Source organism: Anomaloglossus baeobatrachus, chromosome 9 (assembly GCF_048569485.1).
Source record: "Anomaloglossus baeobatrachus isolate aAnoBae1 chromosome 9, aAnoBae1.hap1, whole genome shotgun sequence".
Taxonomy (NCBI): domain Eukaryota; kingdom Metazoa; phylum Chordata; class Amphibia; order Anura; family Aromobatidae; genus Anomaloglossus; species Anomaloglossus baeobatrachus.
The window spans coordinates 48,998,965-49,071,053 of NC_134361.1; the positions used below are offsets into that span (position 1 = coordinate 48,998,965).

Genomic DNA, 72,089 nt, shown 5'->3' on the forward strand with positions numbered 1-72,089 from the left:
CCTGCTCATCTCCTCCCCTCCGCTTCTATTGGGCGGGGGGGAAGAGGAAGAGGATGTTCGCCGCCCACAGCGACGTCGTTAGGGAGATAAGTACTTGTGACGGGGGTTAACGACATTGTGCGCCACGGGCAATGAATTGCCCGTGATGCACAACCGACGGGGGTGGGTGCGATCGCTCATGCGATCGTACGATATTTCGGAGCGTGTGACGGGGCCTTAAGGCCTAGGAGTATGTGATTTTAACTATGTACAACAATACATATGTATGGCAGTATATAGAACAAAAAAATCTAATTATGGCAGGTTCAAGGGGCTAAAAGGATTAAAATATAAAGGGAAAAAAAGTTATGAAAAAACTATAATCCCCTCCTTTTTCTCCTTAGATATAACTAAAAAATATGCATCTTTGGTATTACCACATCCTATACCTTACAAATCTATCAAAATCTAAAATGAATGAATCTATGTAGTAAATGCTGTAAAGGGGAATAGCCAACATGCCTCCATAATAATATGCAGTAAAAAGTGATCAAAATAACATACATACCCCAAAATTAGTTATGGGATTCAGAAATTGGCGACACAAAATAATTTGTTTGGTTTGCAAATGTTTTAAAAAATTTTCACTGCTTAAAGGGAACCTGTCACTAGATTTATCCCCCCTAACCTGCGGCCACCACTAGTGAGTCCTTATATACAGCATTCTAGAATACCATATATACTCACCCATGCGGCAGTCCGGTCCGATGGGTATCCTCTTTCTTCCCCCACCTCTCTTCTGGGCCTCCCTGGCCTTTGCAATGTACTTTTGAAAAGTAAACGCCATATGGTACAATCGTTTGACGTTTAAGTCGTCCCATCCGCCAATCTATCATACGCAAAAACCTTGACAAAGGCCTAACACAGGCCGAAACGTTGGCTTTGCTCTATTGCGGTGGTGTTTTCTTTTTGCAAATAGTCTAATAAACAACACTTTTGCATTTATTCTTCGTGTCCTATTTGAGTGCTTGGGATCTATGATACAGTGCGATGGGTATCGCTGGTTTCAATCCAGCGCCTCCTCTTTTCCATCACTGTCCTCCTTACCAGCTCGGCGTGCAAGACGCTTCCTACGTCATCCACACAGAATCCTCCATTGCGCTCCTGTGCATGCGCACTTCTCTCTGCCTTGCCGAGAGCAGATCAAAGTATTATAGTGCGCATGCACAGGAGGTCTTTGACCTTTCCCCATACCTACACATTACATTACTTTGCTCTGACCTCCACAGGGCAGATCAAAGTATGCATGCATCCAGTAAGGTCTGCCCTAATGTAAAATATCCCAGTAAGGTCTGTCCTAATGTGAGAAATCACAGTAAGGTCTGCCCTAATGTAAAAAATCCCAATAAGGTTTGCCCTAATGTAAAAAATCCCAATAAAAGTCTGCCCTAAAGTAAAACAAATCCCAGTAAGGTCTGTCCTAAAGTGAAAAATCAAAGTAAGGTCTGTCCTAACGTAAAAAATCCCAATAAGGTCTGCCCTAATGTAAAAAAAATCCCAGTAAGGTCTATCCTAATGTAAAAAATCCCAGTAAGGTCTGTCCTAATGTGAGAAATCACAGTAAAGTCTGCCCTAATGTAAAAAATCCCAATAAGGTCTGCCTTAATGTAAAAAATCCCAATAGGGTCTGCCCTAATGTAAAAAAAATCCAAGTAAGGTCTATCCTAATGTAAAAAATCCCAGTAAGGTCTGTCCTAATGTAAAAAATCGCAGTAAGGTCTGTCCTAATGTGAGAAATCACAGTAAGGTCTGCCCTAATGTAAAAAATCCCAGTAAAGGCTGTCCTAATGTAAAAAATTGCAGTAAGGTCTGTCCTAATGTAAAAAAATCCCAGTAAGGTCTATCCTAATGTAAAAAATCCCAGTAAAGTCTGTCCTAATGTAAAAAATCCCAGTAAAGTCTGTCCTAATGTAAAAAATCCCAGTAAGGTCTGTCCTAATGTGAGAAATCATAGAAAGATCTGCCCTAATGTAAAAAAAATCCCAATAAAGGTCTGTCCTATCGTAAAAAATCCCAGTAAGGTCTGTCCTAATGTAAAAAATTTGCAGTATAGGTCTGTCCTAATATAAAAAATCCCAGTAAAGGTCTGTTCGAATATGAAAAATTCCAGTAAGGTCGGTCCTAATGTAAAAAAATCTTAGCAAGGTCTGTCCTAATGTGAGAAATCCCAATAAGGTCTGCCCTAATGTAAAAAAATTCCAGAAATGATCTGCCCTAATGTAAAAAATCTCAGTAAGGTCTGCCCTAATGTGAAAACATCTCAGTAAGGTCTGCCCTAATGTCAAAACATCTCAGTAAGGTCTGCCCTAATGTCAAAACATCTCAGTAAGCGTCTGCCTTTGTATAAAAACCTACAGTAGATATATGTTTAATATCAAAACAAATCACAATTCCAAAAATACTCGAATATGAGCAATCTATTTTGAGCATCCGCCAGATGAAATGCTGCTTTAAAATCATTTTTGCATTATTTTTCCTTGTTTAATTCTGTTGCAGTCAGAGCCATGGGACCGGATACAGAGAAGCCTATGGGGAGATCTAATGGACCGATTCAATTTCCAAAGGATGACGCCACTTAAGCATTAGGACTACAGCAAAGCAAAGGAGAGAGAGAGGAGAGAGAGAGAGAGGAGAGAACGTGGGAGAGAACATGAAGAAATAAAATGTCCAGTTACGGTCAATAATCCCATCTTTCGGTGATGCGATCACGGCGATTTTATGGGGTTTTTTGGGAAAAAGAAAGGAATTCTGGATGAAAAATTGGGCAATAATTTTCTATAAGACGGATGCAGAGAAGACAACATAAGGAGATATGGTTGTACAATGAGAGGGAGAAACAGAGGCTCCACACATCCAGAACGCAGACTGACAAAGCCCTGCAGACTCCACCTCTCTCCACCCCCTTAACTCATTCACAAGATAACTGAGAATATCCGCATTCACAAAACAGAGTGTCACAGATCAGCACCACCTCATACAATCATCCAGTGCTGAGCAGAGATGCACCCCGGGAAGGAGCCAACAAGACGTCTCCAGTGCAAAACCCTATATATTTATTGACGTACAGATGTTTGCCGAAGACATCCTTTAAACCAAAGCCATAGCTGCGGATTTATGTGTAGGGCTTGGTGATGCAGCTCCGAGCTTTGCTAAGCTTCGCCTACATTTGCCTATAGCATTTCTGTTGCCATCCGCATAAAATGTGCATATCGGTGCGAATGCTGGCTCTGCGTTTTGGAGACACACCTTCGTTTCGATAGACCTCGATCAAGGAGGAGTATTCATTCAGACTTTTCCCAATAACTAGGATGCATACAAAGGGAAAGACAGAGGATCAGTAACTACCTGGATCTGGGTGGGGACTATATATACTCAAAGCATCATGGACCTAATGCCTCACATAGGTAAGTTGATGGTAGTATAAATTCTATTCATTTTTATTTTTTCTGATATATATATATATATATATATATATATATATGGATCTGGGTGGGGACTATATATACTCAAAGCATCATGGACCTAATGTCTCACATAGGTAAGTTGATGGTAGTATAAATTCTATTCATTTTTATTTTTTCTGATATATATATATATATATATATATTTTATTTATTATTATAGCGCCATCAATTCCATGGCGCTTTACATGTGAAAGGGGTATACATAATAGGGACAAGTACAATAATCATAAACAATACAACTGGTACAGGAGGATAGAGGTCCCTGCCCGTGAGGGCTCACAATCTACAAGGATATATATACACATGAAATATATATTCGATATATATTTACATGATATATACACACGATACATATATACATGATATATATACACGATTACATGATATACATATACATGATATTATTTATACATGATATATATATACATATACACACACACGGTATACATATACAGGATATATATATATATATATATATACACACGAAATATATATGCATATATATATATATATGTATATATATATATATACATATATATATATATATATATATACACACACACGAAATATATATATATATATATATATATATATACATACATCTCAAAATTAGAAAAAAAAGATTGTTCAGATTTTAGATTATCCATAGTGGGCAATCTGTCGATAGAATCTGTAATGTGTTCTCCATCTCAGGAAATATAATTATTGATTTAAGGGAATGCAGTGGACATTAATTCTTTCTGAAAAGGACGCCTTAAAAATACATTATTCAGTCTGAGCATTGTGAAAAGCACAGGGGAAAAAAAAATACTCCTTGACAAAAAGCATTGTCATTTCTGTATTGAAAAAAATAAGAATTCGGAATGTTAAGATGGTTGGTGTTTTTTTTTTTTTCATTTATTGTAGGATTTAAGTAAAAAAAAAAAAAAAAGCGAAAGACTGTTCTAAAAAAATGTTTACTCCAGATTATTTAGATATGATAATGTTCCATTGGTTTTAATGTAGGGGTGGAAAATGCTCAATCATCATCATCACAGTGGATAAAACAGTTGAAAGATTAAAATGAAAAAAGCAAAGCCCAATCATCATCATAGTAGATAAAACAGTCGAAAGAGTAAAATAAAAAAAGAAAAACTCATTTATCATGATAGTAAATAAAACAGTCGAAAGAGTAAACTGAAAAAAGCAAAGCCCAATCATCATCATCATCATAACAGATAAAACAGTCAAAAGAGTAAAATAAAAAAGCAAAGCCCAATCAGCATCATAGTAGATAAAACAGTCGAAAGAGTAAAATGAAAAAAGCAAAGCCCAATCATCATCATCATAATAAATAAAACAGTCAAAAGAGTAAAATAAAAAAGCAAAGCCCAATCAGCATCATAGTAGATAAAATAGCCAAAAACTAAACTAATAAAAGCAAAGCCCAATCATCATCATAATAGATAAAACAGTCAAAAGAGTAAAATAAATAAACACACAAACAATAAAGTTATGAAAACCTTTGAAAGTATTTTGATCATTTTTTTGTTATACGTTTATTGTACATTGTCTTCCATCATCATAGTAAACAAAACAGTAAAAAGAGTAAAATAAAAAAAGCAAAGCCCAATCATCATGATAATAGATAAAACAGTCTAAACAGTAAAAGAAAGAAAGAAAAAAACAAACAATCATCATCATAATAGATAAAACAGCCAAAAGAGTAAAATAAAAAAGCAAAATACAATCATCATGATAATAGATAAAATAGTCTAAACAGTAAAAGAAAGAAAGAAATAAACAATCATCATCATAATAGATAAAACAGCCAAAAGAGTAAAATAAAAAAGCAAAATACAATCATCATCATAGTAGATAAAACAGTCAAAAGAGTAAAATAAATAAACACAAAAACAATAAATGAATGAAAATCTTTGAAAGTGTATTGAGCATTTTTGTGTTATACTTTTATGTTACATTTTCTTCCATCAAGAAATAATTAATTTATGATCCTGCCCCACTGTATTAGATATAGTAATTTGCCATCGATGTAGTATAGGGCCGCATAGTCAGTGTGTTTTCAGAATGGGGACAATTTGCATTTCTATAAACACAATATAACACCCCGATCTCATAAAAGATGGGTTATGCGGATGTATTTATTACTGTTTTTTTGCAGATTACTTTAACATTCATAAGTGTAATACAAATAGGACGTGTATATTACGATCAATAGTATGGAAGAATGATTAACACCAAGATTATAGTTGAAGGAATATTCTGTTAATATGTAAAAAAATAGATTATTTTTTGATGCAGGTTCCAAACCTCATTGAAATAAAAAGGAGTTGTCAGGTGATAATGGCAGAGTCTGATGTGCAGTAGAAGAAAGTGTTTTATTAGAAATGTCCTGGTTCTATATCTCAATCATGATATATCACCAATCTCGCCAATATAAGTTGCCATGTTCTATGCTCGTTGTCTCTTATGGAAAGGTGTGGACCTTGCTCTTATCATTAGGATTATAATCTAGACAGTAGCTGGGTGTTGGTCAAGGGGATCTTGTCAAGGACGACCATCACTTCCAATCGTCGGTGTAACATTTCTTAAATTATTTTTTGGGGAAGCAGATATTTTTACATATGTTAGAAAGGGTCACAATGGAATGGTTTATGGTTTATGAGGACACCTCGACTTCATTACATCAAGGTGTCCTGAACATGTCTATGGAGATGTCTTGGGCCCATGCATCTGTCTCGGGTCTATGAACATACCTCAGGCCTACAAGCAAGCCTTGAGCCTGTGGAGATACCAATATCATAGGCATCATGTTATTTGCTCCTAGAGGAGATGATAAAATGGAGCATTTGCCATCTATTATACTTATACAATGTTTCTGTGTCTATATCTCTATGGATATATTGATTACTTTAGTTTTGTTGGACACTTTTTAAGATATTTCTTTCTATTTATTTATGAGCAGATCCCAAAAATATTAGTTACCATATATACCATGTGTCATGAACTTAGTAGTGAATTATTTACAAAATATTTTACATTGTAATCATGGCATTGGGACAGGTGTGACAATAGAATTTGGATTTTCCTTTATTTGGAGCTTGGTGGTTGACATTTCTCCTGGTTTTCCACTTTTACGGTAACAGTAGAGTAAAATGTTGAGTTGCCCTTGCCACGATGTTGCATTATTAGAATTTTTCAATTATACAGATTCATATTGTAACACATCTAAGACACTAATCATCGGCAAGTCACATTGCAGATAACCCAAGCCCAAGATTGCAGATGGTAACCTTACAATCTCGACAGACTATACACCAATAGATCCATTATAGTCTTCCAGAAAAGACTATACAATGTCATCCCAGGATCATGTGTCCTTGCGATCAATCTTTAGCCTATTTTGAAGCCAATATTGTCCTTTCCTCTAGAGCAGGGGTCCCCATCCTCTAGTTTGGGAGCCACATGTGGCTCACGGGCTCTAGAGCAGGAATCCCCAACCTGTAGTTCGAGAGCCACATGTGGCTTGTGGGCCTGTGATTTGTGGCTCACGGCTGTCTTCATGCTTGGTGCATAAAGACCAGGTCTAGCAAACAGCTATCAAGAGCAGGTCTCCAGATCGTGACTTTTGTGAGCAGCCACACACAGAAGAGCAGATCTGAATGGGGATAAGGTTGGAACCCCTTTGATCTTGGTATTCTACCTTAGTGGGATTTCTGTGGAAAAGCTTTGGCTGTGATTATACTTGTAATGGGGGTTCTGGGTGTCACTACTGTGAGGGGGTGGTGGTTGAATGTGGCTCACGACCCCCTCTGAGAGCTGAATGTGGCTCCCATGGTCAGAAAGGTTGGGGACCTCTGCTCTAGAGTAACACTTTTCACACCACAATGGCATCCAGTCTACTGCTGGATTTCTAATCTGGTGATGTTACATAGTAATAGCATATGTACTGCCTTCATGATTAGATTTATACTTACTGATTGTGCAACCATTATTGTCTTCTACAATCTCCATAGACTGCTTGGTGTTGACCAGTTTCTTTGCCAAGGAGAGGATCCTACTTGACCTTTTACCAATACATTGCACAAATAAACATCTTCACTCAGGGATGTTTTGTTGGTCTGTAGGACAAGTTCTCATACTAAGTTATGGGAACTACTTTATACTTATAGGATTTAGTGTTTTTATATCTGCTCGTTTACTGAAATTTGAAATATATGAAATATAGTCTCCTCAGAAATGATGAGGAAAGGAACTCCAGTGCCAGATATTGGAGGTAGCAATTCTAAAAGTCAATATCGTCCCCTTAGAGGGAACCTGTCACCAGGTTTTTAGCTTATAAACTTCAGCCCTTATGTCCAGCTTTCTAGAATGTTGTATATGTGTCCAAAAGCCAATCTGCATAAGATAAAAAAAACCCTCTTGTTATATTCACCTAAGGGGTGGTCTGGTCTCATGGATGTCTCTGGTCTTTAGCCGGTGCCTCCTACCTTCTTGTTTCGTGTGGATGACTCATCCTACGTCATCTACACAGTGTCGTCCATTGCTTCTTAATTCGGCACCTCCTCTCTTGTTGTTTCATGTGGATGACAATTCCACGTCATCTACACAGAGTCTACCATTGCGCTCCTATACATGCGCACTTCTCTTTGCCCCACCGAGGACAGAGCAAGGCATGTTAGTGCACATGCGTGGGCGCCCTTTGCCCTTTCCCCGCTTCTGCACATTACAGGACTTTGCTCTGCCCTCAGCAGGGCAGAAGAAGTGCGCGTGCTCAGGAGCCCAATGGTGGACTCTGTGGATGACATGGAATTGTCATCCACATGAAACAAGAGAGGAGGTGCCGGATCAAGACCAGCAGTGCCCATCGGACCAGACTGCCCCACATGTGAGTATAATAAAAGATTTTTTTTATATTATGCAGAGTAGATTGAGGACATATATACAGCATTCTAGAATGCTGTATATAAGAGCTTTCTGATGGTGGCCACACTATATATGGGAAAAACCTGGTGACAGATTCCCTTTAAATGGACTTTCCAACTAACTTAGGATAAGAAGCCAAACCAAAAAATAAACTTGCAGACGCATATTTTGTGGTGTTTACCCCTCATCAGTGCAAAGGATCAGAACATTGCATGCATATGTCTGCTCATCCCAACTTGGCATTCTTCACAAGAAGAAACATTTTACCGAAAAAAATACACATCATGTAGGCTGTGCTTATGATATCATACCACTCTTTACTGGTATAGTTTTTGATTCAATCAAAAGTATTAATGTTTTAATGTTATTTAGTGAGACCATTCTTCACCAACTTGGATTTTCATGGGGCCTCATGGTTTCCTTGGACCTTGGTCAATGGTTCACCAGGAGGCAGCAATACAAGATGTCACCATTATTGTAGAGACAGGGCAAGTATGGAGGCTGCCCAGGATGGAGACATTTTTATCAGGTGTTCCTAAGAAGGTCAAGCTTTGCCACATGCAACATTGCATGGACACGAGCTGTATGGTGCAACGTTGGAACCCAACTGTCTCATGTGCAGTGTACTCAATTTATGGGCAAGCCATTGTAACTGTGTGAATCAATGGATTCGGCAACCCAACATTTCAAGGTGCAGTATGTACATGAGATGCTGGATTCAACAGGGAAACATCTGATCAATTACTCAAATAATTTATAATTAGATACAAGAAAACTGGTAGATTAGTCATTGGAAAACAATTACCCTTATATCACAGTTTATATCGCCTTATGAACCCAATCCAATATACTTGGGTACATTTTTACCATTTCTCTTGGCTCAACATAAGAAACTCAATTTTGAGGTACTCTGTTGGTAGATGTTTATGCTGTATGTGTCTATGTTTGGTCAACCAGTGGGTGTGTTGTGAATTGGAACCTGTTGAGGGTCTTGGTAGTTTGTGGGAATATGGTGTCCAGTTTATTTCAGGAAGATTTGGAGTCCTTATTGAACTTCAAGAAACTGTGAAGCTGGACAGATCGATCTGATATTCGAGCCTTTAACACAATCCTGTTATAATATTGTTGTGATGCCGAGCACCCAGGTGTAATGAGATGCTAGACCACTAGGAGTCGCTAGATACCCTAGTGGAGGAGATCTGTGGGGAAGTCGAATAAGCCAGGGGTCAGGAGTCAGGAGATCACGTCAGTAACTGAGGGAGAGAGAGAAGCCAAAGTCAGTGTTCAAGCCAAGAGTCAGTAAACCAGGAAGTCACGTAAAGTACCAGGAATAAAGTGGAGCTGGGGTCAGAATACAAGCCAAAGTCAGTAGCCAAGAGGACAAGTCAGGTACATGGGAGAGAGTGAAGCCAGGGGTCAGGAACAAGCTAAAGGTCAGGGAGGCAGGGAGTCAAGACAGGGTAGGGGAGTACACGGGACGGGGTACGAGGAATTAGGAAGTGGGACAAGATCAGGTCAGTCACTTACAGGAACCAGAGACGTGCACTGCTAAACAGGAACTATCACTGGCGGCATTCCGGGTGGACGGTCTCCTGGATGAAGCGAAGCCATACTCTGGAACGAGGCTTCAGAGAACAGACCCCTCCCACACCACTAGACTTGGAACAATAAATTCACTGGAGGAAAATATGAGGCCCATTACAGGCTCTGCAGAAGGGCAGAGCGCCACTAATCAGCATCATGACAATTGTGCTATTTGAAAACACACAGGCCCAAACTGTACCCGCACCCTTCCCAGATTGGGGTCTTTATCACTAATATTATTCTTCCTGGAGGAAATTTAGTACAATACTAATATTTACAATAATATATCTATATGAAGTGTAATAATACTGCAATAAAAATATTGCAATATAACAGACAAATACCACCAGCATATACAATAGGGATAATTCTGCCCAAATGATCATTAATCAAGACCACTGTGCTAGAACTGATATTACCAGCATACATTTGACCATATAATGGTAATATCAGTTCTACCCCAGTGCTCTACAGACCATATATCATCACCAGTGATGATCTCGCTGATTGTTGTCATTCATTTTCCCTTTTGGTTTCCATTTGGCCCAGACCGCAATGGCCACTTCTTCCATCTACAACTCAACCCTGCAAAATCGAACATAGAAGCATATTTGACTTACTGATTTACAGCCCCCTCCTTCCATCCCCACCTCTAAACAAATCCTATGGCTCTATAACCAACCTATACAGTAATAATGCCCCACTGTGCCCTATACAGTAATATTACATTCTTTTTGTGCCCCACATAATAACAGTGCCCCCTCTGTGTTCCTACTGTACCTCCTCTTATTAATATTGATAATCTGTGCCTCCTTTTAGACATACAGCACCATTTCCAAATAATGCCTCTATTAATATAATCCCCCTTGAACTCTGATAATAATGACCCCATACCTCCGTATAATAATAATAAAAATACTCCTGTGGTTTATTATCATAATAATAATGTCTCCTGTGCTTCTCTTATAAAGGCAAGTATCCCCCAACATGCCTCTTCATAATAATGTCCTCAGTGTATTTTTATTGTAATAATGCCCCTGAGCAAGAGTGTATATAGAAATCATATAATGTCCCAGCGCATCCCACACAATAAGATGGTTGCCAAAGCACCCAACACAATAAGATGGCAACCATAGCCTCCAATATACAGCATGATGTCCACCATAGCCCCCAAACAGTATGATTTCCAACACAGCCCCATGGTATGATGCCCACCACAGTCACCCAAAAGTGTGATGGTCCACCATAGCCACCCCATGCTGTGATGGCCCCCTCCCCGCAGCCAATCCACGTAATGTGATGATCCCACCCACTGCCACCAAACACAATGTCATGATCCCCCACAGCCATCCATACACTATAATGACAGTCTTTCCACAGCCACCCATACACTAAATGATGGTCCCTCCTTAGCCATCCATACACTGTAAAGTTGGTCCTCTCACAGCCCTTCTTACACTGTAATGGTGGTCCCCCCACAGCCACCCATCCAGTATGATGGTCCCCCCACAGCCTCTCCTGCAGTATAATGGTCCCCACACAGGCTCCCATCCAGTATGACGGTGTCCCAGTACAACACAAGTATAATGGTCCCCCCACATCCTCTCATGCCATATAATGGTCTCCACACAGCCTCTCATGCAGTATAATGGTCCCCACACAGCCTCCCATCCAGTATGACTGTCCCCCCACTATTACCCAAGTATAATGGTCCCCCCACAGCCTCTCATGCAGTATAATGGTACCCACGCAGCCTCGCATCCAGTATGACGGTCCCCCCGCTACAATCCAAGAATAATGGTCCCCCACAGCCTCTCATGCCATATAATGGTCCCCTCACAGCCTCTCATGCAGAATAATGGTCCCCACACAGCCTCCCATCCAGTATGACGGGGTCCCCTCACTACTACCCAAGTATAATGGTCTCCCCACAGCCTCTCATGCAGTATAATGGTCCCCACACAGCCTCCCATCCAGTATGACGGTCCCTCTACTACAACCCAAGTATAATAGTCCCCCAACAGCCTCTCATGCAGTATAATGTTCCCCACACAGCCTCCCATCCAGTATGATGGTCCCCCCACTACTACCCAAGTATAATGATCCCCCCCAGCCTCTCATGCTATATAATGGTCTCCACACAGCCTCCCAGCCTTTCATGCAGCAAGATGGTCCCCCTACAACCTCCCATGTAGTATAATGGTCCACCACAGCCCATCCACCAAAAATAAACAAAAAAAACCCCCACTCCATAAACAATATTCTGGCTCTCCATCCTCATAGCTTCGGTCTCCTCATCTATCCTGTATCGCACTGGACACGGGTGCTGCGATGCAGTGATGTCCCCTGCGTGGCGCCAATGTGACGCCCTGGACCCCAGGGGTCACAGGTCACAACACTCACCACATACACCCCCACACTAGAAAGGTAGCATCAGTCAACCACAAAGACCTGATTGCCTCCCTCAGTGTTAGACAGGCACACCAGGTGGGCAGAGTCAGGTGGAAAGACACGCCCCCCCGAGGAGTCTGCTGGCCTGAGGCAGGAAGACAGAGAGAGATGGTTCAAACAGTGAGGCAGTGCAGTGCAGTGGAGAGGAGTGGAGTGCAACAGTCAGGCAGGCAGACGGCAGTGGCCGCCTGCAGGAGACCGGGAATACGACCAGCCTAACTGTAAGGGAGCGGGACAGGGTAGTGGCCCGCCGGAACCAAACCGGGCAGCTAACTGGATACCGGAGCACCAGGCAGGGTACTCAGACCCCGACTAGGCTATATGCCACCACCATAGTCAGATTAACTGATTGCAGTCTGGACCTCAGGGGTTCATTCCCACCAAAATCCCAATTGAAGGCAACAGCCCAACCCAGTCTGGATAGTAGTCACCGCCAGAGGCCAGAGATCCAAGGGCCAGCGTCTGGGGCAACAGGGGCTCCTATGACACATACACGCCGGGGAGCAGACTACCAGTGTCCAGGCACAGTGGTCACACTACAAACACAGGTGCAGGAGAAAGGCGGACATTGCCAACCCCACTAGGAAGCTGCAGCCGGCTGCGGGCCCCATTCATTCCTCCATTTTGTTTACCAGTGACTCTGTTTGGTTTAATCGTGAGTACAACAGTACCATCAGGCACCGCACCGCGCTGTACCGCAGCACTACGCCCTGCACCCCTGCCCACAGCCCGACCGGGCCCCGGGACCAACATCCCCTACCCACGGAGGGGTCAATACCTAGCTGCGCCACTACACCACTCCCGGGAGTCCCTGTACCTTCACCGCAGCGGTGGTGTCCACCATCACCACAACTCGTGGGTGGCGTCACGAACAATCATCCCAAAAACCATATACCCGCATCCCCTGTGTGTAACGCCAACCCCCTTGCAGAGCGAAGTGACCCCCGGGTCCGTGAGAGGCTCGAGCCACCACCCGTAGAACGCGAGCACGGATCCGAGCGGCTCGGCGGCCGCAGTCGAGGCCGCGGGACGGTACACCAGCGTCCTGCTGGATTAGGTGATGGCGCACTTGACATTACCGACATTCTGCAGATTTGAAAAAACTCTTTGATGAATCAAATCTGTGCATATACATTAGATGTCAGAAATCTCACTCACTTTCCTGGCACTGTAAAACTCTGTGTTTTTCCGTGGCAAAAACCCATGGAATAAATGGAGCATGTGAACAAGGCCTAATATTATTTTTATCTTAGTAAGCCAGTCTGCTAAATAAGGCACCTATAAGATAATATGCAACCATGAAAATAAAAAATTATGTGAATTCTACATTTATGGTAGTTCATGATCTGATTTATTATATATACTGTAAGTTAAGTAATATTTTGCACATGTACAAATAAGTAGCTTGGTTTTTCTAGGAAAATCATACTAAATGCATTGGAAACATGATTTTGATCAACCTATCATTGCTCACTTGCTTCAGAAGCCATCCCCCCTGTGGCAGCCATATCCGGTGCTCTACTCTCCGGTCCGTAATATAGCTGCAGATGGAGGAGTGTGTGACCAGACTTGTCAATGCAGAATGAGTTTTATGGTTTTCCTAAAAGAACCAAACCCTTTATTGACCTAAAGGGTCTGTGGTTATACTTATTTACCAGGTCATCACACTGGGGTCAGATAGGACCACCGGAGTGTTAGGTGTACTTTACACGCTGCGACATCGCTAGCGATTGCTAGCGATGTCGAGCACGATAGCACCCGCCCCCATCGTATATGCTACATTTGGTGATCGCTGCCGTAGCAAACATTATCGCTACAGCGGCATCACACGCACTTACCTGTGCAGCGACGTCGCTGTGACCGCCGAACAACATCGTACCGGTGGCAACAGCGATATTAAGGAAACGAACAATGTGTCAACGATCACCGTTTTGGAACGATTTTGCAATCCTTGATCGTCGCTCATTAGTGTTACACGCTGCGATGTCGCTACCGGCGCCGGATGTACGTCACTAACGACGTGACCCCGACGATATATCGTTAGCGATGTCGCAGCATATAAAGTACCCCTTAAGGGTACTTTACACGCTGCGACATCGCTAGCGATTGCTAGCGATGTCGAGCGCGATAGCAACCGCCCCCGTCGTAATAGCGACATTTGGTGATCGCTGCCGTAGCGAACATTATTGCTATGGCAGCGTCATAAGCACATACCTTGTCAGCGACGTCGCTGTGACCGCCGAACAATCCCTCCCTCAAGGGGGAGATGCGTTAGGCGTCATAGTGACGTCACTGCGGCGTCACTAAGCGGCCGGCCAATAGAAGCGAAGGGGCAGAGATGAGCGGGACATAAGATCCCGCCCACCTTCTTCCTTCCGCATTGCCGGTGGACGCAGGTAAGGAGATGTTCGGCCCTCCCGCGGTGTCACACATAGCGATGTGTGCTGCCGCAGGAATGGCGAACAACATCGTACCGGTGGCAAAAGCAATATTAAGGAAATGAACAACGTGTCAATGATCACCATTTTGGAATGATTTTGCGATCGTTGATCGTTGCTCATTTGTGTTACACACTGCGATGTCGCTACCGGCGCCGGATGTGCGTCACTACCGACGTGACCCCGACAATATATCGGTAGCGATGTCACAACATGTAAAGTACCCCTAAGAGTAGCTTTTGTTAGGCCCAAGTGTGGCGCCCTGGACTAGCCAGGTCGTCACAGGTACTACAACACACACCCCCACCCTGAGACAGGCACATCAGCCAGACACAAAATCCTTGTTGCCTCCCTCCAGGGGCTGATGTCCACACCAGGTGGGGTGGAGCCAGGTGGTTGGCCCCACCCACTGAGGAGTTCACAGTCCTGGAGGCAGGAAAGGAAGTCAGTCAGAGCAGAGTGCAGTTAGGGAAGTTCAAGAGTGAGGAAAGTGAATGAGTAGTGGAGGAGCAAACTGACAGTGTCCGGGTACGTGGCCCGGGCACTTAGAGCAAGGTTGGCAGACGGTGGTGGTCGTCTGCAGGAGAGGCAGATCAACGCGGAACCGTAAGACCGGGGACGAGCGGTGGCCCGCCGGTACCGAACCAGGGAGCGAAGTGAAGCCAGCACAAACCGGCAGGGCCTGCGGACCCCGACCAGGCTTGGTGTCGCCGTTAATAAGGTCAAATCCATCAGTGACCGGAACCCCAGGGGTTTCCTAACAGCCAAGACCCGATTGAAGGCAACCGTCCAACCAACAAAAGGAAATACAGCTACCGCCACAGCTAGAGTTCCAAGGGCCAGAGCCTGCGGGCAAAAGGGCTCCTCCGGCACATACACACACTGGGGAGCGGGTTACCGGTGGGAAGCCATCGGGACCGAACATCCACAAAAGGTGCAGGGAAAGGCAGCCAACACCAACCGTCCGGGAGAAGCCACAGCAGCCGGCTGCGGGACCCGTCCATCCAGCCGTTTGGTTTACCAGAGACTTTGCGTACATTTGTGGCTGAGTGAGTACGACCGTGCCTTCCGGCACCGCGCTGCGCAGTCCCCGCGAGCCTGCACCTTGCCAGCCCTGCCTCCCCGTCACCTCACCGGGCCCCGGGACCACCAACCCCTACCCGCGGAGGGGGGAAACAACATCCCAGCTGCTCCCTACCATCGCTCCCGGGATCCTCGTCAATAGCAGCGGTGGTGCCCAACCTCACCACAACCTGTGGGTGACGTCACGGACCAAATCCCCAAACCAAACTACCCCCTTTCACTCACGGGCGATGAGCGCCGCTCGAGTCCCTGGATCCGGCCCACCGCTCGAGCCACCGAGCAGCAGCAGCAGCAGCGCTGGACCCGAGCGTGGTGAGCGCAGTGCCCCGCCGCCCGCGACACAAGCTCCGAGGCAAGGCCCTCAAATGTCCAGTTGCAGATAACCATTTGGATCTGACTTTGGAGCCAGTCACTCGCCACTGGGATCCCATTTGTTTAAAACTTCTATAACTTCAGATTTCATTTACAATCTAAAAATTATATCAGGAATGATAATTGTCAAACATTCTTGCTCATTTGTTGGCATCTACCAAGTGTAAAAAAGTTGAAAAGATCAATATATTGATCTTAAAGTTTGATTGATGGGAAAGAAGAAGCAGGTAGCATGGCAGTGGTCATGTCATAAAAGTATCACCTTCAGTTTTCTTTACTAATCACATTTTTTTGCTCAGGTGCTCAGTACTCGTAACTAGTGATGAGCGGGCACTACCATGCTCGGGTGCTCAGTACTCGTAACTAGTGACGAGCGGGCACTACCATGCTTGGGTGCTCAGTACTCGAAACTAGTGATGAGCGGGCACTAATATGCTCAGGTGCTCAGTACTCGTAACTAGTGATGAGCGGGCACTACCATGCTTGGGTGCTCAGTACTCGTACCTAGTAATGAGTGCGCACTACCATGCTCGGGTGCTCAGTACTTGTAACTAGTGATGAGCGAGCACTACCATGCTCGGGTGCTCCGTACTCGAAACTAGTGATGAGCGGGCACTACCATGCTCGGGTGCTCAGTACTCGTAACTAGTGATGAGCGGGTACTACCATGCTCGGGTGCTCAGTACTTGTAACTAGTGATGAGTGGGCACTACCATGCTCGGGTGCTCAGTACTTGTAACTAGTGATGAGCGGGCACTACCATGCTCGGGTGCTCAGTACTCGTAACTAGTGATGAGTGAGCACTACCATGCTCGGGTGCTCAGTACTTGTAACTAGTGATGAGCGGGCACTACCATGCTCGGGTGCTCAGTACTCATAACTAGTGATGAGTGAGCACTACCATGCTCGGGTGCTTGGTACTCGTAACTACTGATGAACGAGCACTACCATGCTTGGTACTTGTAACTACTGATGAACAAGCACTACCATGCTCGGGTGCTTGGTAGTCGTAACTAGTGATGAGAGAGCACTACCATGCTTGGGTGCTCAGTACTCGTAGCTAGTGATGAGTGGGCACTACCATGCTCAGGTGCTCAGTACTTGAAATGAGCAAGTTGGATGCTTGGATGAGCTCAACTTGAGTACCATGTATAATGGATGTGAATGGAAAACTTGAGAGTATTTTTTTTGGAAGATCATCTGGAAAAATGCTTGAGTTTCCCATTGACTTCCATCATACTCCTTATTTGAGTCATGGCTGTCTAAGTTTCCGACCTGCTTGTTTCGTGTACCATGCACACGACCATGGTAGTGCTCGCTCATCGTTCATTAGCAACTGACTTTGGAGCCAGTCAGTAAGATCAGTAACAAACATAACAAATATTCTGATAAAACTAAAAGGTGACATGCGCAGGTTCTGAAGAGTGAGCCTTCACTATTATTTCCTATACTAGGCCTAAATAATCCCAATAACTGCCTGCGAATAGGTTCAAATGGTGTGAAACAAAGTGATAGATGAAATCTTTCCAATAAATATATTTCGTTACATACTACACTTTTATACTTTCTTAAAGGGGTTCTCTAAGGGGTACTTTGCACACTACGACATCGCAAGCCGATGCTTGCGATGCCGAGCGCGATAGTCCCCGCCCCCGTCGCAGCTGCGATATCTTGTGATAGCTGCCGTAGCGAACATTATCGCTACGGCAGGTTCACATGCACTTACCTGCCCTGCGACGTCGCTCTGGCCGGCGACACGCCTCCTTCCTAAGGGGGCGGGTCGTGCGGCGTCACAACGACGTCACACGGCATGCGGCCAATAGAAGCAGAGGGGGCGGAGATGAGCAGGACGTAAACATCCCGCCAACCTCCTTCCTTCCGCATAGCCGGTGTGAGCCGCAGGACGCAGGTAGGTGATGTTCCTCGCTCCTGCGGCTTCACACACAGCGATGTGTACTGCCGCAGGAACGAGGAACAACATCGTAACATCGGTCATCCCGAAATTATGGAAATGACCGACGCTACACCGATGATACGATTTCTATGCTTTTGCGCTCGTTAATCGTATCAAAAACGATTTACACACTCCGATATCGACAGCGACGCTGGATGTGCGTCACTTTCGATTTGACCCCACCGACATCGCAGCTGCGATGTCGTAGTGTGCAAAGTACCCCTAAGAATGTGATAAAATGGCCCGTCACATAATTGAAACTGCGGCTCATCTTAATTGTGTGTCAGGACATGTTACATTGTGTAGAAGCACAGCTCCAGAGACCTATGTCTCAACTGACAGAGGAACAGTATTGTAAATACACAAATCTTTGTGAGCCGAGGAGAAGGGCTGTAACATGGGAAAAGATAAATCTTCTTGCTGAGTGAACACTGAGGATTTTTTTTTCCAGCCTGATTCCCCCTTTTGCAGTCAGAGAATGAGAAGATGTATTTCTTCTCATGTCACAGGCTTACTCCAGTATCTCACTTAGGTATGTGTGTTTACAATACATCTCCTCTGACAGTTGAGTCAGACATCTAGAGAACTGTGTTTTTTGAGAGTGCAGCTCATCCTGACAAGTTATTATGAAAGGCTGAAGCTTAAATTATGTGACTGGGGCAATTTTATCACATTTTTGGAGAACCCCTTTAGCAACATTTATTCTGTGTCCCACATGAGGAATGATATGCCATTTAAAGTTGACAACTAAGGATGATCGAATACCTCAAATATTCGGCTTTGCGAATATCCGTCAAATAGGTCGCCGCTATGTGAATATTTGATGCGAAATGTAAGTCTATGGGAAGCCTGAATAGTTCCAAATAGTTATTTGGGCTCCCCATAGACTAAGGCGGGCTTTGCACACTACGACATCGCAGGTGCGATGTCGGTGGGGTCAAATTGAAAATGACGCACTTCCGGCATCGCATGTGACATCGTAGTGTGTAAAGGCTCTATGATAGGATTAACGAGCGCAAAAGCGTCGTAATCGTATCATCCATGATTACGCTGACGCGACGGTCCGATGTTGTTCCTCGTTCCTGCGGCAGCACACATCGCTGTGTGTGAAGCTGCAGGAGCGAGGAACATCTCCTACCGGCGTCACTGCGGCTTCCGTAGGATATGTGGAAGGAAGGAGGTGGGCGGGATGTTTACATCCCGCTCATCTCCGCCCCTCTGCTCCTATTGGCCGCCTGCCGTGTGACGTCGCAGTGACGCCATACGACCCGCCCCCTTAATAAGGAGACGGGTCGCCGGCCAGAGCGACGGTCGCAGGACAGGTGAGTCCATGTGAAGCTGCCGTAGCGATAATGTTCGCTACGGCAGTTATCACAAGGATATCGCCGCTGCGACGGGGGCGGGGATTATCGCGCTCGGCATCGCAGCATCGGCCTGCAATGTCGCAGCGTGCAAAGTGCCCCTTACATTGCGCATCGAATATTCATGAAGTCGAATAGCGGCGACCTGCTCGGAAAATATTTCCGAAGCCAAATATTTGAGGTATTCGATCATCCCTATTGACAACAAAACTTTAAAGTGTAACAAAGCTTTATATTTTTTTAATCATTCTGTTCAACAACAAAAGTTCAAAACTTTGCAAATCACTTTATTAGAGGATTTGACTTAATTACTGTAACATCTGCTTTTTCCTATTTGCCTGAATTTAGTGGTATTAATGGGAGAATGTACTCATTTGGAGTAGACCTGATTCCAGTGATGGCTCAGCCCAGCACCTTTCTGCCACTAGGATGAGCTGCGACAGGAGATTGCTCTGATACGCAGGGTACTGACCTTAGCACTGCCATCATCTGTACTCCAAATGAGTACAATCAAATGTCGAAGCAGCTGAAAGGAGGCAAATAGACTTACATGCTTTTTTCAGGAATGAAGACAAATCATCAAATACATTGATTGCAAGCTTTCATACATTTTATGATGGAAAAATGTATTTAAAAAAAACACAAAACAACAGTTTAGCTACTCTTTAAAGTTGTTTTTCATTACAAATAATTTAAAAATCATATTAGTAAAGCAGGCTGGAGTTGAACATTTTATGACATGACTACCTGTGGTACCTGGGGTTGCCCGAGATAGTAACTAAGTTTCTCTCTCTCTCTCTCTCTCTCTCTCTCCCACTTTCCCTCTCTCTCTCCCTCTGTCCCACTCTCCCTTTTTCCCTCTCTCCCACTCTTCCACTCTGCCACTCTCCATTACTCCCTCTATCCCGCTGTGCCTCCCTTCCTCCCATCCACTCTCTCACTCTCCCTTTCTGTCTCTCTCCCACTCTCTCACTCTCCCTCTCCCCCTCTGACCACCAAAATCATACTAACTGTCACATACTGTAAGCTGTCTTATACTAAAGGCCGCTTTACACACTGCGATATCGGTACCAATATCGCTATTGTTCGTACCCGCCCCCATCGGTTGTGCGACACGGGCAAATCTCTGCCCGTGTCGCACAACATCGCACGGACCCGTCACACGGACTTACTTTCCCTGCAACGTCGCAGTGGCCGGCGAACTGCCTCCTTTCTAAGGGAGCGGTTCGTTCAGCGTCACAGCGACGTCACAGCAGCGTCACTGAACCGCCGCCCAATAGAAGCGAAGGGGCGGAGATGAGTGGGACGAACATCCTGCCCACCTCCTCCTTTCCGCATTGTGGCCGGGAGGCAGGTAAGGAGAGCTTCCTCGTTCCTGCGGCGTCACACGGAACGATGTATGCTGCCGCAGGAACGAGGAACAACTTCGTTACTGCTGCAGTAACGATAATTGAGAATGGACCCCCATGTCACCGATGAGCGATTTTGCATGTTTTTGCGACGATGCAAAATCACTCATAGGTGTCACACGCAACGGCATCGCTAAAGCGACCGGATGTGCGTCACCAATTCCATGACCCCAACGAGATCACTTGAGCGATGTCATAGCGTGTAAAGGCCGCTTACAGCAACCAATCAGGGCTCCTATTAATGATCTGTAGCAAACTAGAAGCAGAGCTGTGATTGGTTGCTATAGACCACCTGATAAATATCCAGGCTAATTGTTAAAACAGCCAATATATAGCCTCACATATCTAAACAGTAAGTTAGCGGGGTTTTTTGGCCGAATAACTGTAAGCAAGGCTCTGTCCTGGGCCTAGTGCTGTTTAATATCATTATAAATGATCTGGACAACGGAATTACTGGGAAACTCATAAAATTCATAGATGATACTAAGATAGGAGGAGTAGCCAACACTAGAGAGGAAAGAGAGCATATTCAAAATGATCTAGACACACTCGAACAATGGGCCGAGGAGAACAGAATGGTGTTTAACAGGGACAAATGCAAAATTCTACATCTAGGTAAAAGAAATGTAAAAAGCAGATATATTATGGGAGGAATAGAACTAGGTGATAGCACCGGGGAAAAGGACATAATAGTGGATCCCAGATTCAACATGAGCCAACAATGTGGAGCTGCAGCTAAAAAGGCCAACAAAATTCTGTATCAAAATAAGCATTGAATCTAGATCAAGAGAGGTAATTATTCCCCTATACTCTGCCCTGGTCAGACCCCACCTGGAACACTGTGTACAGTTCTGGGTGCCCCAATTCAAGAAAGACATCGATATATTGGAGCAAGTCCAGAGAAGAGCAACCAAGATGGTAGAAGGTCTGCAAACCATGTCATCTGAAGAGCGGCTAAAAGAACTAGGGATGTTTACTTTGAAATTGAGAAGGCTGAGAGGAGACTTAATAGCGATCTACAAATATCTGAAAGGTAGTAACAGTACAGAGGCAACTACAGCACCCTATTTTCATTAGCACAAGGAAGTACAAAAAGCAATGGGATGCAACTTAAAGGAAGGAGATTCAGATTAGACAATAGGAAAACTTTCTGACAGTGAGGGCAATCAGGGAGTGGAACAGGCTATCACAGGAGATGGTGAGCTCTCTATCAATGGAAATCTTCACGTGGAAACTGGATTAACATATAGGTGGGATGATTTAGGAAAGCCATCACTCGCAGGGGGTTGGACCTGATAGCCCTTGAGGTCCCTTCTAACTCTACCATTCTATGATTCTATGATCTTTTCCTTCCTTGCTCTGCAACAACTAAAAAGAGTTATCCAGTCAAAACTAATTATCACCCATCCACAGGATAGGTGTTGACTTGTTGATCGGTGGGAGTCTGATTCCTGGGACCTGCACCAATCAGCAAAATGGGGCACTTTTTCCCCTGTCAGAATGGAGCAATGGTCACCATGATTGACCTATGCTCCATTCATTCCTTTTTGTGGCTACCAATTGGTGAAAGGTTGCTCTATTCTTCACCATGATTAGGTTGAAGCTGCTTAAGTCTCCCTCTCCATCCACATTAGTAGATGAAGATAAGTACAAATTTGTGTGGAATTTTAGCAAATTTGCTGCATTTGTGACTTTAAAAAAATTGCAATTCAATTTACGCTAATGGCGCAAGATGCAGAAGATTTTATCAGCCAAATAAGGCCTTGAGCACGACTGGGCAGGCTTCCTGATAATACTGTACAGCTATCATATCACTTAGTATAGCACAGCCATCACATAGTATAGTATGTCAAATAGTATAGCCTGCTGTATCATAGCCCCTATAAAAGCCAAGGCAGGGAATACAGTGCAGAAACTATTTTGAGGTGAATCGTTTTGGTGAGAGTATGTCACTGGTCACAACTTAGCAGTAAAAATAGAAGCAAAAGCCCCCCAACCTCTGATTAAACCATACAGACAGTGTGTGACAGCTCATCAGTGAAGAACGGTTACCATCCATGTACCCATACCGATATATATGTGGAGGTCACTTTAATATTACTAAGGATGTGTTTGTGTTAAATACTTGAAAAGTGTTCAATGCAGCCCTAGAAGACCTTGGAGAAGTTAGAGACGTTGGAGTGATACACATGTCTTTTCAAAGCAATTGGAGAACCTGAGATTCACAGCAAATATTTTTGTTGCAAATTAAATTATCCGCAAAATTTTGCAGAACCTGCTATGTTCAAATTTCAAGAGATTCGATCATCTGTAGTGCCTACTGCTCTGCTGTTTGGCTTAAGGCTGCTTTACATGCAATGACATTGCTAACGAGATGTTGTTGGGGTCACGGAATTCGTGATGCACATCCGGCCTCGTTAGCAACATCGTTGCGTGTTACACGTACGAGCGACTGCTAACGATGCAAAATACTCACCTAATCGTTGATCGTTGACACGTCGTTCCTTTCCCAAATATCGTTGCTGCTTTTGGATGCAGGTTGTTTGTCGTTTCTGAGGCAGCACACATCGCTACGTTTGACACCCCAGGAACGACGAACAACACCGTACCTGCGTCCTCCGGCAACGAGGGGGCGTGACTTTCCTGCGGCTGCTCTCCGGCCCTCCGCTTCCATTGGACACCTGCCGTGTGACGTCGCTGTGACGATGCACGAACCGCCCCCTTAGAAAGGAGGCATTTCGCCGGCCACAGCAACGTCACTAGAAAGGTAAGTCCGTGTGATGGGTACTAGCAATTTTGTATGCCACAGGCAGCGATTTGCCCGTGACGCACAAACGACGGGGGCGGGTGCGATCGGCAGCAACGTCGCTGCATGTAAAGTGGCCTTTACTTTAATCTACGTTTTCCAGTTTAGAAAGTTTTTGAAAATGACCTAGAATGTTACTTTAGCAGACTTAAAAGCTCTCCAATACATTTTTGATATTTTGTAATAAAAAATCCTCAAAATTCTTCATAAAAACTCTTTTACTACCTTCACGACCTTTGATGTATATTTACATCATCTGTCAACTCCCTGCCTTTGATGCTGGCCCACAGGCTGAGCCCACATCTTTCCCTGCACGTGGCCTAGCCTGATCAGTGGACATGTGCCTTTAACATCTGTGGTGGGTGGATCAGAGTTCCACCCGTGACTGGTAACCAGTTAAATCCTGTGTCAGTCTCTGACAGCGGGATTTAGCACACGCCTACCAGGAGCGCATCATTCCCCGCTCCCATCGGCAGCGTCATGACATGATCGCGAGGTGGCAATGGGTTGTCTTGTCATGACAGCCAGGGGTCAGATGACGAACGGTAGATACTCTCCAACATTCAGAGGAGATCATCATTTTTACTTTACAGAGTAGTTCTGGTCGGTCCTGATGCTGAGGTTAGTGCCCTGTTCTGTACAGCACAAGTGATCAGATGATCACGGCTTCAAGTCGCCTAAAGGGACTAGTGAATACATTAAAAAGTGAAAAAAAGTTTTTCAAAAAAATTAAAAAAGATAAAATCACGCCCTTTCAAAATAAAACGAAAAATAACCCACATATTTAGTATTGCCTCTTTCAGAAAAGCCAAATCTATCAAAATATACGATCAAAACATTGCATCTACCCAAATATGGTATCAGTAAAAATGTCAACTTAGGGTCCAAAAAATAAGCCATTACTTAGCCCTAGATCCCAAAAAATAAAAATGTCACAGTTCTTGGAAAATGGCGCCAAAAGCAAATTTTTTTTTTTTACAAATTTCTGAATTTTGTTTCACCGCTTAAATTTAAAGAGGACTTTGGCATCTATGTACTCGAACTGAGGCAGTTTTACCATATAGTAAATGTGGTAAATAGAAAACCAAAAAAACAATCATGAAATTACACTTTTTTTTGGCAATTTTACCGCACTTGGATTTTTTCCCCGTTTTCTAGTATAATATATGGGAAGATAAATGTTTTCATTCAAAAGTGCAACTTGACCCACAAAAATAAACCAAGTCTTCATACGGTTATAATGCCGGAATTAAAAAGTTATTGTTCTTGGAAAAAGGGGGAGAAAAAAAAAAACAAAAATGGAAAATGGCAAGGACATGAAGGAGTTAAATTTTACTGACACCAAAATTGTTCATTGTGATATCTACATTTGGAGTTAAGGGGTTGTCTTATGCAGATAAGTCCTTTCCTTACACCCTATTAGGAGATAGAGGTGCCAGTAAGTTGGATCACTTTTTAGGGACCACCCACGAGGAGTCAACGCGAAGAATTAGTAACAACGAGTGTCTCTATCTGTCACACTTGGCCTTTCTTTGGCCATTTATCCATTTATTTGAATGTATAGCCTTCTGTAGCTTGCCTCATTTCTAACTTGACGGGGATCTGAACTGGTTGATTTTGGGCCCTTGCTTCTATAAAGGGAATGTTAACATGAGACACCACCTTCAATATTATTATTTATTATTATAGCGCCATTTATTCCATGGCACTTTACAAGTGAAAGAGGGTATACGTACAACAATCATTCATTACCAATACAAAACAGACTGGTATAGGAGGAGAGAGGACCCTGCCCGCGAGGACTCACAGTCTATAGGGAATGGGTGATGGTACAATAGGTGAGGACAGAGCTGATTGCGCAATGGTGCACTGGACTGAGGGCTATTGTAGGTTGTAGGCTTGTTGGAAGAGGTGGGTCTTCAGGTTCCTCTTGAAGCTTTCCACGGTAGGGGAGAGTCTGATATGCTGAGGTAGAGCGTTCCAGAGTATGGGGGAGGCACAGGAGAAATTTTGTAGGCAATTGTGGAAAGAGGAGATAAGAGAGGAGCAGAGAAGGAGATCTTGTGAGGATCTGAGGTTACGTGTAGGTAGGTACCGGGAGACTAGGTCACAGATGTAAGGAGGAGACAGGTTGTGGATGGCTTTGTATGTCATGCTAGTTGTTGGGCAATGGGAAGCCAGTGAAGGGATTGGCAGAGTGGCAAGGCTGGGGAATAGCGAGGGGAGAGGTGGATTAAAAGGGCCGCAGAGTTTAGGATAGATTGGAGGGGTGCAAGAGAGCAGGAGGTTGCAATAGTCGATGCAGGAGATGATGAGGGCATACACTAATGTTTTAGGCACAATATATATTTTTTTTTTACGGTCAAAGTAAAAAAATTGTATCTACAAAAATTTTCTTTAAATTCAGCAGTACTAGTCCCATATCAATAAATCTAACGAAAGTAATTGTAGGTGATGGCTAATTGCTAATAGTACATTTGTACCATACAAGGTTTCTTTTTAAACGAAGAGAGATATATCCCAACCATTAAAATATTCTATAATGAAAGGCAAGAATATTTGACTTATGCATTAGATTGTGTGGTGTAAATGGCGTACAGCACAGTACAACACATCACTTACTTCACTTGTGTCTCCTGGAAGCCTCTCCGGGGAGTAATGCCTGGAAAAGCAATTAGAGCCACAGTAATAAGGAATAAAGTGGTTTTCTCCAAGCAGACTGCAGTATAGATAAGGTCATGTATTTCCCCTGTGGTCGGAGTTAAGTTAAAACTTTCACTGAGTGATTTTTAATACACAATATAATCAGGGTTTGTATTAACGAAATATTATTGAAATATACCAGTCACAATGAATGTCCTGCAAAGATAATCTTTAGTTCTTTGAGATCAAATATATCTTAATACGCTGGCTTGGAAATTTATTTTTCTAGGCTTTGAACAATTTTTAAAATTTCTTGGCAAAAATGGATCAAAGATAACTCTTTGGCAACTTCTGTGCATATGCACTCACAGGGTATATGGTGTATGGTATATGGAAATCACCCCTACTTAGGACAATGGTGCAGGTCACCAGCACACGAACAAGGCACTACCATGCTTGGGTGCTTAGTACTCGTAACTAGTGATGAGCGGGCACTACCATGCTCGGGTGCTCTGTACTCATAACTAGTCATGAGCAAGCACTACCATGCTCGGGTGCTTGGTACTAGTAGCTAGCGATAAGTGGGCACTACCATGCTCGGGGTTCAGTACTCGTAACTAGTGATGAGAGAGTAATTCCATACTTGGGTACTCGGTACTCGTAATTAGCGATAAGTGGGCACTAGTACTCAGGTACTCAGGTAGTCAAGTGCTCAGTACTAGTAACTAGCGATAAGCGGGAACTAGCATGCTTGGCGCTCAGTACTCGTAACTAGTGATGAGCGGGCACTACCATGCTTGGGGGCTTTGTATTCGTAACTAGTGATGAGTGAGCACTATCATGCTTGGGTGCTCTGTACTCATGACTAGTGATGAGCGGGTACTACCATGCTTGGGTGCTGGATACTCGTAACTAGTGATGAGAGAGCACTACCATGCTCGGGTGCTCAGTACTTGTAACTAGTGATGAGCAAGCACCACCATGCTCAGGTGCTCGGTATTCATAACTAGTGATGAGCGAGCACTACCATGCTCGGGTGGTCAGTACTTGTAACTAGTGATGGGCGGGCACTACAATGCTCAGGTGCTTGGTACTCGTAACTAGTGATGAATGGGCACTACCGTGCTCGGGGGCTCGGTACTTGTAACTAGTGATATGCGGTCAATAGAATGCTTGGATGCTCGGTACTCATAATTAGTGATGAGCGAGCACTACTATGCTCGGGTGTTTAGTACTCGTAACTAGTGATGAGCGAGCACTACCAACTCAGATGCTCAGTACTCATAACTAGTGATCAGTGAGCACTATCATGCTCGGGTGCTCAGTACCCGTAACTAGTGATAAGCGGGCACTACCATGCTTGGGTGCTCGGTACTCAAAACTAATGATGAGAAAAGCACTACAATGTTCGGGCGCTCGGTAGTCATAACTAGTGATGAGCAAGCACTACCATGCTTGGGTAGTCGGTACTCATAACCAGCAGTCGAATGCTCGGATGGGTGCGACTCAAATACCCGAGTATAATCGAAGTCATGGTGGAACGCTTCCAGAAAAATGCTCAAGTTCCCTATTGACTTCCATTATACTCCGATATTCGAGTAATGCCCATCTGAGCGTCCAACTGCATCTTTTGAAAAAATCTGGTGAAGTTGGTTATCTCAATTTTCAAACAATCTGCTCGTTTGTACTAAGGAGTCTCATTATTACTATTGATGAGCTTGGGTTCTCGGTACTCATAACCAGCAGTTGAATGCTCGGATGGGCGTGACTCGAACATCCGAGTATAATGGAAGTCAGTAAGGAACTCAAACAATTTTCAGTAAGAGTTCCACTTTGACTTCCATTATACTCGGGTACTTGAGTTGCGCCCATCCGAGCACCTAACTGCTGGTTACGGGTACCGAGTACCCTAGCATGGTAATGCACTCTCATCACTAGTAATAATAATACCTCCTTAGTAGAAATGAGTGGATCATTTGAAAATCAAGTTTGCCAACTTTGCCAAATAATTCTGTGTTGGAATGTTGATTTTCTGGTCCTGAGGAAGAGATCTCTGTACCTTGAAACACGTAGACCTATGGAATAAAAGAGTGATTAATCTATCAACATCTCTACATCTTATTTGGCGGATTGCGTGGGTTTAACCCCTTTTTCTCCTCTTACACTGAAGAATATTGGAGAACTTAATAGTGTATACCCTTCTCATACATTTATATGTTTAGTGGATAAGGGTCCCACTAATTGATCTATTCAGTGGATATGCCATTCATTTACAAGAAGGACATACCCCTGCAAAAGGGCTATGTATAGCATAGTTGTCTATTAATTTGAATTAGCACCAACCAATGCATTTCTATAGCATTTAGGGTCATGACAGACTCACCTTAAGAAAACAATGAGTAGCCTTAAGGGTACTTTACACACTGCGATTTCGGTTGTGCGACACGGGCAAATCGCTGCCCGTGGCGCTCAACATCGCTTACACCCGTCACACAGACTTACCTGCCCTGCGACGTCGCTCTGGCTGGCAAACCGCCTCCTTTCTAAGGGGGGCGGTTCGTGCGGCATCACAGTGACATCACATGGCAGGCGTCCAATAGAAGCGGAGGGGCGGAGATGAGTGGGACGTAACATCCTGCCCACCTCCTTCCTTCCTCATTGATGGCGGCCGCAGGTATGATGTTGTTCCTCGTTCCTGCGGTGTCACACATAGCGATGTGTGCTGCCGCAGGAACGACGAACAACCTGCGTCCTGCAGCAGCAACGATATTTGAGATTAGAACGACGTGTGACCGATCAACGATATGGTCGTTCCTGCGTTTCACATGCAATGACGTCGCTAACGAGGCCGGATGTGCGTCATGAATCCCGTGACCCCCAACGACATCTCGTTAGCAATGTCGTTGCGTGTAAAGTGGCCTTTAGACTGATGACTTTACTAAATAATATATATTATTCAGTCATGTGTCCCTAACCTATTGCCTCCCTAAACGACCAGACTTCCTTGCAAAAGTTGGATCCAAACTTCTGTGTTGTGGGCATGCAGAGCAGGATCCCACAACCCTCCTTCACAATGAAAATATCAGACCTCACGCTTTGACCTAAACCCAACGCTGACACATTCTTTACTAAACATTTATCTATAGGTTACATCATTAGAGCGGTTACTGATCGTTAAATGTTTCGTAAAAGGTGTGGCATCATTGGATTAGGTCAAATAGATTTTGTAATAACACAAGTCCTCGTGTATTTACAGTCAGAGCTGTCTTGGATTCCGCTCTGAATTTTGTGATCCCGCAATCAGGAAGTTTGGACCCAAATTTTGGTAGAAAGGTCATTTAAGGGGTCATTAGAGCATTTGGCAACATTTTTGGTGATAGTTATTGTTTAGTAAAACCATTCACTCTATAACTGCCCATTGTTAAATTCTCTTTATCTGTTTCCCAACAAGTGATCCTGGCTATTAAGCTATTTGATAGACAGAAGGGACTACCTCTGTACCCCATCAGCTACCACTCATGCTATAATTGCAGTATGCCAGTGGATAGCTATTACAGCTGGAGGCTTAACAATGGCAACAATGGCCCCTAGGTCTGCCATCTTAGTACATCTGCCAGAGGATACTAGTTATCATTACACTAAGGCTTTATTCACTGTATAGAGACCATATTATATGGCTCTTGGTATGGATGCAATTCCTGAATCATCTGCAGATCTCTTAAACCTGATCTTTTCAGCTCAATTTCAAGCCATGGCAACTTGATGGATGAATGCTCCATAGGAAGATCAATCTTGTGCAGCCTAGATAGGTCCACCAGGGTCTTCTCCGCCATTATCTTGATAGTATCAAGCCATCGGGTTGCTGGTCTTCCTCTTAATCTTGTTGATTCTATTTTTCCAACCATGATGTCCTCCAGTGATTGCTCTCTTCGTATAATATGTCCAAAGTAGGCAAGTCGTAGCTTGGTGATCCTTGTTTCAAGTGTCATGTCTGGCTTGATTTTTTCCAAAATTGATGATTGTTTTTCTTGCTATCCTTGATATTGATAACTTCCTTCTCCAGGGCCAAATTTTGAAGGCATTTATTTTTCTTCTGTCTTATTCTTTTATTGTCTAGGTTCCGCATCTAGATGTTACTACAGAAAAGTCTTTGCAACCAGTGAAATGTTCTTCAATTTGAGGAACTTTTTCAGTGACTTCATTGTTGACTTGCCCAGAGCTATTCTCCTATTGACCTCAGGTGTCATCGCTACATCTTGAGGGATCATTGATCCGAGTATGTTGAAGACCTTTCCAACTTCCAGTTTGTTGCCGTCGATCTCAAATGTGTCCCAGTCATACTTGGCAGTAGTCAATATCATTTTCTTCTTTGAATTGGGTAGCAGTCCCATCTTTGAGCTTTCTATCTTGACACTCCTTAAGTCCTTCATTCTGTTGCTATCAATGTTGTATCGTCTGCGTATTTTAGATTGTTGATTATTTGACTAGTAATTTTGATTCCTTCTTTTTCGGCAAGTTCAGCCTTCCTGAAAATAGCTTTGGCATATAAATTCAAGAGAAATGGTGACAGGATCCATTCTTGTCTGACACTGCTCTCTACTTTGAACCATGCCGTTTCACCATGTTCCGTTCGGACTGTTCCTTCTTGGTTGATGTAAAGGCTCCTAATGAGGCTGATCAGATGGTTTGGCACACCCATATCCGTCATGGTATTCCAAAGTTTCTGGTGATTAACACAGGCAAAGTCTTTGCTGTAGTCAATGAAGCAAAAATAGAACTCCTTGAATATTCTTTGGCCTTTTCCATTATCTATTTAATGTTGGCAATTACTTGTCTTCTTCCTCTGCATTTTCTAATCCTGATCTATGAGCATTATATGTGCTTGAAAGGCTCTTAAGGGGGCTTTACACGCTACGACATTTCTAATGCGAACTCGTTGGGGTCACGGAATTGGTGACGCACATCTGGCCGCATTAGCGATGCCGTTGCGTGTGACACCGATGAGCGATTTTGCATCGTTGCAAAAACGTGCAAAATCGCTTATCGGTGACATGGGGGTCCATTCTCAAATATCGTTACTGCAGCAGTAACGAGGTTGTTCCTCGTTCCTGCGGCAGCACACATCACTCCGTTGGACACCGCAGGAACGAGGAAGCTCTCCTTACCTGCCTCCCGGCCACAATGCAGAAAGAAGGAGGTGGGCGGGATGTTACGTCCCGCTCATCTCCGCCCCTCCACTTCTATTGGGCGGCCGCTCAGTGACGTCGCTGTGACTCCGCACGGACCGCCCCCTTAGAAAGGAGGCGGTTCGCTGGTCATAGCGACGTCGCTAGGCAGGTAAGTATGTGTGATGGGTCTGGGTGATGTTGTGCGGCACGGGCAGCGATTTGCCCGTGTCGCGCAACAGATGGGGGCGGGTACCCACACTAGCGATATCGGGACCGATATCGCAGTGTGTAAAGCCCACTTTAGTTTGGGTGAGGAGATCCTTAGTTGGACCAGGAATTCTGACAGTATTACAGACCAAATTATACAGATGCAGACGGGTCACGTAATTACGTCCTTAGAGGTATTACACATATAGTAGTAATGTAGAGGTATTGTAAGGGCCACGTTACACGCTGCAACATCACTAGCATTTGTTGGCGATGTCGAGCGCGATAGCACCCGCCCCCGTCGTACGGACGATATGTGGTGATCGCTGCCGTAGCGAACATTATCTCTACGGCAGCGTCACACGCACATACCTGTTCAGCGACATCGCTGTGACTGCCGAACAATCCCTCCCTCAAGGGGGAGGAGCGTACGGTGTCATAGCGACGCACCGCGACGTCACTAAGCGGCCGGCCAATAGAAGCGGAGGGGCGGAGATGAGCGGGACGTAACATCCCGCCAACCTCCTTCCTTCCTCATTGCCGGCGGACGCAGGTAAGGTGAGGTTCCTCGTTCCTGCGGTGTCACACATAGCGATGTGTGTTGCCGCAGGAACGACGAACAACATCGTACCTGCAGCTGCAACGATAATTGGGAATGGACCCCCATGTCACCGATTAGTGATTTTGAACGTTCTTGCAACGATTCAAAATTGCTCATAGGTGTCACATGCAACGACATCGCTAACGCGGCCGGATGTGCGTCACAAATTCCGTGACCCCAACAACATCGCTTTAGCGATGTCGTAGCGTGTAAAGCGGCCCTAACTGTACTTCATGAGTGATCTAAAAAGGATCATGTTGCATAGCGGAGCTGAAAGAAATATAAAAAATATTAAATATCATATATAAAAATATTAAAAATACAAAAAAGTTCTTCCTTAAAAAAATACAGAAAAAGACCCAAAAAATAACTTTTTCCCTGTGAAAAAAACTACTTATATAAAAAGGCCACAAAGTTGATATTGCCACAGCCATAGTGATCCAAGCTATAACATTTTTACGTTATTTAACCCCTTTGCCACCTTACGATTTTCTGTTTTTCGTTGACGTTTTTTCCTCCTTTTCTTCCAAGAGCCATAACTTTTTTATTTCTCCATCAAAATGGCTTGTTTTTTTGCTGGACGAGTTGTACTTTTGAATGACACCATATAGTGTACTGGAAAATGGAAAAAAATTCCAAGTGCGGTGAAATTGCAAAAAAAAGAGTGTAATTCCACAATTATTTTATTTTTTTATTTACCATGTTCACTGTATGGTAAAACCAACCTCACAGTGACATTTATCCAGGTCAGTACGAGTAGGTAGATAACAAACATGTATAGTTTTTTTTTTAAGTGGTAACAAAAAATACAAAAGTTTGTAAAGCTAAAAATGTTCGCTTTTGGCACCATTTTCCGAAAACAGAAACATTTTTCTTTTTCGGGATCTGGGTCTTTGTGATGGCTTATTTTTTGCGCCCTGAGCTGATGTTTCTACTGATATCATTTTTGGGTAGATATAACGTGATGATAACCTCTTATTGTATTTTATTGTATTGTTGTGGTGGCGGCCCAAAAAAAGTAATTCAGGCGTTTTTAATTTACCGTTTACCAATCTTTTTTTTTTTTTCCTCAATGGGGCAAAAAGGGGGATGAAAAAACTTGTGTTCTTTTTTTTTTCAAATTTTAAAAACTTTTTTTTACTTTTTATTGTATATACTAGTCCCCATAGGAGACTTGAAGGTGTCATCATCCGATCTCTTGTGCTGTATAGAGCTGTGCTTCAGCATCAGCATCATCACTGTCTCCCATGAAGGTCTCTCGCAGCCGGTGTTCACAGGATGTTCATCATGACAGACACCAGGGTCATCAGCTGACTCCTAGCTGTCATGACAACCCATTGGCGCTCCGTGATCACGTCATAGGGCCGCTGATGGGTGCGGGGAATGATGCGCTACGCACAGCGTCGGACTAGCTACCGGAAGAATCTCCAGTAATACCAGGCCTGGCCGCGGTTACCTGCACTGAACTCCAGAGCTCTCACCTGAGCTCTGGAGTGCAGCCTGGAATGAACTCGGGGTTTGCAGGACTGAACCGCGAGCGCTGAGTGATTGATTTACCGGCGATTGCGGTTCAGTTCATGACAGCTGCAGACAGGCCGGGCTGCAATCCGGAGCTCAGGTGACAGCTCCAGATTGCTGTCTGCAGCTATCATGAACTGAACCGCAATCGCCGAGAAATCAATCACTCGGCGCTCGTGGTTCAGTCCAGGCTGCACTTCAGAGCTCAGGTGAGAGCTCCAAAGTTCAGTGCAGGTAACCGCGGCCAGGCCTGGTATTACTGGAGATTCCTCCGTTAGCCAGTCCGACACTGGCTACGCATGCTAAATCTCGTGGATTTAGACTGGTTAACAGCCGCTGGCAAATCTACCATCCACCCACAGCTCTTAGCAACAGATGATGGCTGATCAAATTAGCCAACATGTGCAGGGAATAATGTGGGCTCGGCATGCGAGCCCGCATCAAAGGCAGGGACACAACTTTGGGCGTACCAGTATTTCTTTGGTTAGTAAGGGGCTAACCACATGGTCAGCTTTGCCAGAAAAAAAATCCACGCACAGCTTTGTCAAGTTCTAGCTCTTAGAATAAGGCCTCACTCACGTCAGTATTTTTTCATCAGTGTTTGTGCGCCAATGTCAGGAGTGGAACTTACAGCGAAAAACAAATTAAAAGATTGACACCTGTTCTGTGTTTTGGAGACACTCCTGGTTTTGGCATCCAAATACTGATGAATATCTGCTCACAAATGACGTGTGAATGAGGCCTAGGTCAGCACAAAAACAAATACTTTTTAAAGGTGTTTATATAAACTATAGAACTTAAAAATAGATATAAATTTCATATTGATGTAATCATACTGACCTGCAGAAAAAGTGACCATGTCATTTATTCTACGTCGTGAACAGTAACAATAAAAAACAGTCCCAAAAAATGCGCAATTGCTGTTTCTTTTTCCATTCTCCTTCCAAAAAAAAGTATAAAATTTTTTCAAAAGTGGGACCTATTTATCAATCTCAATTCTTAGACAGTAGACACTAATACCAGAAAGTTTTCAAATGCACCAAATTTATCATAGTGGTTCACGTTGTTTGAGAAATCTAATATAATTTTAGACTGTTGAGCATAAGCCTTAAAAGGACAAGAAAGCGGTGCTCCATAGTTTTTTATTATTATTATTAATTATTATTATTATTTATAGAGCACCATTGATTCCATGGTGCTGTACATGAGAAGGGGTTTCATACAGAATACATATACAAGTTATAGTAGACATACTGGTACAAAGGGGAGAGGGTCCTGCCCCTGCGGGCTTACATTCTATAGGATAATGGTAACAGACAGTGGGGAGGCGGCAGTTCCAGCGGTGGTGAGGCGTTGAGGTCATTGGAGAATGTAGTCATGCTTGAACAGATAGGTTTTCAAGTTTACAGATTTTGGGTATATTAAGTACTTCTGAAAGTAAACGGAAATGCTCACATTAGCAAGATATAACAGGTACGATTCTGTCCAAAAGCTTGCAAGGAGTGGACCAGCTGCTGCTTCTCCTTGTGCTAAGTATACATGATTGTAACAGCAAGAAATTATGTAGGGTGTAGAATATAAACAAGGAACCACTAGAATTATGATGGCTTATACGTAGAGGTAGTGTCACTTTATTGTGGCTAAGCGTTTCAGCACCATACAGGTGTCTTTATTGTGGCTACGTGTTTCAGCACCATAAAGGTGCCTTCATCATGTACCTTTATTGTTGCTATCCATTTCAGCACCTTAAAGGGACCTTCATCACATGCCTTTATTGTGGATACGCGTTTCAGCACTGTATAGATGCCTTCATTAGTTGCTTTTATTGTGTCTACACATTTCAACACCATACAGGTGCCTTTATTGTTGCTATGCGTTTCAGCCCCATGCAGGTGCCTTCATCAGTTGCTCTTTTTTGAGTCTATGCATTTCAGCACCATGCAGGTGCTTTCATCATATGCCTTTATAGTGGCTAAGCGGTTCAGCATCATACAGGTGCCTTCATCAGGTGCCTTTATTGCAGTTACGTGTTTCAGCACTGTACAGGTGACTGTACTCCTACCATCATCTATTCAGCAGCGCCTAGTGGTTACTGGTTTTTCTTCCTTAACCGATAGCCTAAAGTTAACACCCCATATAAGTTGTCTTACTTAGTGCCAGAAATTTGCGCCAGAATTGTGTCACATTTCTGGACCACAGTGTCATCATATGTGAGGCCACAACCCTTTCCAAAAAGCAAACCCTCTTTTTGGTGAAGCCACGCTTCCTAGTTGGACTGAAAGTGTCCAAAGACATAATAAATATGTAGCTAGTCATGAAACATAAAGGTTTATTTTAAGGGAAATTGATGCCAAAATAGAAATGGGTGCCTTAAAAATCCAACTTGTATTAATCCTCGTACAGCAAGGTCAAAGATAAGAGATTAATCATGATCTATGTTAAAGGATTTAGAATAGCCATTGTTTATATTGTGAGATAAAATGGGTGCATAGATATTCACTGTGTATCAGAACCGTAACATTTCACATCTGGAAAATTTCAAGGAATTGAACCACAAAATATTACAGTTGTCTACAATGCACTACATTTTTTTACAAATAAGAAAACTCTTTTCAAAGACTTGTGCCTTCTTAAATTTAAAGCATGTCCAAACTAGATACCATAAATGTTTGATAGGTGGGTGTTCTAGGAAATGCAACTAATGGGAGAACATACCGTATGTGGCCTGACTCTCATTTAACTAGGCTTGTTCAAATCCTGGCTGAGGTTGGAGACTATATGTTTTAGCCAAGCTAATGATAGTTATGGAAACTGGTAGACCAAGGGTGAGGGACTCTTGTTTTTCGAGTAGTTGTGAGTCCTGGGAATTAGACCCCAACTATCTTACATTTATGGTAAAACCTGTGGATGGAAAAACTCAAGACGCCATACATTGTAGTATAACTAATTGGTTTATTTGGGTTTTTCAAAGGAATTTGGAGTTTGTAAAGATGAACATGCCATATAGTGTGTACTGCATTATGTAGCTATTATCTGAAATAGAATGAATATGGGCAAAAAAAAAATAAGCATATTATTTTTATTTTCCAGGATCTTCAGATGTACCTTGATGGACAACACTACATAAAACCATTAACAGCCAAAGAAGGTCTACTGTCACATAGCTACAAGAAATATTTTTAAATATCATGGAGAGTCCTACTGTGGACATCCAACAGGTCCTTTCAATAGACCAAATCCGTTCCATCAGGGCCAACAACGATTATGTGGAACGACCTACTGTCTCATTCATGCAAACTTGGTCAAATCCTTCACTTTCTCAACATGCCGCAAAGCAAGAGTGGCCTAATGATCACCTGGTTTCTTACAACCATCAGGATCTTCATCGTAGCCAAAGTCATCAACATCAACCGCAACATCTTACCCATGATTTAAGCCATTCCAGTACAATAAGCTCAGTGTCTCGAAGCACCACAGCTTCAGATCAAAGACTACTAACTGGGATAACTCCATCTCATTCAAGGCATTCCCTTATGAGGACACAACCCAAGGATGGAGACCTAAAGCAAGATCAGTTTATCAAAGGATTAATGGAAAAGTCTGACAGATATATGGGCCACCTCTTTATCTGTGAAGAATGTGGGCGCTGCATTTGTGATGAGTGTACGCAAGTTCGAAAACTTCCTTCTTGTTGGATTTGTGACCAGCGCTGTTTGTGCTCTGCCGAAAATGTATTAGATTATGGAACTTGTCTTTGTTGTATCAAAGGCATCTTCTACCACTGTTCCTCTAACGATGAGGATGAAGAGGACAATTGTGCTGATAATCCCTGTTCTTGCAACCAAGGCTCCTGTTGTGCTCGTTGGGCAGTCATGAGCTTCCTTTCTTTCTTCATGCCCTGTCTATGCTGCTATCCCCCTATTAAAGGCTGCCTGACCCTCTGCCAGAAGGGCTATGATAAAATAAAAAGACCAGGCTGTCGTTGTGAAAATCACACCAACACGGTCTGCAGAAAAATATCCTCATCTAGTGGCACACCATTTCCAAGGCCTTTCGATAAACCGGTATGACCTAAGAGGGCCATTGTGGAATGAATCCACCTTCACTATTTCCCTGGATCCTCTTCTCTGAAACACATGGTGTCAGAGTCAGTGAAAGCCTTACCAAGACCCCACTTGCAATCGAGGAATGTACGAACGTTTTAGCTTGAATGTAATCCCAAGAGAGAAAACAAAAAAAGAACAAGAACTGTACAACTCAAAAACTTAAATGCTATGACCACTTTTGGAGATACCTCTGCCACCTCATCATCAGTTAATATGATAGAACATGGTTCTCATGGTGGAAATTATTTGAAGGAAATTGAAGATTTGCTATTTAAAAACTGTTACAAAAAAATAAGACGGTATTGACAGCTTAGAAAACTAATTGGACTTACGATGATATGTCCTTCGATCTTGTTGGCAGTGCCGAATAACGCAACTAGGAACTCAAGGTTGACTTTGAAAGCCTGTGATATGATAAACATGAAACTGTGTGCACTTTATTATAGCAGACATAGCAATTGCAAGAAGAACTGTAATTTGTAGAACAGTATAGACATTAGGGAAAAATTGTCAACATGACTCAAACAGGGAAAAACGAGATGAATCTTCAGAAGATGCCTGGTTGACGTAGAATTAACGCCTGGTTATAAACCATACCTAGAACACCTACCATCCAAACTAGGGAGCTACATTTCTGTTTTTGATTTTCTTTAGTGATTTTTTTTTATTTTATTCAAAAAGGAAGCTTTTAGCAAAACGTAACAAGTGGGCAAATGCATTTTATCATATATGATAATATGATGTAAACCAAAGAGATATATTTTGCATGGATTGGTTATGTTTCTTCACCACTCCCTATATTGGTATAGTTGTTCATATTTGTTGCCATTTCATCTCAGGTGGCATTTAAAGCTAAGAATGAAATCTCCATTGCATAGAAACCTTAATGGTAGTGTTTTGCAGGTCTTTTTTCAGCAGTGGATTTATCTGCACAGACAACTTTAGATTGAAATTGATATTATATTGCATCGGCTTCCATTGAGTTGGGCATTTTATTTTTAATTCTTTTTATTTTTTAAATGATATACCGGTTCCTTCTAAAAAAAAAGGACCAAACGACATACTAATTACCAGAATACCAACTTGTACATGCTGAAGCCTCATTCACTGTATATTGCACTTTGCAAAGATTCTGCAAAAAAAAAAAAGTATATATACATATAAAGGTGCTTATATCTACTGATTGTCCATGTATTTTGGAGTGCTACATGCAAAATTTCTCAAAGTGACCAAGGTTTAAATAAAATATATAAATATATATAAATATATATCTAATGAAAAAATCAGGGAGTCAGGAGCTAGGTAGCCAATAAATCCATAAGCATAATGACGACACCAACATTTTGGTAGATCGTTTCTATACGTCTGACTTTTAGTAATAGTCTCAAGAAGTCGTTATGATCTCATCAGTCTCATGAAAACCTTTATTTTTTTTTTTTTGGCCCAAGGAGTCTTGGGTAAATTTGAAATCATAAGCTCACCCTAATGAAAAATAAAAAAATGGAATAATCCTACACAAGCCCATTGGTATTTGTCTATTAAAGGCTGAAGAGTACAGATTTGGTTCAGAGTTTGGTTTTCTACTTTAGTGGTCTTCATCTCCCGCGAGGTCAAACAGGCAGAGTCTATAAAATATTCAATAAAATGGTACCAGTAAAAAAAAATGTAATTCATAGTAACAAAGAGATCACTCTGATTATACTACATCAGTTAAAGTTGATATCTGTTTGGTTGGTATGGATGGCGACATATCTTATATCCCATAGTTCATCTTACCTGCTGCTACACACAATGGAGGCATCCATATATAATTGATATCATTGATGTTATTGAGTTTCTCTTGGTCCACCTGCAGTCTATTGAAATAAACAGAAATCACCATTGGATACCATGGTAATTTAAAGGGAACCTGTCATCAAATTTGGCCATGGCTGCTTTGTAGAACGTAAAAAAACACTTTTATAATACTCACCTAGGGGTGGTCCAGTCCGATGGGCGTCACTGCTCTCTGGTCCTGTGCCTCCTTTTTCCGGTCTGGCTCCTCCTCACTCCTTTTACCCAGCCCAGTATGGGTGATGTGTCCTATGTCATTCAAACAGACTGGCATTGTGGTCCTGCTCAGGTGCACTTTGATGTGCCCTGCAGAAGTCAGATCAAAGTATTGTAGTGCGCATGCATGGGCGGTCTTTTACCTTTCCTCCTGACTGCGCATTACAATACTTTGATCTGCCCTCATCAGAGCAGATCAAAGTGTGCCTATGCAGGACCACAATGGAGGCCTGTATGGATGATATAGGATACGTCTTCCATACAAGCCTCAGAAGAAGGAGAACTGCAATTGCTGCAGAGAGGAGGCGCCGGACCAGAGAGCAGTGATGCCCCCTCGGACCGGAGACTAGCGACGCCCATCGTACCGGACAGCTGGTGTTTTTTTACGTGTTTTTTACATTCTACAGAGCGGTCTGAGCTCGTATATACAGTATTCTAGAATGCCGTATATAAGTGCTCTCTGGTGGTGGCTACAGCATATAGTTGCCAAATCTGGTGATTTAAAGGGGTTTTCCACTCTTTTTTTTAAGTTGAAAATGGAAAGCCTTCCTTATAAAAGAGATAAAAAAATAAATATCACAAGATTCAGCTCTTCATTCCAGTGCTGCTGATCTGACTTCCTCCTTTGGATAGGAAGTAATAACATTACTTCCACAAAGTGACATGAAAGCTGAGGCCACTGATTGGGTGAAGAGAGTCACATGACTGGTGGTTGGAATGACATCACTTCCTGTCCTGGAATAAAGAACAGATCCCAATGATATTACTAATTTGGAACAGATCCAAATTCCTCCTTTGGATAGGAAGTGATGTCATCACTTTCCCAAGTGACCTGAAAGCTGAGGCCACTGATTGGGTGAAGAGAATCACATGACCGGTGGTTGGAATGTTATCACTTCCTGTCCTAGAATGAAGAACAGATCCCAATGATATTACTATTTTGGAACTGATCTGACTTCCTCCTTTGGATAGGAAGTGATGTCATCTTTCCCAAATGACCTGAAAGCTGAGGCCACTGATTGGGTGAAGAGAGTCACATGACTGGTGGTTGGGATGTTATCACTTCCTGTCCTGGAATGAAGAACAGATCCCAGTGACATTACTTTTTTTTATAAGGATGAAGTTTTTAAAACTTTACACACAGAGTGGAAAACTTCTTTAATTTTGATGCAGGGGGACCAAAACTTGTGTTTGTAATATGTATACTAAACAGTGTTCATATAAAAGTGATTAGACCTGAAGGCTGCAAAAACAATTTTTTTGCCTCAATGTTTGTAAGCTTTAAGGAAGAGCATTTACTCTACCTGCAAAAAAATCAGATAAATAGGACTTTCCCCAGAAAGTCAACATGAAGGTCATTCAATGATTCCAATATAACTAATAATTCGTAACAAGAAAAAGATGTATGTAAAATGTCTAAGAAAATATATATTTTTGATCTTTTTTTATAAACATTGAATATTAGCATTAAAATTATTTATGAGAATCAGTGTATGCTTTATTGAATAACTGGACCTTGTAAAAGTAGGTCTTGGTTGCATGCCTGGTACCCAAGTAATCAGTTTGTAAAGCATGAAGGAGGACGATACAGATACCATATACATTAAAAAAATAAAAAATTACTGGGAAGGCAATGTTATAAAATAAGCTCAACCAACCCTTACAAAATGTGGTTCATTTTTGTAGAAAAGAAATATTTTGGAATATATTATGCAATTTTTATCTTGTTTCCTGGGGAGAGCTCATATATATATGTTCTGTTCTCTGCTTTTGTGAGAGAATAAAATTATATATAATATATATATAGTATATGTTAACATTGAATTATTACAGTGACAAGGATGTCATGCATGGTCTATTGCCACTTACTGAATTTTCCCAAATTAAAGTCTAGTTCCTTATTTACTCATTTAGTATCTCACAATTTTTTATTTTATTTTTATTTTAATTGTTAGGAACAAATGACAACAATTTCCTGCAGTTTATACCTAAAAAAACAAAAACAAAGAAAAGCAAAAAAGTTAATGTGTTTTCCATTCCATTCAAGGTGGTTAGAGCCATGGGTTGCAATACCTTAAAAAACGAAAACAAAGAAAAACCAAAAAACGAAAACAAAATTAATGGGTTTTCCATTCCATCCAAGGTGGTTAAGACCATGAGTTGCAATACCTAAAAAACTAAAATAAAGAAGAACAAAAAAAGAAATGAAAAAAGTTAATGAGTTTTCCATTCTATCCAAGGTGGTTAGACTCAGGAGTAGCAATTAGAGATGAGCGAACCGGTCGCGGTTCGGCTCGAGGTCGGTTCGCCGAACGGAGGTCCCGTTCGAGTTCGGTTCGTCGAACGTTCGACGAACCGAACTCGAACTGCATAGGAAACAATGGCAGGCATTCAAAAACACATAAAAACACCTAGAAAACACCCTCAAAGGTGTCCAAAAGGTGACAAACAACTCACAACACAACACAAACACATGGGAAAGTGACAAGGACAAATTCTCATGTGAAAACAAAACAGTGTTACGAGGAAAAAGAGGACGAGACACAGATATAGGCATGGCATGCCCTTCTAAAATCATGTAAAACACCGCAAGGTGACTCCAAGCGGAGTCTCCCTTTTTTCCAAAAATTGGGCCACACAGACACCCCTTCAGTGGCAGCACTTGTGCCCCAGTTGTACACTTCACAGCTAGATTTGCATCAAGCACATTCAAAAATACGCCATTCTTAACCGTCCCCAGGATGACACCGGGGTAGGTAGCAAAGTCTTTGCTGAACCATGACTTGTTCATCTTGGCTTCTTTTAAAAACAATGTAAGCAAGGGTTACTCCAAGCGTAGTCTCCCTTTTTTCCAAAAATTGGGCCCCACACACACCCACTCATTCAGTGGCAGCACTTGTGCCCTAGTTGTACACTTCACAGCTAAATTTGCATCAAGCACATTCCAAATCCACAAGCATTTACTCTCCCCAGGATGACACAGGGGTAGTAAATTCCTTCTGGATCCATGACTTGTTCATTTTGATGAACGTTAGTCTGTCCACATTGTCACTGGACAGACGCGTGCGCTTATCTGTCAGCACACACCCAGCAGCACTGAAGACACGTTCAGAGACAACGCTGGCAGCTGGACACGACAAAATCTCTAAGGCGTAACTGGAGAGCTCTGGCCATTTTTCTAGATTTGAAGCCCAAAATGAGCAAGGCTCCATTTGCAAAGTCATGGCATCGATGTTCATTTGGAGATACTCCTGTATCATCCTCTCCAGCCGTTGACTATGTGTCAGACTTGTTGTCTCTGGTGGCCTTGCAAAGGAGGGTCTAAAAAAATTATGAAAAGATTCCATAAAATTGCTGTTACCAGCACCAGATACAGTCCTACTGGTACGGGTAGACTGCTGAAGATGACGAGACCGTCCCATGTTTGTCAAGTTACAACTGGGAGATTCACTCCCTGCACCTGCACGGTTGTTTGGTGGAAAAGCCGAGCTAAGATCGAGTAACAGCTTCTGCTGATACTCCTACATACGTGCGTCCCTTTCTATGGCTGGAATTATGTCACAAAATTTGGACTTGTACCGGGGATCTAATAGTGTGGCAATCCAGTAGTCATCATCACTTCTAATTTTGACAATAGGAGGGTCATGTTGGAGGTAGTGCAACAAGAAGGCGCTCATGTGTCTTGCGCAGCCATGCGGACCAAGTCCACGCTGTGTTTGTGGCATAGAGGTGCTACCCGTTCTTTCTTCCTCTGACATCTCCAACCAAACTCTTTCAACTGAAATTTGACCAAGGTCTCCCTCATCCGCTGAGTCTTCCATGTCCATGGACAGTTCGTCCTCCATTTCTTCATGTTTTCCTGCACCTTCCTCAACATTTCGCCTGCTACTATGCGCCCTTGTTGATCCCTGTCCCCCATGGTCCCATGCCTGCTGCGTTGGTGATGATGAACGTCTGGACCTTGGTGATGTTGTTGTCCCTTGCGCATATGAATCCTCCTGTAGTTCCTCCCCTTCCTATTGGCCCACCCCCTGACTCCGAATAGTGTTTAGCGTGTGCTCCAGCATGTAAATGACTGGAATTGTCATGCTGATAATGGCATTGTCAGCGCTAAACATATTCGTCGCCATGTCGAAACTGTGCAGAAGGGTGCATAGGTCCTTGATCTGAGACCACTCCATCAGGGTGATCTGCCCCACCTCTGCATCTCGTTGGCCCAGGCTATACGTCATGATGTATTGCACCAGGGCTCGGCGGTGCTGCCACAGTCGCTGTAACATGTGGAGAGTCGAATTCCAGCGTGTCGGCACATCGCATTTCAGGCGATGAACCGGCAGGCCGAAAGACTTCTGGAGCGATGCAAGTCGCTCAGCTGCGGCGCTTGAACGGCGGAAGTGAGCAGACAGTTTTCGTGCCCTGGTCAGAAGGCCATCTAGGCCGGGATAGTGTGTTAAAAATTGCTGGACAACAAAGTTCAACACGTGAGCCATACAAGGTACGTGTGTCACCTTGCCCAGGCGAAGGGCCACACCCAGGTTTGCAGCATTGTCGCACACGGCCTTACCAGACTGCAGGTTGAGAGGAGACAACCATTTATTAAACTCGGACTGCAGAGCTGACCACAACTCCTCAGCTGTGTGACTCTTATTCCCAAGACATGTCAAGCTAAAGACCGCCTGATGACGTTGCGTTCTGCTGCCAGCATAGTAATGAGGGGTGCGTGATTCCTTCTGCGCAGTGAGAACGCTGGTGGCCTGACCAGGCAGGCTTGGGGCGGAGGTGGAGGACACAGATGAGGTGGAGGAGGCAGAAGCAGTGGCGGAACTTGGACAGACAGAGGATTGACACACAAGTCGTGGGGATGGCAAGACTTGTGCAGCAGACCCTTCACCATCTATCACCATAGTTACCCAGTGCCCAGTCAGCGACATGTAACGTCCCTGTCCATGCTTACTGGTCCAAGTATCGGTGGTGAAATGCACCCGTTCACACACAGAGTTTCTCAAGGAAGCGGTGATGTTGTGTGCAACATGCTGGTGTAGCGCGGGCACACCTTTCTTAGAGAAGTAGTGGCGACTAGGCATCTGGTACTGGGGCACAGCGACAGACATAAGGTCTCTAAAATCCTGTGTGTCCACTAGGCGGAAAGGCAGCATTTCGGTAGCCAAGAGCTTACAGAGGGATAGAGTCAACCTCTTAGCTTTGTCATGGGTCGCAGGAAATGGCCTTTTATTTGACCACATCTGAGGGACAGAGATCTGGCTGCTGTGTGTAGACGGTGTTGAGTAGGGTGTCCCTGGAAAAATGCAGGTTTGTGAGGAAAGTGCAGGCGTAGACATGATGTTGCCTTCATCCAACGTTGGTGCTATCGATTTCTGAGAGAGCTGTACACACGCACTTGTTTCCCCTTCCAAACCAACTGACGACCTACCAAGCAAAGTGCCTGTTGCGGTTACAGTGGTGGAAGTTGTGCGTGGAAAACCAGGTGTGACAGCTGTCCCCACAGTCCTAGAAGATGAAGAGTGCGCGGATGCACTGGAAGGGGCAGGCCGTGGATGGTTCGCTCCGCTAGGCCGCATTGCAGCACGGTGAGCTTCCCACCGGGACCTATGATATTTATTCATGTGACGATTCATGGAAGAAGTTGTCAAACTGCTGAGGTTTTGACCTCTACTAACAGAATCACGACAAATTTTACACATCACATAATTTGGGCGATCTTTTTCTATGTCAAAAAAGGACCAGGCTAGGCAAGGCTTAGAGGGCATGCGACCTGCTGAGCCCCACCGACTAGTGCTCAGAGGCAGAGTGGTGGCTGATGATGCAGTTGTAGACGTGCTACCAGTGCTCCGACTCTGTCCAGGAAGGCGCAAGGTAACTTCGTCGTCGGTTGCATCCTCCTCCACCGCCTCTGTTGACCTCCTCGAGTGCCTGACTGTGGGTTGACAGTAGGTGGGATCTAGAACTTCATCATCAATTGTTGTGTTTGCACTCCCCTCCCCCTCAGACCGAGCCTCTTCTTGCCCTGACCGAATATTTAAGTTGTCATCCCAATCTGGTATCTGCGTCTCATCATCATCAGTATGTTCCTCATTGTCTATAACCACAGGTGTTACAGTTTGTGACAAAGGGTCAACATTATGCTCAGAAACTTGGTCCTCACGGCCTGAATCAGAGTCACAAAGGTTCTGGGCATCACTGCAGACTATTTCCTGGTCTTTACTCACTGTAGCTTGGGAGCAGACCTCTGATTCCCAGGCTATAGTCTGACTGAACAGCTCTGCAGACTCAGCCATCTCAGTTCCACCATACTGTGCAGGGCTGATGGAGACTTCAGAGCTGGGAGAAAGCAAGTTTGATTGGGATGACAACTCAGAGGACTGGTGTTTTTTGGATGCGGTACTTGAAGTGGCTGAGAGGGCACTTGTTGGACCACTTGAGATCCATTCAAGCATTTTCCTTTTTTGGCCATCATCTACCTTTGTTCCTGTTGTTCGTGTCCGTAAAAAAGGGAGCACATCGGATTGTCCACGGTAAGTAGTAGACATCTTACTTTTGCTGGTAGATGGTCTATCTTCAGCAGATGATAATGGAGCTTTGCCACCTTCCCCACGGACAAACCCTTTTTTTCCTTTTCCACCACGCCTCTTCCCCTTTCCACCAGCATCTGTCATTTTGCCACTCATGTTGATTGCAACAAGATTGTGCACTGAAAATGTGGTAGTAAAAATTGAGAGGTGGTGTAGATTGCAGCGGTGGTCTAGCTTTATTAACAGCAGAATAATAAAGAATAAATATCCCTGACAATGCAACTACGGCCCTTAAACTGGCAGCATAAATTGCTAGTATAATGGCTTAGTTATAATGAGTTTGAGTGTGCAATGTAGGCAGACGTGCTGCAAATATCTTTGCACTACTGGGACTATACAGAAGTCCAATAGCCACGTTTAGGATGCCACTAGGTACACTCAGTGTTTGCTAGTATAATGGCTTAGTTATAATGAGTTTGAGTGTGCAATGCAGGCAGACGTGCTGCAAATATCTGTGCACTAGTGGGACAATACAGAAGTCCAACAGCCACGTTTAGGATGCCACTAGGTTCACTCAGTGTTTGCTAGTATAATGGCTTAGTTATAATGAGTTTGAGTGTGCAATGCAGGCAGAGGTGCTGCAAATATCTTTGCACTAGTGGGACTATACAGAAGTCCAATAGCCACGTTTAGGATGCCACTAGGTTCACTCAGTGTTTGCTAGTAGAATGGCTTAGTTATAATGAGTTTGAGTGTGCAATGCAGGCAGATGTGCTGCAAATATCTTTGCACTAGTGGGACTATACAGAAGTCCAATAGCCACGTTTAGGATGCCACTAAGTTCACTCAGTGTTTGCTAGTATAATGGCTTAGTAACTATGAGTTTGATTGTGCAATGCAGGCAGACGTGCTGCAAATATCTTTGCACTAGTGGGACTATACAGAAGTCCAATAGCCACGTTTAGGATGCTACTAAGTTCACTCAGTGTTTGCTAGTATAATGGCTTAGTAACAATGAGTTGGAGTGTGCAAAGGGCAGGAGGGTACAGTGGCAGGGTTGTGGGTCTCTGGGTAGAGGAAAGGAAGCCTGCCTTTCTATCCCTCCTAATGGGGAAATGCAGCGAGGAAATCCCTGACCTTAGCTACACAGACGCTGTCATCTTGTGTAGCTGTTAAACTCTGTTTTCAGGACCTGTCACCTATGGCTCTGACCCTGCTGGTACGAGCCCTTAAAAGGACTGATAGAAAGTGCTATCCCTATGCTGTCCAGCGCTGTGTATGGAGTGTATACAGCTATATCGGCGATAGGAGCTGTGCCAGTGATGTCTGACACCAAGGACGCAGAAGAGATAATGGCATCCGGACGGGCAGATACTCGTTTTTATAATGCAGGGACATGTGACATGGACATCCTATCACACATGCCGTTGCTTCTCTGGCTAAAAGTCCACTTAGCTGTGTGTGTGTCTGGGATTGGCTGACATGCTGGCCCGCCCCACAAGACGCGCGCGCTTAGGGAAGAAAGACAAGGAAAAAAAAAAAAATGGCGATCGCCATTATCCATACAGCAGTGATCTGAAGGCGCTGTTCCCGCACACTAAACACTGAAATGTCATAATAGTGTGAGTCACAGAGTGACTTACACTATTACAGCGGAAAGCCAGCTAGGAATTAGTTGTTTTTTTTGCTGCTAGAACCGTTCTCGAACGTATCTAGAACTATCGAGCTTTTGCAAAAAAGCTCGAGTTCTAGTTCGATCTAGAACAGCCCCCAAAATCACTCGAGCCGCGAACTGGAGAACCATGAACCACGAACCGCGCTCAACTCTAGTAGCAATCCCTAAAAAACAAAAATAAAGAAGACCAAAAAAACCACCAAAAAAGTTAATGAGTTTTCCATTCTATCCAAGGTAGTTAGACTCAGGAGTTGCAATACCTAAAAAGAACAAAAATAAAGAAAAACAAAAACTAAAAAAAGTTAATTGGTTTTCCATTCCATCCAAGGTAATTAGACAAAGGGGTTGCAATACCTAAAGAAACAAAGAAAAACAAAAAAAGAAACGAAAAAAGGTTAATGGATTTTCCTTTCCATCCAAGGTGGTTAGATCCAGGGGTTGCAATAACTAAAAAAAAAACAAAAACAAAAAAAGGATAATGGGTTTTCCTTTCCATCCAAGTCCAAGGTGGTTAAGACCAGGAGTTGCAATACCTAAAAAACAAAAACAAAGAAAAAGAAAAACAAAAAAGTTAATGGGTTTTCCATTCCATCCAAGGTGGTTAGAGCCAAGGGATTATAATACTTCAAAAAACAAAAACAAAGAAAAACAAAAAAAAAGAAAAAACTTAGTTCGTTTTCCATTCCATGTAAGGTGGTTAGACCCAGTTGTTGCAATACCTAAAAAACAAAAACAAAGAAAAAGAAAAAAAAAACGTTAATGGGTTTTCCATTCAATCCAAGGTGGTTAGGACCAGGAGTTGCAATACCTAAAAAACAAAAACAAAGAAAAACAAAAAAAGAAACGAAAAAAGGTTAATGGGTTTTCCATTCCATCCAAGGTGGTTAGATCCAGGGGTTGCAATAACTAAAAAAAAACAAAAACAAAAAAAGGATAATGGGTTTTCCTTTCCATCGAAGTCCAAGGTGGTTAAGACCAGGAGTTGAAATACCTAAAAAACAAAACAAAGAAAAAGAAAAACAAAAAAGTTAATGGGTTTTCCATTCCATCCAAGGTGGTTAGAGCCAAGGGATTACAATACTTCAAAAAACAAAAACAAAGAAAAACAAAAAAAAGAAAAAACTTAGTGGGTTTTCCACTCCATCTAGGGTGGTTAGACCCAGTTGTTGCAATACCTAAAAAACAAAAACAAAGAAAAAGAAAAAAAAAACGTTAATGGGTTTTCCATTCAATCCAAGGTGGTTAGGACCAGGAGTTGCAATACCTAAAAAACAAAAATAAAGAAGAACAAAAAAGGAAATGAAAAAAGTTAATGGGTTTTCCATTCTATCCAAGGTGGTTAGATCCAGGGGTTGCAATAACTAAAAAACAAAAAAAAGAACAAAAAAAGAAACCAAAAAAGTTAATGGGTTTTCCATTCTATCCAAGGTGGTTAGACTCAGGAGTTGCAATACCTAAAAAAAAAAACAAAAGCAAAGAAAAACAAAAAAAAATCTAAAAAAAGTTAATGGGTTTTCCATTCCATCCAAGGTAATTAGACAAAGGGGTTGCAATACCTAAAGAAACAAAGAAAAACAAAAAAAGAAACGAAAAAAGATTAATGGGTTTTCCATTCCATCCAAGGTGGTTAGATCCAGGGGTTGCAATAACTAAAAAAAACAACAACAAAAAAAGGATAATGGGTTTTCCTTTCCATCCAAGTCCAAGGTGGTTAAGACCAGGAGTTGAAATACCTAAAAGAACAAAAACAAAGAAAAACAAAAAAGTTAATGGGATTTCCATTCCATCCAAAGTAATTAGACAAAGGGGTTGCAATATTTAACAAACAAAAACAAAGAAAAACTAAAAAAAGGAAATGGGTTTTTCATTCCATCTTTAAGGTGGTTAAGACCAGGAGTTGTAATACCTAAAAAACAAAAACAAAGAAAAACAAAAAAGTTAATGGGTTTTCCATTCCATCCAAGGTGGTTAGAGCCAAGGGATTATAATACTTCAAAAAACAAAAACAAAGAAAAACAAAAAAAAAGAAAAAACTTAGTTCGTTTTCCATTCCACGTAAGGTGGTTAGACCCAGTTGTTGCAATACGTAAAAAACAAAAACAAAGAAAAAGAAAAAAAAAAGTTAATGGGTTTTCCATTCAATCCAAGGTGGTTAGGACCAGGAGTTGCAATACCTAAAAAACAAAAACAAAGAAAAACAAAAAAAGAAACGAAAAAAGGTTAATGGGTTTTCCATTCCATCCAAGGTAATTAGACAAAGGGGTTGCAATACCTAAAAAACAAAGAAAAACAAAAAAAGAAACGAAAAAAGGTTAATGGGTTTTCCATTCCATCCAAGGTGGTTAGATCCAGGGGTTGCAATAACTAAAAAAACAACAACAAAAAAAGGATAATGGGTTTTCCTTTCCATCCAAGTCCAAGGTGGTTAAGACCAGGAGTTGAAATACCTAAAAAAACAAAAACAAAGAAAAACCAAAAAAGTTAATGGGATTTCCATTCCATCCAAAGTAATTAGACAAAGGGGTTGCAATATTTAACAAACAAAAACAAAGAAAAACTAAAAAAAGGAAATGGGTTTTTCATTCCATCTTTAAGGTGGTTAAGACCAGGAGTTGTAATACCTAAAAAACAAAAACAAAGAAAAAAACAAAAAAAAAACCCCAAAAACGTTAATGGGTTTTCCATTCCATCCAAGGTGGTTAGACCCAGGGGTTGCAATATCTAAAAAAACAAAAATAAAGAAAAACAAAGAAAGAAACGAAAAAAGTTAATGGGTTTTCCATTCCATCCAAGGTGGTTAAGACCAGGAGTTTCAATAACTAAAAAACAAAAACAAATAAAAATAAAAATAAGTGAATGGGTTTTCCATGCCATCCAAGGTGGTTAGACCCAGGGGTTGCAGAGGTAACAGTTGCACTTGGTCCACTGGGTACGCTGGGGCTTATTACAGATTTTGCACTGGCAACCATAAACTTCATGGTACACCTCTGATTTTAAAATGAATGTGTCATTATATTGAAAATATAAATCATAAAAAACATCTTTCAGTTTTTACATGGGTCACTTGGCCTAATACCGTGTTTCCCCGAAAATAAGACAGGTGCCACACCTGTACTATGAGAGACACTGACACAAACAGGAAGTGTTGCTTCAGGTTCTAGTTAGCAGACCAAGCTCTAGATGGTGATATGGTAGTAAACAAGCCTGCATTAATGTAACGCTGCCCCGAAGGCAAGCATTGCAACTCACCTAAATTAACAGTAAGCTGGAAAGCCCGCTATAGAGCAATAGCGTAGTCAGCAAGCTGGGTTTGATCTCGCCAATGGTACAGGAGAAGGCAAAGCGTGGTGATAGTCAAAAGGTCAGTAACCGGGAAGTCACGAAAACAGGCATAGGAAAGATGGGGACAAGGACAGGAGCAGGGACACAGGTCAGAGGTCGGGCAAAAGGCAAAAGACGGACGAACAGAGGAGGACTAGAGACCGGAGGTGAAAAGAGGTAGAGACAAGGACAATACGGGAGCCACAGGTCACCTTTGGTCCGGCGGGAGATAGAGGTAAATTCGGGACAGGGGGGAGACAGAGGTCAGATCAGGTCAGGGAGGAAACGGAGGTCAGGACAGAACAGGACAGAACACAGGTCACTAACGGGAACATACCGCAGTTGAGCCAGGAATATCACTGGCGAAGCACAGGAGGTGCAGCGCCAGGATATAGTGGCCAGTAAATCAGGATTAACCCCTCACGACCTAGAACCCTGAGAAGGAATACCAGCAATGACTCAGCAGCAGCTGAGTCAGTCATGGGTCATGACCACAGGGTCTTATATTATTTTTTGCTCCTAAAGATGCGCCAGGGCTTATTTTCAGAGGATGTCTTATATAGTCTGCTTTTCTTTTGTTAATGTCTGCTTTCTTTGATAAAGATTCCTGCTGTATTCTTTATCTTTTTTTAGCTGTTTGGACACTTCTTTATGGAACCACAACTAGGGCTTATTTTTGGAATAGGGCTTACATGTTAAGCATACTCCAAAAAGCCCAAAAATTAATACTGGGGCTTATTTTTGGGGTAGATCTTATTTTTGAGGAAACAAGGTATTAGATATTAGCAGCATTACACTATCTCAGACCCTAAATAGCGATGGAGAAGATTAATGGTTTGGACACTTCCTTATGGAACAGCAACTAGGCCTTATTTTTGGAATAGGGCTTATATGTTAAGTGTGCTCCAAAAAGCCCAAAAAAGTCTTACTAGGGCTTATTTTTGGGGTAGGTCTTATTTTTAGGGAAACTGGGTATTAGACATTAGCAGCAATACACTAACTCAGACCCTATTTGGTTATAGAGAAGTAAACACTGAGCATGCTCTAATCTGGGCAAAGATCATTGTAAAGGGAAAGTGAGGAAGTAAGCTGCGAATAGTGGATCTAGTGTTATCTACTGTGCATAGAGGTGTCTTACTAAACTTGTCTGCAATAATAATGAGACTGCTGAAAAGTCTTTTTTTTTTTTTAAAAAACAGGAAGTGTGAGTCTAGTATAAGGTCTAGTGGACAGTGTGAAAATTGCAAGATTACAGTTTTGTAATCGGTTCAGCTGTGACGAGCTGTGAAACTCCGCCCACAACCCAGTCACTCACAGAGAATGGGGTCGGCCTCGGTGATGTCATGTCAACTGGAAGTTGACGTGACATCACCAGACATCAGAGGTCACGGAGCCCGAGTAGGTCACGTGATGGGGTTGAGCGCACCACAATAGCGCCACTCACAGTCACTATTAGCAACACAAGGGGTTTGAGAGAAACCTTGTTTCTCAACGTTTTATCGATGTAGCCAGTAATGGTCAATAATAAACCGGCCCTTTAACCCAGCATATTCAGACATATGACCCGAAAAGTGTGGCATTCCTAAAATTACCTTGCAGCTGTCACAACGCATCACATGATATTAAACAGTAAATCAGGAGAGGCTATCACAGCCAGTATAAAAGCAGAGGCAGGGAATGCAGCAGACATTTTTTAGTGATTCTGGATATTACAGTTCCCATCATAGCAATATGGATTGGGAGAAACAGCCATAAAACACTAAATAAACTTTTCAAACAGTGACAGGACAGCAGTGAAAAACAGCTACCATCCATTTACCCATAGTCAAATACAATATGTTGAGTTTACTGTGACATTAATTAGGCTGCATATGCATTAAAGAGCTGGAAAGGGGATCCATACAGTCCCAGGAGATGTGTTTTCAGGGTAATTAGGGTGGCTTTACATGCTACGATATCAGTACCGATATCGCTAGCATGCGACCCGCCCCCATCGTTTGTGCGAAACGGGCATATCGCTGCCCGTCGCGCACAAAATCGCGCACCCGCATCACACATACTTACCTACATAGCGACGTCGCTGTGACCGGCGTACCGCCTCCTTTCTAAGGGGGCAGTCCGTTCGGCGTCACAGCGACGTCACTATGTGGCCGCCCAATGAAAGCGGAGGGGCGGAGATGAGCGGGACGTAACATCCCGCCCATCTCCTTCCTTCCGCATTGTGGCCGGCGGCAGGTAAGGAGATGTTCCTCGTTCCTACGGGGGTCACACACAGCGATGTGCACTGCCGCAGGAACGAGGAACAACAACGGCAAAGCGATAGTATCAATAATTGGGAGCGGACCCCCATGTCAACGAGGAGCGATTTTGGACGTTTTTGCAACGATCCAAAATCGCTCCTTGGAATCACACACTACGAGATCGCTACAGCGGCCGGATGTGCGTCACAAATTCCATGACCCCAACGAGATTGCTGTAGCAAAATCGTAGCGTGTAAAGCCCGCTTTAGAGTCTGTGCAGTACTTGCAATTTGGGACCAACTCTCATGAAGACTCAAAATTTGGCAAAAAAATTGAGTCAAGCTCGCAAATCAAATTTCAAAATATTCACTCATTTCCGCTATTTAGGCTTGATTTTCAATGGGTGGTAACCTTGGATAGTTGGGGTGACTTGTCAGGAAATAGAAATAGTCTAAATTGTGATATTATAAGCCAAAATCTAGCAAAATAGGTGGTAGAAACGTAAGCTGGAAAGTGTAATAGCCTGAGCTACTGTAAGAAATTTGGTGAATTAAAAAAAATCTAGTTTAAAATCTGCACAATTTTAGATTGTTGGAATCTTTTTTTTGGGGGTGGGGAGAATACTTTCAAGTTGGATTTTTGACACAAGCAATTGTCAGGTGAATAACCATGTAAGAATGAAAAAATAAAAAAAAAAAACAAAAAACAAAAGAAACCAATTCAGTACAGTCATGGCCAAAAGTTTTGAGAATGACACCAAAATGATATTTTCACATGATCTGTTGCCCTCTGGTTTTTAATTGTGTTTGTCTGATGTTTACATCACATACAGAAATATAATTGCAATCATATTATGAGACCAAAAGGTTATATTGACAGTTAGAATTAGTTAATGCAGCAAGTCAATATTTGCAGTGTTGACCCTTCTTCTTCAAGATCTCTGCAATTCTCCCTGGCATGCTCTCAATCAACTTCTGGACCAAATCCTGACTGATAGCTGTCCATTCTTGCATGATCAATGCTTGCATTGTGCCAGAATTTGTTGGTTTTTGTTTGTCCACCCGTCTCTTGATGATTGCCCACAAGTTCTCAATGGGATTAAGATCTGGGGAGTTTCCAGGCCATGGACCCAAAATCTCTATGTTTTGTTCCATGAGCCATTTAGTGGTCACCTTTGCTTTATGGCAAGGTGCTCCATCATGCTGGAAAAGGCATTGTTGGGCGCCAAACTGCTCTTGGACAGTTGGGAGAAGTTGCTCTTGGAGGACATTCTGGTACCATTCTTTATTCATGGCTGTGTTTTTAGGCAAGACTGTGAGTGAGCCTATTCCCTTGGCTGAGAAGCAACCCCACACATGAATCGTTTCAGGATGCTCAACAGTTGGCATGAGACAAGACTGGTGGTAGCGCTCACCTCTTCTTCTCCTAATAAGCTGTTTTCCAGATGTCCCAAACAATCGAAACGGGGATTCATCTGAGAAAATGACTTTACCCCAGTCCTCAGCAGTCCACTCCCTGTACCTTTTGCAGAATATCAGTCGGTCCCTGATGTTTTTTTCTGGAGAGAAGTGGCTTCTTTGCTGCCCTCCTTGAAACCAGGCCTTGCTCAAGCAGTCTCCACCTCACAGTGCATGCAGAAGCACTCACACCAGCCTGCTGCCATTGCTGAGCTAGCTCAGCAATGCTGGTAGTCCGATCCCGCAGCTGAAACAGTTTTAAGATACGGTCCTGGCGTTTGCTGGTCCTTCTTGGGCGCCCAGAAGCCTTTTTGGCAACAATGAAAGCTCTCTCCTTGAAGTTCTTGATGATGCGATAGATTGTTGACTGAGGTGCAATCTTTGTAGCTGTGATACTCTTCCCTGTTAGGCCATTTTTGTGCAGAGCAATAATGGCTGCACGTGTTTCTTTAGCGATAACCATGGCTAACTGAAGAGAAACAATGATACCAAGCACCAGCCTCCTTTTAAAGTGTCCAGTGGTGTCATTCTTACTTAATCATGACTGATTGATCGCCAGCCCTGTCCTCATCAACACCCACACCTGTGTTAATGGAACAATCACTAAAACAATGTTAGCTGCTCCTTTTAAGGCAGGAATGCAATGATGTTGAAATGTGTTTTGGGGGTTAAAGTTCATTTTCTTAGCCAATATTGACTTTGCAAGTAATTTCTGTTAAGCTGATCACTCTTTATGACATTCTGGAGTATATGCAAATTGCCATTAGAAAAGCTTAAGCAGTAGACTTTGTAAAAATTAATATTTGTAGCATTCTCAAAACTTTTGGCCATCACTGTGTATGTAACGCAACAAAATCCAATATAATATTACTATTTATAATAATCAAGGACTAAATAAAGTAGACCAAAATTGTAATATTATTATTATTATTGTTGTTATTTTTTGCCCATTCATTCATTCATTCATTCATTTATTCATTCATTCATTTTAATTTATTTTTTCAGGTAATAGTTTATGTTATATCTATCTATATATATATATATATATATATATATATATATATATATATATATATATATAATTTTTTTGTTATTTATTTATTTATTTTTAAAAAACCTACCCTATTTGGAATTTTGTTGAATTTACTTGTGAGCCTACTATTTATAAAATAAATTCCTTAGCAATGTGCTATATACATTTTTTTTTTAACTTTTGCCTTAAAGGAAATCTTCATATAAAATGTTTAAAGTGACCTTAGTGCCTTTAGAAATTACACAGGAAATGCCCTTACCCACCTCATAAGTACATCCAAAAATTATTTGACTTTCTTCTTTTTAAAGCGCACCAATCGCCCGGGTTTTCCTATATAACCTGAAGCCAGTGCTATACTGGCACTATCAGGCTTATTCTATATATACCTTTAGTAATCAGCTCTGATGTTTAGGTTTTGAAACACAAGCAAGTAAAATTTGTAAAATTGTCAGCTTTTTGAATGGCAGCAGCTGCCAATCAGCTGATAGCTGGGCTGGGTATTCATAGTGATTCCCGCCCCCCTGCCTGTCATCCTCCCCCTTATACTAATTTTATTATAGAATCGTTTTACTAACTAACTAGAAGGACCTGTGCTGATGTCATACCCATGTGACCAGAAGTGGCGGGGCCTCAGCCAACAGAAAAATAATGTTGCTTCCTGGTATCATCTATGTTGGCTGAAACCCCGCCCCTTCTGCTCACATGGGTATGACATCAGCACAAGTCCTTCTAGTCAGTTAGTAAAACAATTCTATAATAGAATTAGCATAAATAACAGGGGACGGAGGACTTGCAGGTGGGCAGGAATCACTAAAAATACCCACCACAGCTATCAACTGATCGGCAGCTGCTGTCATTCAAAAACCTGCTCATTTACAAACTTTACTTGCTTGTGTTTCGAAACCTATACATCCTAGCTGACAACTACAGGTATGTATAGAACGCGCATGATAGCGCCAGTATAGTACTGGCTTTAGGTTATATACGAAAATCCTGGTGATTGGTGCACTTTAATAGTGCCTCCATAGTAGTCATCATACAGGACCTCCATTTATAGAATAAAGTCAGTCTGTTGTGATTGGGGACCTACCAGCTCAGGGGAGAGAACCATCAGAGCCGATCATTCCTGTGTATGGGGCTGTCAACTATCTATTAAATGTGTACGGAAACCGTGGCCAGTTTTTGTTCTATTTTATTACTTTCTGAGTATTCCAATTTTTTTCTTTTGTTTTAAATGTTATATGGTTACTGGGCCTTTATATTTAGAGCAACCAATTTACCAATTTGTATGGACTTTACAAGGGGGATTAACTATCAGGATCCTCTAGGGCGTGTCTATAGGATGCTCTGCATTATTACCCTGTCAGCTACGGCACCTTTAAAAAGATTGTAAAAATTTGCATATTGGGTGCACTAAATAAAAAGGTCCATATTTCTGGAACAATTTTGCTGATTTAAAAAAAATTAAAAAAATAATAAATAAAAACTAAAACAGAATACTCAGGGAAACTGTGTGAAGAAAATAGGAGCAAATCAACAATTTTGATATGTGACAGCCTATTACTATTTCATCCAGGTTATTCTGTCTGCGAGTGATATTATGACTAGTATATTTAAAATTCTTCAATTAAATGAATTAACATAATATCTTACTCCTAAAAACAAGGTACTTATTTTGTGGACAGGTGCTAAATGTCATTATTTGGAAAACCCCTTCAAAAAGTAACACTTGATTTCATTATCCATTTTAAAAGGAATATATGAAAGGGGTTGTCCATAGTGAAGAACGAGCACTAAAATGCATTGAGCAGGACGGATGCTCGGACAGGCTTGATTCGAGCAATGAGTATAATGGAAGTCAATGGGATACTTGAGAATTTTTCCACAAGACCCTAACAGGATGGCTGGAAAATTTCTGAAATGGATGGAAATAGCATGGGGAAGATGCCTGGACTCTGAGGTCACTGCTGGGAAGTAAATAAATAAATAATTTAAAAAAAATACTTGGGGTTCCCTCCATTTTTGATAACCAGCTAAGGTAAAGCAGATAGCCTGGGGCTAACATTATCAGGCTGGGAAGGCCCATGGATATTGGACCCTTCTCAATCTAAAATACCAGGCCACAGCCACCCCAGAACTGGCACATTACATTGAATGTGCCAATGTTGGCACTTTGTCTAACTCTGCCCGATTGCCCTGGTGCAGTGGCAATCGGGTAATATTTTTTGAGCTTGATGTCAGCTGTCAATTAGTATATTTCATGTCTATTTTTGCATACCTTCTTTTCTAGTCCAATTTTACAACTGTACACTCCACACCTATATCGTGGCGGGGCACGCTGTTCTAATCACGCATTGGCTCCCTCACAGCAAGATTATGGGGTGTCAATAGGCTGCCATGACAGCAGAGGGCCTACTGAAGACCCCTATGACTATCTTGTCGGTATTCCTGCTAGCGTCTGCCTGTGGCTGGTGTTTATAGGATACTGTGATTTCTGGTGTATATATAGCAATACTGTAGTATTGCAGTATATCTCATAGGCGATCGGATGATAAGAAGTTGAAGACCTTAAAAAAAAGAAGAGTAAACAAAAACGCAGTCAAGTCACAGATCAAGGGTCGGAATTCCAGGAGAGTATTAGATTCAGGGAGCAAACAGAGACATGGTCGGGGAGCGGTCCAAAGTTCAAAGCCTGGAGGTAACAACAAAAACAGGGAGCAGGCAGAGACATGGTCAGATAACGGTCCGGGGGTCAAGAAACTAAGATCAAAACACAAGTACAAACACAAGCCAAGAGCACAACTGCAGAACCAGGAAGTACAACTGGCGAGGTTCTGGGAGAGCATGCTCAGTAAAGAAGCAAAAGAAATTATCGGGAAGGTGGGACACCTGAGCAATCAGCACCTCCCAGAACCTGCATAGAATCCTGTGCTGTCAAACTGCCAGCAAGTACACAGACAAACACAGCAGAGCATCTTCAAATACGCAAAATGCTCTGTACAGAGGAATAATGTCACTGTCGGCTCTGTGGTGCAGCAGAGCATCACCTGAGTGCGAGATGCTCCTCACAGAGGAATTGTGACAATAAAATGAATTAATCCAATTGGTAAATACTTTTTTTTTTGCAATTTTACCTCATTTGGATTTTCCCCCATTTTTCCAGTACATTGTATGGTAAAAATGGATGGAGTCATTTAAAAGTATAACTCATTCCTTAAAAAACCTTCATACAGCTACATGGGCAGAAAAATAATTAAAAAAAAAAAAAGTTCTGGCTTATGGAAAAAGGAGAGGAAAAAAAAAGAAATAAATGCCAAAAATAATAATAATAATAATAATAATAATAAAAAAAAAATTGCCTGGTTCTCAAAGGGTTAAAATTGTGAAAATGTAAATTTAAAGAAAACCACATTTTTAGAGAATGATTTCCTTTGAACCATGAATGTAGGAAGCCATGCATTTATAGAATAGGCCCTTCCGTCTGCAATGTCATATCATTCAATAACTTTCCATAATGCAATGTGTAATGCTTAGTAAATACAATTAGATTCTTCTGGCGAATTACGGGGATGAGCAGAAGTCATGAGTAAACCTAATTAGCCCTTTCGGTTCAGAGACCGGCTCTATGACAGAATGCTTTTAGGTCTCGCTGATGTTTCATACGCTCACAAGTTACGGGTACCAGAAAAGATAAATATGTCCAATAACATGTTGTATCAATACATAATCATGTACACTAAGCTTTAGGGGTTTAGGCTAACTAAATCCTCATAACGTGGCATATCTCAAACAAAGTCCCCTATATTTAAAAATAAATCAATAAAAATGGGCCACTATTTAGTAAATTGCGTGCCAAAAGTTTCCTTTAAAAAGGAACCTGTGAGCAGGTTTTAGTGCCCCAAACCAAACACATCTATGTTAGGTCACTGTAATCCAGAATCAATACTGTCACGATGTGACTGCGAGATAGCGAAGTACAAGGAGCTACTATGCTGTCTCTCATCCTAGGGGATCCTAGACTTTCCCTATCCTCCAGATTACCCCTGACGGAGGAGACTCTGGAGTCTCGTGCCTTACTATACTCCTGTAATGCCTGCCTGGATCCACAGACTCAGACGGACTGTACTGGACAGCCGCTAGAGGGAAGCCACTCACCAAGAAGGACCCATTGAACCCTGATACCCTTTAACCCCTATACAGGGATTTGGAATTACACAGGGCCCCAGTGATCACTACCTGTGGAAGGCTGCAGTACAATAAGAGTAGTCGTCAGGCAGGGTCGAATTGCAAAACAGGGACAGAATCATGCAGGCAAGGAGGCAATCAGAAAGCAAAGCAGAGGTCAAATCCAGATCGAGCAGCGAGGTACAAAAACAGCAGGCAGGAGGGTAGTCAGGAAACACGCAGAAGTCAGAACACCAGAATCACTAAACAGAACAGAGCGGGACAGGAACCAGGAATACAGAAGTATCTCTGGCAGTGGTCAACATACAGGAGGGGAAATAAGAAGGGTGTGGTGTCTTCCCATTGGTTATAGCTGAATGATGGTAACTTCAGCTGGAAGACACACACCACCTACAGTCAGCCAGAGGTACTGCAGATCCCAAGGAAACCCAGCCCAGTGGATGAGAGGAGCCTGCGCCCACCACCGCCACTGGCATCGTCTCCTCTCCCATCACCAGCACTATCCACGGAAGGAACACATAAGAATAGTACAGCCAGCATATATAGGAGGAGAGTAAATGTGATTGGCTCTCCCATAGCATGTGACCAAGAAGACTAACCAGCAGACCAGCAGAGATTAACTCTTGCTATCCTGCCTAAGAACTACAGGTTTGTGAGTTGGTGCCCGAGTCTCCCTGTGCTGATCACAGACATGAGGGAGGTTTGCAGGCAGAGTGCAGGAATCTAAAATTTCCCCAGATCCTGACGCAGCCATGACAATCATCAATGCTTGCAAAAACCTCCTTGTGATAATATGGCTATGTGCCCACGTAGCGTATTTTCATGCAGTTACGCTGCGTTCTGCACTGCAGCGTAACTGCATGCCTCCTGCATCCCCAGCACAATCTATGAAGATTGTGCTTAATCCATGCCCACGTGGCGTATTAGAACTCAGTGCTTCGGCTACTGCCGAAGTGCTGGGTTCTAAGAAGTGACATGTCACTTCTTTCGTGCGCTTTGCATGCAGCCTCCGCTCTGTCTATGGGAGGGGCTGCATCCAGAGCGCATGAAATCGGCTTTTCAGTACGCACTGTTTCTGCAGCGATTTGAAGCGCACGTGTGCTGTTCAAATCGCTGCAGAAATTTCTGCAGGGACAGAACGCAACGTGGGCACATAGCCTATCTATAAAGTGATCCTCCTTTTCATTGTTATGCTGATGAGTCATAAATGCAGAAGGCTTAATCCTGTACTAACAGCTATCCTTTTCTTTCCAATTTTCTGTGCCCACCACTATACTTTTCTTCCTGATTGACAGGTCACTCTTATATGAGTGATCTCTCTCCCCCCACAGGAAATCTTGCGCAGGCACTGTCACTTCCAACGCCGGTCATCACCTCACATAGGGCAGCACATGCACAGATCCATGGGACTGTTCTTATGTGCATCATCAGGACTTTACTGCACATGTACCGCCACTGGAAGTCAAGGTGATTGAATGAGATTTCTGATGACAAGAGTGACCTGTCAATCAGAGAGTAAAGGACGGTGGCAGGATGGGAAAACTCAAAAGAAGACAGAGGGATGTAAGAAACAATTCCACTGCACTATTGCTCATTAGCTGAAAAAATGGAATGGAGGATTATTTTGTAAGACAAAGACGGATGCCAGAAACAAAGGTATGAATTAATTCTCGATCAGCGACCTAACATAGATGTGTTTGGTTTGTGATAGTAAAAACTATTGACAAGTTTCCATTAAAGGGAACTTGTCACCAGGTTTGTCCCATATGAAGTACGGCCAGCGCCTGTAAGCCCTATGTTACATCATTGTAGATTGCTGTATATATGTCCCCGATCTGCTCTGGAAGGCACAAAAAATGGCTTTTGTTAATTTTCCAACAGGGCGGTCTGGTCGGATGGGTGTCTCTGGTCTTGATTTGGCGCCTCCTCTCTTCTTGAGATCGCCATCCTCCTTCCCTGCTTTGCCTGGATGACATGTCCTACATCATCCACAAATTCTCTCTCATAGCGCTCCTGTGCTGGTGACAAGGGCAGAGCAAAGTATTGTTATACGCAAAGAAAGGCCAAAGAGCACTAGCGCATGCGCACTACAATACTTTTCTCTACCCCTCAGCATGGCAGGGAGAAGTGCACGTGTACAGTAGTGCAATGGAGGACACAGTATGGATAACATAGGACATGTCATCCACATGAAGAAGGGAAGGAGGACAGCGATGGTAAAAAGAGAGGAGGAGCCGAACCAAGACCAGAGACGCCCATTAGACCTGACTGCCCCATCTGTAAGTATAATAAAAGCTAGTTTTTGTGCCTTGTTGATCAGACTGGAGACATATATACAATGCTGCACCAGGGAGCTCACAGATGCTGGCTGTACTTCATATGGGGAAAACCTGCTGACAAGTTCCTTTATTAGATGGTCCATAAAGTTCTATGAAAATATTCAACATTTGTACTACATAAACTACACATGCACAACTAATGTGGTGTAAAAAGAAACTTACATCAAAACATTTGATAAAGTCAGTGTGATGATTGTCACTAGGTGGCACTGGACATTACTTGCATGCAGTAAATGGAGAGGTAGTCAGACAGGCCGAGATCATATACCAGAAGAGCAGGACATTACACGGTATGGGGCAGACAGAGACGAGGTTAAAGTACAAGCCGAAGGTCAGGGTTCCAGGAGAGACCATACCAAAATACAGGGAGCTGATGGGGATGTGGTCAGGAGGAAGTCCGAGGTCAGAAGCCGGGATGTCACAACAGAAACAGGGGAGGACAGGCAGAGACAGGTCACCAACAGTCCAGAGTCTGAGGCCAAGATCTGAACACTGAGTACCACAGGAGCCAACAGCACAACTGTACCCAGGAAATACAACAGGCAGCGTGCTGAACTAACACGCTCCCTAAAGAAGCAGAGTAATCACCGGGAACGAGAAGCATCTGCGTGAGCAGCTCCCAGGACCAGTGTGAAATCCAGTGCTGTGTAACAACCAGCAGAACATTCATCCTGAGAAACGCTCTGCACCATAAGCAACATATACCAGCTCCGTAGGAGAGCACAGCAGAACAATACAGAATATTCTGCACCTAGGAATCGTGACATACATGACTATTAGTATAAAAGAACATATCCAGAAAATGTTTTTGAAAATTAAGTGTTCATAAAAAAAACTAAAATTTGCCCTATGTACGTCTCATAGGATCAGAGGACTGTGCATGTCCATCTGGGAAATGGCAAGCTAAAACTATTGCGTCATGTGCACATGATAAACTAATATTTTTCAGTGACATATGAGGTCGGTAATACGGGAGCAGAATATATAGTAATTTACAGTATGGGTTATAATGACGAGAAGTCTTACGAGGTGAGGCAACTTGTTCCTGTAACATTTTAAACTAACACGACATTCACTATCTAACTAAAAACTCAACGGGAACAGTTGGCTCTTCTCAATTAAGGGCATGGTTCCAAGACCAATGAAAGGTTTAACAGTTTTATTTTTACCTCTGTATCCGATAGTAATTTATGAGAACATGATAAGCTAGGAAACTAAAATATCTCTCATCTTGACCTGTACAAGTGTTCCATTTCTGGTGACTCATGTGGTTCATGTGAAACTTTTACCAGGGCTCTCAAAGTCAAAACGACATCCCGAACAATAGTTTGTCTTTGGAATAGTGCAAAAATGTCTTTAGCTATGGGAACGAGTACAACTGTATAATAATTTACAACATATTTATGGAATCGGTATTTGACATAGTTACACAATCTTGTTGAAAAACAGACAAGTTCAGATGAGGGTTGGAAGAAGATATTGAATGGAGGGAAGGGGTTTAGATGCAACCATAATGGAATCATATTTAAGTAGAACATTGTCAGGGTTAAATTACCATTATTTTTTCCCGTAATCTATTTTAAGCAAAAAAATTTGGGGGTTGTCTAATAAGGATGTTATGTGTATGTGTATGTGTTTTATTATTACAGAGAACCTCACAGTTGGTACTGATGATGGCGGCAACCCTAATCTATAAGCCTCTTTAGGGAAAATGAACGTTTTAGAAGAGTATCTTCTACTTTGCTTTGAAAGAGAAGACCTTTTTTGGTGGGCTTGTTTGAAGGGGTTTTGTAAAGCTCGCAACTGGTACAGGGGCAGCGAACGGGGTTAGTAGACCCACTGGACCACAACGGGGACCTGCACTTACCCTTTAGTGTTAGGGGCTTAACTAAGCGCCTACTGCGAGGCAGACACCAGGTAACACTCCTGAAGCAGTGACCGGGACTATGGCAGCTGACTCCAAGGCAGGTGACGGACTCAGGTATCGCCAGAGGTACAGGCGGGATGGCTGAGGCAGACGGGTTGGTGGGTGTGTAACAGGTAAGGTGGGCATGGCAGGGACAAATAGGTATGGGAAGGCAGGTACAGGTGACCGACACAGAGATAACGAGACAGGAGCACAGAAACCTGACAACTATCTAGCAGACTGAAGACTTGACTAACTAAGGTCATTGTGCAGACACCAACCCTAATGGGAGGGTGCCTTAAATACATATTGTCTCTCAGCCATAGGCTGAGAGGCATTTCCTGGGAATAGCACTCCGGCCCTTGAAGAGGAGGGTTGGTGTGCACCTACGTGCCCTAAGCACACTCCCTGTAGACCTGAGCTGCATGCACAGGCCCAGGCAAGGGAAGGAGGTCAACAGCACATATGGATGACCGGGGAAGTACAGGAGAGGGTGTAACCTGGCTGGGGGTGGTGAGTAGGTTGGCATCCCTCCAGGAACTCCGGTGCTACAAGGTCTATCATGTAATGTTACATTTTATCCCAAATTTTTCTGCACCTGCATCTTATGATAAAATCACTTTGATACTAAACTTCATTGACTGCACATATTCAAATATCCCTATAAAAGATGAGCAAACACATTTGAATGGAATTGAATTCTACTCAAAATTTACAAATATCTGCATTTGCCAAAATGCAGATTTTTTTGTAATTTGTTTCTGTGTAGAATCAGCAAAATGGAGGCCGCTGACTGCCTTTTTTTCTGTACCGTAACAGACCACCAAAATGTTAAAAAAAAATAAAAGAAAATCACTTTATAGCTCACCACTTGGTCCTCTCTGCATCACTTGTCCGGTTACTGTAACATCTTCTGATCATTGCTGCTGGTGCTGAAATCCTCGGGCCGTTCACGCTGATCCAGGAAGAATTCTGCTGAGTGCGCAAAAAGTCACGGTGTCTGTGTGCATTGTGAACTTGCAGGATGTCAGCATTCTGTAGATGGAGTGAGGATCGGACGGTTGACGGTGAGGAGCGGATGGTCCGGAGAGGTGAGCGGTGAAGTATTTTTTTTTTTTTTACATTTTTTACATCTTACATTTTTTATTCTTTGGGGTCTCTCTAGACCCCAGAATATAATAATGGGCATTAATAAATTGAGTTTCCGAAGAAATTCTGCTCGAACAGGCGAATTCGAACTTTGCCAGATCCCCTCATCTCTAATCCCAATACATACCCTTAGCGATGGTGAGTGTTTACTTTCTTTGTAATGGAATTGACCTTATGGAAGGAACTTTTGGAGAGTTTTCTCCTATGATACAAGTCAAAACAAGACAGAGTAGAGATAAGTAAACTCTGCATGTAGTATGGCAACTGTAAGAAGAGTGAAGTAAAGTTACACAACATAACACCCTTCCTCCAAACTCTGCTTATAGTGAACCTGGCTCCGTGATACAGGAAGGAGCCTCGGTGGCTACAGCTAGGGAGGGATGCTTTGTTTTTCAGCACTTCAATTCTTTCCGCCCAGGCTAAACTTTGCTTTCCTGAATGGGATATCCAGCTCCCCCCAGACACCGGTCATGCTTCCCTCCACTAAACAGAACTCCTTATCCTAAATATAGCTCTTATGATGTCCATCCAGAACTGGTTGAAGTAATCTGTGAAAGTGGTTTAAGTGCTGTTCAGAGAGTTGATGGCTGTTGTCAGTAACACGCACACACGTACATTGTTCATGAACTGGGAAAGTGGACAAAAGAAGTCAGAATGATTAACGAGGGGTTGGGTAGCCACGTCTCATGCACCTGTAAGATCGAGGAATCTTAAGATTTATTTCTAGAATTGCGAATGATATTAGCAAATTTTGAGAGGGCTGTCATGCCTCCACTCATGGCCTTGACTCCAACTGGGCAGGGGGAGGCCGATGCTCAGCACCTGGCTCCGTACGGTCTTTCCATCCCGCTGTCTTCTCTTCCATATAGGGTACTCACTCGAATCGTAGTCCTGGACCTTCTTCCACCTCTCCACCTGTGGGCTGCTCATCCAGAAACATGCGTGCACTGAACAGGACTTCCGGGACTTTCCTTAGGCAACGCCCGTCGCATCCTGCTGGCATTTAACCGGCCAGTACGCCTTAACCTGGAAGTGCTTTTGGCCTATTGTGAAGAGGTGCTGGGCATATAAGGCATCATCCCCTTCTGGGAGGTGACTGAACAACGTCTTCCTGTCCCTTAGTGTGGCGTTGCTTTCCGTCATGTTTCCAATCTCATTCCCAGTCTTTGCTGTTTATCCATGTCCCTGTTCCTAATTTCTGTTCCTTGACTCCACTTAAAGCTGGTTGTTTTAGCGTGCTGCTCCAGTCCTTGCCTGGGATCTCTGCACACTACACAGAGCCCACACCTGGTCAGCTATGACTACTCCACGTCTGCTTGCCGGACCAGATCAAGCACCGTCAGTAGACGTAAATACCGAGTCGTCTGGAGTCTACCCCCTTCCTGCTACTGGACTAAGGCCTAGCTCAGTGTTACCATTTGCTTCCATTGTGGACTGGACTCCAGTGGTGCTCATGTTGTACCTGCTGTGCATTACTACTCGGCCATATCTACCGGTATCTGGACTTCTCTTGTGCTAGCGGGGTGTGTGCTCTGGACTCTACACAAAGATCCTTGTTATTTGGTGCCAGCTGCACTCTGATCAATAAAGCTTTAATTCCTCAAGCTCTGTCAGAGTCCGTTCCTGAGGTCAGCTACCACAGCCCTCTGTGGCCCAGTGGGTTCACTACCGCTCTCCCCTGTGGGCAGTGTAACACAGATGGTTAAAAATGTTTTTGTTTGGCAAATAAACCAGTGTTCTCATTGATGGTAGCCAGAATCAGCTCCTTATTGAACGCTCTCCGCAACTGTTTCCTTATACCTAACCATGTTGCTTATTGTCCTCTGTAGAAGTGTTTTCAAGTCTATATGGAGTATACTAGACCTGTAGAAACAAGTCTCTATATGATTTGCCAGAAAAGATGGTAATACAGTTAGGTCCAGAAATATTTGGACAGTGACACAATTTTCGCGAGTTGGGCTCTGCATGCCACCACATTGGATTTGAAATGAAACCTCTACAACAGAATTCAAGTGCAGATTGTAACGTTTAATTTGAAGGTTTGAACAAAAATATCTGATAGAAATTGTAGGAATTGTACATATTTCTTTACAAACACTCCACATTTTAGGAGGTCAAAAGTAATTGGACAAATAAACCAAACCCAAACAAAATATTTTTATTTTCAATATTTTGTTGCGAATCCTTTGGAGGCACTCACTGCCTTAAGTCTGGAACCCATGGACATCACCAAACGCTGGGTTTCCTCCTTCTTAATGCTTTGCCAGGCCTTTACAGCCGCAGCCTTCAGGTCTTGCTTGTTTGTGGGTCTTTCCGTCTTAAGTCTGGATTTGAGCAAGTGAAATGCATGCTCAATTGGGTTAAGATCTGGTGATTGACTTGGCCATTGCAGAATGTTCCACTTTTTTGCACTCATGAACTCCTGGGTAGCTTTGGCTGTATGCTTGGGGTCATTGTCCATCTGTACTATGAAGCGCCGTCCGATCAACTTTGCGGCATTTGGCTGAATCTGGGCCTAAAAGTATATCCCGGTACACTTCAGAATTCATCCGGCTACTCTTGTCTGCTGTTATGTCATCAATAAACACAAGTGACCCAGTGCCATTGAAAGCCATGCATGCCCATGCCATCACGTTGCCTCCACCATGTTTTACAGAGGATGTGGTGTGCCTTGGATCATGTGCCGTTCCCTTTCTTCTCCAAACTTTTTTCTTCCCATCATTCTGGTACAGGTTGATCTTTGTCTCATCTGTCCATAGAATACTTTTCCAGAACTGAGCTGGCTTCATGAGGTGTTTTTCAGCAAATTTAACTCTGGCCTGTCTATTTTTGGAATTGATGAATGGTTTGCATCTAGATGTGAACCCTTTGTATTCACTTTCATGGAGTCTTCTCTTTACTGTTGACTTAGAGACAGATACACCTACTTCACTGAGAGTGTTCTGGACTTCAGATGATGTTGTGAACGGGTTCTTCTTCACCAAAGAAAGTATGCGGCGATCATCCACCACTGTTGTCATCCGTGGACGTCCAGACCTTTTTGAGTTCCCAAGCTCACCAGTCAATTCCTTTTTTCTCAGAATGTACACGACTGTTGATTTTGCTACTCCAAGCATGTCTGCTATCTCTCTGGTGGATTTTTTCTTTTTTTTTCAGCCTCAGGATGTTCTGCTTCACCTCAATTGAGAGTTCCTTAGACCGCATGTTGTCTGGTCACAGCAACAGCTTCCAAATGCAAAACCACACACCTGTAATCAACCCCAGACCTTTTAACTACTTCATTGATTAAAGGTTAATGAGGGAGACGCCTTCAGAGTTAATTGCAGCCCTTAGAGTCCCTTGTCCAATTACTTTTGGTCCCTTGAAAAAGAGGAGGCTATGCATTACAGAGCTATGATTAATAAACCCTTTCTCTGATTTGGATGTGAAAACTCTCATATTGCAGCTGGGAGTGTGCACTTTCAGCCCATATTATATATATAACTGTATTTCTGAACATGTTTTTGTAAACAGCTAAAATAACAAAACTTGTGTCACTGTCCAAATATTTCTGGACCTAACTGTAAGAAAACTAAAACCTCATGACTGTGAAAAAGTCAACAGATGTCATGGGTATGACACGAAAACCAGGAGGAGGGATGCCTAGACTGGCCCTCAGACTAGGGATACTAAGCTGTTCCTCATCCCTGATGGTGATGAGGTCTGGACCGCCAAGTTAGCTCTGGCTCCTGTGTAGCCGTGGTCTAATACCCCCTCTCTCTCACCCCATGGGAGGGCCGGGACAGGAGAAATGAACCCCACAAAAACAGACAGAAAGGGGAAACCAAAGCTCAAACTCACTGCATGCGCACACAGGGGAGAAGACAATACATTTTGAGAGAGAAACAAAGTAGAGAGAGGAAATAAACAAAGAACAAGGATATTTCCACTGCACACCCAATCACCAATAACTGAATAACCATACAAAGGGACCGGTATTGCTGGAGCAAAACTAGATCTATAATCGGCATGTGAGGCTAAGTTCCACCATTTTTGATATGGCAGAGGTGGCTGTTATATGATATTAGCAATTTGTGACCCCAGCAACCATTCACCAACCAGCAGGAATTAACTCCTGCTATACCGATGACCAGTGAGTACTAAACAGTGGACACCCAACTCTGGCTGAGCAACTAAGAAGCATCAGATTGCCTGTCAGACTCTGCAATGTGAACAGAGTCTGAAGTCGCCATTCCACCTTGTGCGTGAGGGGCATAATACGTCATAACAACAGATGAAAAAGCTGGTGGCCCAACATTGATATCTACATGCATAAAGTCTACTGCCCCATTGCACTTTAGTATTTGCATACCTCTGTAATAGTTTATGCACTACTTGGCTTGCCACATTGCTTATTGTTCCGTGCCATTGTCTATGCTAAGCATATCATTGGTGTAGAGAGCAAAATGTTGACCACTTATAAACCTCCTGTTTATTTACAAAGAATTGTCAAACTAAACTGCCCTATCCTAATTGATTCCCAAATTAGAGATGCCATTACATTTTGGGTAGCTCTCAGCTGGTCAGTCAGGAAACATCAATTTTTCCCTTGTCCCCCATGTAGATGTAGTATGCTGGGCTTGGATAAGCACACTTGTGTTTCCAATGGGGAGACAGAAGTAAGGTGCTACCAGATACTTCTAGAATGGTCAACACTCTAATCTCACCAATTTTATGTATATGGTGGATGCCCAATATTTCCTTGATTTTTATTTCTGGATAAAAAGAAGGATTCACGATTATTTGTCTTGTGGAGATGGAGGTGCATGGTAGCCTATGATTTCTCTCGTCCTACACCAATAATATTGTGTATTGAACCACTGGATTCTTTTAATCAAAGGATAAACCGGCCAATGCTGGCATAGCTGACAACAATTAGTTGTCTTAATCCAGTCTCGACCTGTTTGTCCTCCTCCCTTGTTTGCACTTGGACTTGCCAGTATCTGACCTGTATCCTCACTTCTAACTTTGGCTCCATCTCTCCCCTCTGTTGCATACGTAATTTCCGGCTTCCGACCCTCGGCTTTCACCTGACCATGATTTGATTATCCCTGTTTTACTGACAAAACCTCCTGCTGCTGACCTGGTTTAATGACTACTCTACTCCCCTCTGGTGGTTTGCCTGCTAACTGTACTCTGAAGCTACACGTTTTGTAGCTTCAGTGTCTCCCTTAGTACAGTGTGACAGTTACATATATTAACAAAAAAAAAACAACTATTAGTAATCTTGCAATTTTCACGGTGGCCACTGATTTTTTGTTAGACTTAGCTTTCTTGTCCTTTCAGGAAGTGTTTTCATCAGGCTCATTATCATCAGAGACAGGATTACAAGATAGATAGATAACACCGTTATACCCATCTGATAACAAAGGATCTACCAATCACAACTGGTGATGTATCAGCTGACACGATCCCTCTTTCTTTACCAGGTCTTTTGCTCATGCTCGCTGATGATTTTCTCATGTGTATGGTGACCTTGACGATGTGAGTAGATGGGGAATCGCTGCTGTGAAGAAAGAGAAATGGGTGTATGATTTCCTGAAGGATCTTGAGGGGATTGAGCGGTAGATGACCCTAATGGAGGCCACTGGGCATTTCTCCATTTTGTCCTGACCATGCAGTGCTCAAAATCAAAGATTTTTTTTTAGCCTTTTTTGCAGACTGTATTGCCATTGACACATATGAAATATAACCGCCATCTGAATGATCGTAAAACATTGTCAGTGCTATACAGTTGCATTTTCCTGCAGATGTGAGCGCACAGTGCACAAGTCAGTGAATATCTCCTTAAGTAATGCTTTTGATCTGTAATGAATGGGCTCTCCTCTACAGTGTCTGACAGATGATCAATACCGAGAGGAAGAAGATATCCTTTAGCCAGCAGCTTCTGCCATACTCTCGGCCTCCATTCTGCTCTTTTTGATTCATTTCCCTCCCTCCTTTCCTTCTCCTCTCCTTCTAGCAATCCATTCCTATCGAGTTTACTGCGTGTGATCTATTTGTCGTAACCTCCACCAAAGAAATCCATTAACACCG

The 72,089-nt window shown here is 42.9% G+C and overlaps 1 protein-coding gene across 1 annotated transcript; it reads left to right on the forward strand.

The window, feature by feature from the left end:
* Positions 1-2,634: 2,634 nt before the first annotated feature.
* On the forward strand, positions 2,635-41,665 carry SPRY3 (sprouty RTK signaling antagonist 3). The gene is made up of 2 exons (XM_075323690.1): positions 2,635-3,443; positions 37,115-41,665. The coding sequence occupies exon 2, from the start codon at positions 37,213-37,215 to the stop codon at positions 38,092-38,094; it is 882 nt and encodes a 293-aa protein (XP_075179805.1). The 5' UTR covers positions 2,635-3,443; positions 37,115-37,212; the 3' UTR covers positions 38,095-41,665.
* The last annotated feature ends 30,424 nt before the right edge of the window (positions 41,666-72,089 follow it).

Bases quoted from the DNA above. Each gene is read 5' to 3' on its own strand.
- SPRY3 (XM_075323690.1), top strand. From the start codon at position 37,213: ATGGAGAGTCCTACTGTGGACATCCAACAGGTCCTTTCAATAGACCAA.